Raw genomic sequence first — 72,089 nt, 5'->3', positions numbered from 1 at the left:
CACAAGGGCTCGTGTTGTGTATCGTTTCGTGTGCCCCATTGATGGCTGTAATGCCTCATATCTCGGATACACCACTTGTACTTTGGAACGAAGAAGTAAACTAATCCGTTCATCAATGTAAAATACCAAGAGATGTCAAATTTCCTCAATTTGTATAGATAAAATCTGATCTGATAACTACTGTATTCTTATCTGAATTTCTATTCTTTCCAGATTATCATCTTATTTACTCTGATGATGGCTAAAGTGTAGATAGCCGAAAAGTTAGAATATATGGATTTTTATTTCAGAACTGTGATCGTGTCTTTTTTATCCAGAATCATTATTCGACGCCTAAGTGTAATTGAAAAGGAAGTTTTTAGAAAACTTGAAAAACTGTTGAAACTCTATATAAAAATAAAGTCCGATTTATTATTTCTGTATTTCGGCGTTTACTAAACTTTATCATTCAGGAATTACACGAGTGTTATTCGTGCTCAAAAATTGAAGATTTACTGACTGGATATTTTTATAATGGTTTGAAAATGAAATTGATGTAATCCGAAATAAGCAATCGAGATCAAGATAATTAAGTAAGATATTGTTACAGAAGTCGGTAATCACAAGTTTGAAGGTTTAATAAAATTAATTATGACATTCAAGAGAAATACTAGTGCGAGATATAAATTCGAGTCACTACACCAACAAGGCTATACGAAAATCGAACATGCAGCGTTGACAACTGGTATATATTTTCATTCCAGATTTATGAAGTCTGATTTCACGAATCTGGTATGTCGAGACAATGCCTGATATGGATATTTTAGAAGTAGTATATTTGCTAAAATCTTATATATTTCTGGTATGTTTACACACTTTGAGAGTTTGACTGAAATAAAACAACATATTTGTTCGATTTTATTTTTTCCTCAGACAAAATATCGTGTTTTTAGTTGTCACATGAAAAAAATTGTTGGAAAATCCCCTTTTTCTGGGAATTACCCCTACAAACTACTGTCGAAGTGAGCCTTTATCTATGGCCCATGGTAGGACACTTAAAAATAAGGTCTATTTGAAACATAAATAATACAAGTAAAACTAATTTCATTTTTTTTTAATTTCGAATTTTATTTTTTTTCCTCTCTGAGTTGGATCAACTAAGACGCATCATCGTAAACGTTTGTAATGAATTATAACTGAAAATTTTAGCGAATTGTGTGTAGTATAGAGTTTGTTTCGCAGATTACAGAGTAAAATGCATTAATAGTTAAGCTTAGAGATGCCCTCTATAAAAATTTGACAGTAATCCATTTAGGGTATTGTGCTGGTAAACAATGCAAAATAGGTATGAAAATTAACTTAGATGAATGAGACAATCAAATTTGTAAGATACACTATAATATGCTAGCAAAGTCAGAAAAATTTGTTAATGATTGCGCTAGTAAATTCACCAGTAAAATGCATCAGTCAAATACACTTGTAAGAATTGAAAATAAAAAATATTAAAAACGTTGTATTAAAATGTCATTTAAAATTATGCAAATAAGGTGCAGTAAGTTTCATCTCTGAAGTTAAAACTTAACCCAGAAAAAGGCAGTAGAGGATATTTTCTAGAGAATGTGTCAGAAGGTTGCGAAACAAAGGGAAAAAGAAATGTCCCATGTTCAAACTTGCTAAATTCATGTCAATCCAAGCACAATAAAAAGGACATAAATGAGTTTTTAGCGCATTTTCTCATTTATGGAAAAAAGGCGCTATTATGCTCGTCATGTCCGTCCGTCTGTCTGTCTGTCTGTCTGTCCGTGACTTCACGTTTTCGTCGACAAGAAAATGCGCTCTCTGTCACTCACTGCAGTAAGTACTGAGTTTTTTTCTTCTAACCAGCATTTCTGACGAATATTTTCATTAAATTTGGCGATATTATTCTGTAATGGATTAGACAATAATTTAGAACATTTCTGGTATATTGAGCTGGGCAATCAGCAGAGCTGGGCAGCGCTACTTTGAAATGTAGCGGCGCTACCGCTACCGCTACATGCTCTAAATGTAGCGGGCGCTACCGCTACCGCTACACCCACTAGATTGTATTCTTTCGTACAGTTTTATTCTGTAATTTATATTATGTATGTGTCATGCTGATTTTTAAATATTACTTAATATTATTAATTAAAATCTAAAGGCTTTATCTGTAAATGTAGCGGTAGCGCTGTAGCGGCAAAACCTCGTATCGCTACTTAAATATGTAGCGGGCGCTACCGCTACCGCTACATGCTCTAAATGTAGCGGGCGCTACCGCTACCGCTACACCCACTAGACTGTAGCGGGCGCTACCGCTACCGCTACACCCACTAGACTGTAACGGGCGCTACCGCTACCGCTACAGTAAAATGTAGCGCGCTACGTTAGCCGCTACAATGGCCAAAATTATTGGAAATCTCTAAATATTTATTGTTATGCTATTGGGATTTACTCATTAACATTTAATGATAATAAAACATTTTTAAAAAATATCAATGCAACTTTATTGCAATTAACCTAACCGAACTAGTATGGCAATCTGGTATTATACTGGGCGAGACAAAAGTTGGCAACACTAATGGTTAGAGAAGAGAGTAGTGGTTAGAGAAGAGAGTAGTGGTCAGAGAAGAGAGTAGTGGTTAGAGAAGAGAGTAGTGGTTAGAGAAGAGGGTAGTGGTTAGAGAAGAAAGTAGTGGTTAGTAAAGAGAGTAGTGGTTAGAAAAGAGAGTAGTGGCTGAAAAAAATAGTGGTTTGAGAAGAGAGCAGTGGTTAGAAAAGAGCGTCAGTGACAGGTGTAGCAGTTAGAGAGACGACTCTCCAGGGATTCTCTGGTCCGACCCTCAGATTGCAACATCAAATATGCAGCAGCAATTGAGCACACAGCTCTTGCTCATACGGTGGCCACACACGGCAGAATCCCGCAGCCAAATGGCGCTGGTGGTTTTCTTATATCCATCCCCTCAGTCTCCGCAATTAGATGGCGTGCTTTTAACTAAACGAGGCTTTTATTTACCACATATAATGAAGTGACATGAACATGATTCATGGGTCTTTACGTCATGGCAACATTGAACTGAATGTTCAACATTGAACTGAATGTTCAACATTGAACTGAATGTTCAACATTGAACTGAATGTTCAACATTGAACTGAATGTTCAACATTGAGCTGAATGTTCAACATTAAACTGAATGTTATATGGAAGGATATAAAATTGTAAAGTGAATCGAACATATATATTGCTGCGTATTAATCAAATCTGTTTCGTCCGTGAAGGCGTTGTGAAGAAATTATTGTGGAATGTTATTCCTAGAAATGGTAGTAACAAATTTTTAATGCAGTATAATAATGCAGGAAAGTATTAATTCAAGGTTTAGAGCTTTGTTCTGAAGCATCATTGTATTAAATCTTTTTTCAGGCTAATCTTTTATAACTTAAATATTCAGTTGTTTTGTTCCCTTAAATATAAAATCTATTAGAAATTTAATTAATAGACATTTTAAAATTTTAAATATAAATTCTAACATTTTAATTTTCAAAATGTCTATTAATAATTCCAGGGTATATAATTCATTTTTCACTTATTAATAATTTCAAGAGTATATAACAGAAAAATAGATATATTATTAAAAAACTGAACAATTCTGACAAAAAAAAATTTGGAGAAACGATGCAAATTTTAACGTAGGCAAAATTGACTTCCGATAGAAGTATGGAAACTGAGGATCCGTCGAGCCGCTACATGAGAGCTGCCTCTTGTTCAGCGGCTGAAGCTGTCCGTAATCCCCGTGCCTTTGCGCTCAGTATATCTCTTTGTATCAGCGGGGACTTTCTTCACTGCATTGAAATGGATCGTTGAATCAGTTTTAGGCCGTAGAGGGCGGAGAGGCAGAGAGCTTACCCGAGTTGGGAGTGTGTTTGCAGCAACACGCTTACGCTTTTAAACTTGAGGATGATGTTCTTGCGCCGTGGGAAACCAACGGTCGGTGTCAACGCTTTTTTTGCCCTGCTTTTGAGAAAAGAATTTGAGTCTATAATGTTTTTATCGTCGATGTTCAAGAGATATCGTTTATGTAAATGCAAGCTAGCTTTTTATTTACAATGGAGCCATTCTCAAAGTAAGAAAATGTTCAAAGTTTGAAATGTAAAAAATATTCACACCAAAAATAAATCAATTTACCTAAAATCTGTTTAACTGCAGTGTTGTGCAACTTGGCTCAATCCGATTGTCACCCAACATGCATCCAAGAATTAGAACCTGCAATTAAATATTGCAAATATTACTAGGATCGGTTTGACAAAAATTTTCAGAGGGATTACGAATAGATTCGTTTTAAATGAAGGGAGCAAAATTCTAACAGTATGAACTAAAAATGTTACTTTGTCATAAATTCTATTTGTGAGCCTGCAGGGAAATAAGGATGCTGAATTTCATTTATTTTGTAGCTACTAACGTTTAATTTCGCAAGTTTTTACATCCTCCCTTCGTATTTTTGAGGTGCCTTTATTCAAATGTTAAATATTAGGGAAAAATTATGAAGTAAACACCAGACGATTACTTGAAAAATATAAGTTCCCAACCGTCTCATAATACAGGACACTGATATAAAAATAATAAAAATTCTACAAGTCGGTCTGTTTTCAAGAACATTCTTCCAGCTCGTGTCCTGCTAATATCAACTAAAATGTAACACCTGCATTATGAGAGGCAGAAAGATTTGTTTTGTCATCACATCCTCGTAGGTTTAGCAATTTTTTCATCCATCATGTGCAACTAGTCTAAGTTTCTGGGCGTTGGTTCAGTCGTTTGTTCCCACAAACCACTAGTAAATTCAACTTAATTTGGAAGTCGAACTCTGAAACGATCCTATTTTTCCCCGCCCAAACACTAAAGGAGTTAGCTTAACTCCTTAGACTCCATAAATTAGTGAACTAAACACCGGCATGCGTAAGAACAACAGCTTTGGGCGGTGTTGCCGCTCGCGGTCACTCATTAAACTTTCAACGCTTGCGATCGTTCAAAAGAAGGAGGCTGGCGCTCTCTCAAGCGGCTGTGCTACAGATCAGCCTCTGGGAGAGCTCTTTGTGTTGTTTGGGACCTGTGGAGAAGCTGCTATTCCCTCAGCAATGTTTTCGTTAAACTCAGAATGGCTTTTTTAACGCTGCTTCGTCTAGAATACTTTCACTTTCGTACCTTTGAAATATTAAACTATTACGTTGAAAAAAATTGTTCGTTAACTGAGAATGGCTTTTTTAACGCTGCTTCGTCTAAAATACTTTCACTTTCGTACCTTTGAAATATTAAACTATTACGTTGAAAAAAATTGTTCGTTAACTGAGAATGGCTTTTTTAACGCTGCTTCGTCTAAAATACTTTCACTTTCGTACCTTTTAAATATTAAACTATTACGCTGAAATAAATGTTTTCGTTAAACTCGTATACTGTTTTTTTTATTGCTGCTTCGTCTAAAATACTTTCACTTTCGTACCTTTTAAATATTAAACTAGTACGTCGAAAGAAATGTTTTCGTTAAAATCATAATGGCTTTTTTCACGCTACTTCGTCTAAAATACTTACACTTTCGTACATTTAAATATTAAACTATTACATTGATAGACATGTTTTCTTTAAACTCATAATGGCTTTTCTAACGCTACTTCGTCTAGAATACTTCCGTACATTATGTAATATCTAACTATTATATTCTTAACTTATATTCTTAATATTCTTATATTTATTACATAAAATATTCTTATTTGTTGTTTAAATGAAACTTTGTCAACAATGGTTTCATTAATCTCCGTACTATATACTGTACGTATGAATTAACCAAATCCAATGTTTGCAGTGTTTGCACGGGGGATATTATTGGGGTTGCATTAATACCCTTGTAGAGATTAGTATTCTATTAACACGTCCCGATTCTAAATTATTTTCTCGTCTCTTTTAAAACTCGAATCATGTACATTGAAATTTAGTACGCAATAAAAAAATATTATCATTATAACTGTATACTTGCATGTACGTGTTACGTGTGTTAATGCCGTTTAAGAACTAGTTTCTTCATGTCACAGAAAGAAGATGAAGCGGGATAGCACTGCAATACAGACGTTGTCTCTCCGATCTCAGCTCTCAATAAAAGCCTTGGATTAATGCGAACATGAGTGCGGCACTTGTAAGCCGGCGCTAGAGTGCCTATCATGGCATTAATTAAGACGAAATGAGCAGTAAAACTTCTGTTCGGCCATTCGATGCGCCATCTGTGCGCTGATTGCTAAGGGCTGCCAAAAGAAGCGGTTCTGCCCTCGCGAGTTGTTTGAGCAGAGGGTAAATGAGGGTCGTAGTTTAGAGGGAAGTACCACGAGGAGACACCGCTCTGTTTTGCCCTCAAACCTCATTAATGCAAGAGATGAGTGATGAGTCGCGACACCATATCTATAACGGCATCCTCACGACGTGGGTGTGTATGGTTGTAGGGGGAGCAGAAGGCAATTCCCACCAGACAAATGATGTTGAAACAACGTTTAATCATCGTTTATTCAACAAAACAACGTTCAATTCAACGTTGATCCAACGTCAGATGACTGGTGGGAAGCTAGCCTATATCGGGAGAGGTTGACTGTCTGACTGGCTCGCAGCCCAGTGCCTCGAGTTCTTACATCATATATGCTCAAACGTATATTAAATTGTTCACCTATAACGATTGGCGAACGCTAAAGCGTTAACGTCAATTCATTCAGTTAAGAATTATAGAAAAAATCAATCCAGTCCGAGACCGCAGATGTTTTTTTTCTGATGGCAAAATTTGTCTTGATTTCTTGCTTAGTTTTCATTTCCACAAGGAAATACTCTAATCAAAGCTTAAAAACAACAGAATTCTGTGACTTTTATGACCTTTATAACAAAAAAATGTAGTGAATTTTATGTTGAAAAATATAAAAAACTAGCGTAATTCACGTACAGCTTAATTAATCATTGAGCTAGCGCCAACGTAATCGAGACGGTTTTTGTACTTCAAAAGTCGCTAAAAAATCTCATATGATAAGATGCTTGATTTAAACTACAAAATAATGCTACGAACTACAAACTACTAAACTGCTACTATAATATTATTTGATAAACTACAAATTTATATTGACATGACATAATTAAAAGTGATAACGGTAAAATTACAATCAATGGTGAAGTAAAATTAAATTTTTGGCGATCTCCGTTGAAATTTACTCCAGAGACTCTCAACCAATGAAATACGAATCACATTTTACCCGTAGAGTCCTGAAACTGAGAGTACTCGAAGAACTCAAATCAAGTCTCATCCAGAGTGGAATACTAGAGGCTGGTGTTATTACTGCAAGTCTCCAGTTAAGTCTCATCCAGAGTGGAATACTAGATGCTGGTGTTATTAGTGCAAGTCTCCAATTAAGTCTCATCCAGAGTGGAATACTAGAGTGTCTCCAATCAAGTCTCATCCAGAGTGGAATACTAGAGGCTGCTGTTATTAGTGTAAGTCTCCAATCAAGTCTCATCCAGAGTGGAATACTAGAGGCTGGTGTTATTAGTGCAAGTGCCACTCACACGCACTAATGAAGTCAGCAGTGACTCGTGACGTGACCACTGATTGCTGGAGGTGTCATTTGACGCTGTTCATTTGTCATGACCGCAAACGACTTAAAATACCGAGCCAGACACCCGCGTAGATGAGGCTCACTGCCACTGACATCCGTGCCGCGATCTTATTTATTTTCAACAAAACTAAGTTAATCAACTATCATCATCATAATCGATTATTAAGATGCAATTTACTCAGATCGGTTGTGAAGTCGAGCGACATGCGATTTCATCTAATAGCAGGCGCAGGCTGAGTAAAATATAACGTTCACATGATTTGAATTAAAAACTTTGCAATATTGATGAAAGATAGCTTATCTTTTACATATTTGATAATTTAGCTACAAGTGACAAAATCAAAGTAGTTATAGGAAAGCGCAATACTAATATCATTGAAATGGCATGATCAACATGAGCCGCTCACCAACAGTGGCTTATGATTTAGGTCGACAACAATTTGGTTTATTGATTCACGAAGAAATCGACAAATCAAGCTTTTACTTGATTTTGTAGCCCATACTGATTAAATGTGGGCAAATAACCGTAACAGACGAGAGTGATATTATTAGAAATGCAGTCAACATGAACTGAAGAAGTTTCGTGACTTGTAGGTAAACACGTGTGTTCAAGATAACTACAGAAGCGTAATGGTTTTACTGAGAATGAAAAAATTGCTACTTGTTATTCGTAATTGAGATAAGCTGCGACTAAAAATGATGTATAAAAATTATTTAGGTACTTCAAACACTGTTAAAAAAAATTACAATCTAAAATCACCGATAAAGCCAATTCGGTCATAAATATTGAAAGAGAATTAACATTCATGCTGCTGAAGAAGAAGAAAAGTGGTCGCCTTGCATGGCAGGAGCAGCACCAGACAGGCTGGCAGATCGTTAGTGAGGCCACTGAGAGGTGATCAGTTTCTGGGCCAACACGGATCACTGACCACACGCCCTTCCTTCCGCTCCAAGTGTCTGCTCAAGGGCCTTACAGCGTTCACGAGTGACTTCTTTGCCTTCAGGAGACACTTCTTGCATGCCTTCAGAATTCACTGCTTGCCTGCAGGAGTCATTGCTTGCTTGCATGAGTCACTTCTTGTCTTCAATAGTCACTTAAGTTCTTGCCTTCAGGAGTTACTTCTTGCCTTCAGAAGTGTCTTCTGTTTTTCGGAAGGAACTCATTGGCAATTCAGGAGTGAGTTTTTGACTTCTGGAGTGTCTTCAAACTCTCAAGACTGACTTCTTGCCTTCAGTAGGATGACATATCCTGCCTTCAGTTGAACAATATTTTTTAACATTCAGGAGTCACTTTTGGACACCATACGCTTATAATGCAGCCTTCTAGAGTAAAATGATAAGATGTAAAAATGTTGTAAAAAAATGTGTTGCAAAAATGCCATCATTTTGGCAACAGCACCACTAGTTTATTGCCATGATTATTGTATTAATTAGTTTATTGCATCAATATTGTATACATTATTGATTACTGAATCGGCTTGTTGACTGCAGGAGTGTCCACTACCAAAGAGAAATTTTATTTATTTATTTCTATGTTTAGGCGTGTTTATGAAATTGTACTTTTCAGTTGTTCACGCGAGAAATATCAAATGGTTTATAATTGTCCAGATGGAATTGAAGTGGTCAGTAATTAATTACACGTCGCTGACTGGATCTAGCAGCTCATGATTTTTTTTTAAATCCGGTGCTGGATGTGCAGCTTCAGCGGACTTGTAGCGAAGAACAAGTCCAGAAAGGAATGAAATCCCCGAGTACAAAATTATTTTAAAATTAGATGGGCTACTCCAGGATAAACGAGAACCTTTAGAGTTAAAAAACGATTTTCCTTGACACGTCTAATTTACCTGCATTTTTATTGAAGTCTGTATTTCAGTGCACTCATTCTTCTAAAGAAGCTTTTCGTTTTGGTTGTTTCGACGAAAGAAGCTCAACAATTTAGCGTATCATATTTTGATAAACTACATATATGTTTTATATGTTTGCTTTGCATTCTTTAGTCTAATAATAGTACACGACATGGAGTTTGTAAAGCTAAAACGCAGCTCAGAGTTCAACGTATTGCATGGTGCTTCAAAATTAGAACAATAAAATAAAACGAAACGAGTAACATTCATTTTTCTGTATTTCCAAAATTATATATATATCTCTTACAAACATGCTCCGAAATAATAATGATGATAAATAATATATGCATGTGAGATAGTTACAAAATTGACATTACTAGTCAATATAGATTTGTTTTGGAGTGAATTAGGGGTTTAATGTACTAAATACTACAATTATCGAAGTGCGCGCGAAGAGAGCGGTGGAGAGTGAATAAAAAAATTAAACCGATTTTTTAATGGGCACAATTTGGGCATTGCTTTGAACACGAAATGGTTGAAGTTCTTCCCGACACACGAAGTGGAGGGGGCTGAAGGAATGGGAAGGTCTCGAGCAAAGTGAGGGAGCTGAAGAGGGCAAATCTGCTGAGGGGAAGGTAGGGCAAATTGCTCCCCTCCAACCAATTTGTAACAGGTCCCGCCTCGTCACATCTGCTCTCCAACTTTACCGCTCCTTCCGCAGCCGCAGTTTCATCCTTGGTAGCGGAATGACTCTTTTCAGAACTCCGCTATGGGCGCGCGGAGATCACAAATCTGACCTCTATTGAGTAATACATTAGGGCTCAAAACGGCATCAAATTGTACGTATTGAGACCAAGCGTACTCTGCAGCGTCGCACTAGGAAGTAAGCGTTTCAGCAGATTATCCGAGGGGTCAAATTTTACGGATATGTGATACGAGATCAACAAGCCGACGTACGGACCCACGCTTCAGTAGGACGTCGAAATTATGAGCTGCGAGCAGTGATCGTTTCGAGGCTCACTTGACGTCGGACGTAGCGGCGGGATGCCTCCGTCATAGGCAATCATATTCGCTTTATTCAGAAATTATGACGCGTCGTAGATGTAGTTTGTGCAGTTGAAGAAAGAGCTCGAACTTTTGCCTGGGTCATTGGATGAAAGAATTGGATATTTAAATACTTTTTTGAATATAATTATTGCTTTACTTTCTGAAGCGATCTACGGGAGAGAGATCTACTATCTAAAACTATTATATACTATGTTTTATCCTAAGCTTTCTTTGGTAGTTAGCACGAGTTAACTTTGTACATTTACGAGATTGCAACAGTCGCCACCTAAACCTATATTATACACATACGATGTTATCGATTATCGCACAATTACAGTATTTGCGTCGTATCTTATTGAATAGGCTAATAGTCAAGCATTCATTATAAGTAGGTGTATTATTTTAAATTAACAGTTGTCTTCCAAGATCAGGTATGTCTGATTAATTGCAACAGTTGCAAACTTGTAATTCGTTACAAATTATTTTGAAATGTCCAGTAGATATTTTTGTGAAGTTTCTACAATATAAGTAACGGTTCGTACCACATGAAAGGCCCTAACTAACCAGAAGTGGAAAGACTGCATAGGACTATTATAATAGTGGCAGCACTAGTGCTATACATTAGTATTTGATTATTATAATAGTGGCAGCACCAGTGCTACGCTCACCACAATTTTGGAGACACTGCACGTGCGAATTGCAATAATAAAAAAGGTGTTAGCCATTTATAAATTTTGTCATGGGCTTGGAATTGTTTACCACATGATTTACTGTTCGTTCATCTCTACTTCACGCAAATAATACAGTTTGGCAGAAGTTGTCTTGTTGTACAAGTTCGATTGAGTTTCTTTATCCCTTGATTGTGAAAGACTTATGTGTTCCTATTTCCAAAGGTCACATTTCGGAAACAATATACTTTAACCATAGATGGTTTACCGGAAGAGAAATCGCTTCTTCTAGTTAGGAATTATCTAACTATCATTTCACAAGTTTGTCCTTTTCGTTCAGCCTTCTAAGGCAATCTGATACATTAACTTAATGTTCAGAGATCATCGATCGGCCACGCAATTATTTCGTTCAGAATTATTAAAAACCGAATCAATTATTCGTTCCGAATAACGAATTTTTAACTAGTGCCATCACTTAATGAATAAGAGCGATTCAGGCACATGTGTGACTCATCAACTCAGTTAACTTGCGGACGTAAAATATTTTTTTCAGTGACGATCGTCCATGATTTGCCTGCGACATTATTGATGCAACGAGATAAATAACATGTCCATCACAATGACTAACTGACATGTTCATCACAATGATTAACTGACATGTTCATCACAATGCGTGCGTAACTGATATGTTCATCACAGCGATTAACTGACATGTTCATCACAACGCGTAACTGACATGTTCATCACAATGAGTAACTGACATGTTCATCACAGCGATTAACTGACATGTTCATCACAACGCGTAACTGACATGTTCATCACAATGAGTAACTGACATGTTCATCACAGCGATTAACCGACATGTTCATCACAACGCGTAACTGACATGTTCATCACAATGAGTAACTGACATGTTCATCACATTGAGTAAATGACATCTTACAGTGAGTGGGTGACATCATCGTTATTATAGTGATTCAAGATGTCATCGTTACAGTGAGTGAAATCATTGTGACGATGAGTATATGTCCATATCGTAAAAAAAGTGAGTAGAATAATTGTCCCAATAAGTAATTGATATCATTGCTGCAGTGTCAGCAGTGAGTTAGTATCATTATCGTTACAGGACTAAGTGACATCGTTACAAAAGGTGAGTGACATCAGTGTTGTAATGAGTGAAATTATTACGGCAGTTTGTACATATCACTTTAGTATTATTCTGTGCTGTGGCACAGCACCTCGCATGCAGTGGTCCAAGTCCTGCAGGATACGTGGCGCATGCAGTGGTCCAAGTTCTGCACGATACGTCGCGCATGCAGTGGTCCAAGTTCTGCAGGATACGTCGAGCATGCAGTGGTCCAAGTCCTGCAGGATACGTCGAGCATGCAGTGGTCCAAGTCCTGTAGGATACGTCGCGCATGCAGTGGTCCAAGTCCTGCAGGATACGTCGTGCATGCAGTGGTCCAAGTCCTGCAGGATACGTCGCGCATGCAGTGGTCCAAGTCCTGCAGGATACGTCGCGCAGTTACACGGGACGCTGTCGGTGACGCGCGGGTCGGGACCCTTGCCCCTCGGCGGTGTCGCGTTACAAGAGGAACAGACAAATGAGAAGACTAAGACTTCATTACCAGGTTTGATGGTCTCCTCTCGAGCATCAGTGAAGATTCGCTCCTTGAAAAACTGATGGAAGACTTCACTAGCGAACATTCTCATATAAATTACCAATGAATGTACGAAATGCCAGCGGAAACTAACGATGCTTACCAAGATTTCAAAAGAGGCGAACGCGTCAACTCGTTTCACCTTGTCGTGGTTAATAATTGTTTTTCTTTGCGAACAAATTTTTGGTTAACTTGATGCTTGAGCAACCTAATGATATAAGTAATGATAAATATTAATTTTTCGCATCGAAATTTATATAGATTACGCGGGCGGCAGAAATAAGTTCTTGAAGCTTGCAGGATTGTGTCAGGACTTGGATTTTTCAGTTTGAATAGAGAAAGATACCCGCGTTGTATTTATGTCACGTGCGCGTTCTAAGTGATTAATTTCATTGAGCATATAACATCGTTAAATGAGGGATAGAATAATGAGTCGTTTTATCCAAGTTAAGTATATGTGCGCGATATAATTTTCAAATAATAGTTTCTTACTTTCCCGTATATGCTATTTAATCGATGGTTGATATGCTGTGAACGAAATTTGTGTGCAGTTACTGCATTTTAAAGTAACGTATCGAACAATTAAAGGTAAATTAGGATGAAAATCCAAAAATTTGTTTAGATTTTAGTGCCTCCTATGTTTGCTATTTATGCTCTGGCGTCCATATTATTTCTCGTAAATTTAAGATAATAAATAAGCAATTTAGCGCATGATAGTCACTCGCACAGCCGCGCTTTGATTTCTCTGCAATGACTGTTGAACCCATTACTTTAGTTTACTTTACCCATGAAAGAGGAAGAACTTGTTATTATTAAACGGCAAGAAAGATTGAACTTCGAGAGATAATGATTCCCGAAACAAAATGCATGTTCCTCTACAATTATTTGGTTACATATTATAAATCCTCATAAGCAATGCCCGACCACGTCGAATTCCGCATGATTCATCCACAATCCTGCGTAATAAAACCGTTAAGTTATATCAAGCATTTACCCAAGACGTCTTGGCAACATGAGATCTGCAACACTCGGAAAAATCAATGGGTCAAATTGTCCAAATAGTGACACATTTTCTGCAAGTAGCACCAGCACGTCCCTTAATGATCTAAACTAGGTCAGGATGACCCAGAACAGGGCGAGAAGTGCATCGCTATTTGAACAAAATCTCTTCATTTCTCTGAGTGCAAGAGTTGCCCCCTCAGGCCAGCCGCTAAATGTATTTGCCGGCGCTAAACAAGTCTCTGGCCAAAGGGAGAGTTTACCAAATGAGGCTTCACCCAACCTAATGACGACAGTAATAGGCTACTGAAATCCCTACTTATCTAAACACAGCCGCTATTGGCCCTACCAGATTGATCCATGATATAGAGGACCTTGTGATTGGTGGAGAGATTTCCAGCGTTGATGTTAGAAGCTCGGTTATTGGCCTGAGGTGTTTGCATAGAGAGGGAGAACACGAGGGGGCTAGCAGGAGGGAAAGTCGTGAGGGGAAAACCGAGGATAAAGAGGGAAGCAAAGCTCGGCCAACAATCATGAACGAGCTAATGATGGAAATCGTGTTCACGCGCCACTTATTGCCTCCCATTAGCCTTAATAATGAAGCCAACAGCTCTCTATCAGGGATTAAACGACACAAATTGGCGCTCAATTACGATTGCTGCTCTTCTAATCCTCGTGTTTTTACGAGACGCTCAAAAATGGCGCTTGTTTGATGCAATTTAATGATAGCTATGATGCCGAAACTTGAGTTTGTTTTCGCCCTGTGTTCGTACTTCAAAAAAGGATTCTCATAAAATATTCTCTTTAATACTTGAGCGTAAAGCGAGTCCACAAGAACTTCAGAAGTTAATTTGCTGCGAGGATTCAAGTTAATTTGCGGCTTAAAAAATGTCAAGTCCTCAACCGTGAGGGCAAGAATCTTGTATTACTTCTATACATGAAATAACTTTTAAGTTCCTGTAGAATTAAACCCGGCAAGTTCATGGTAGCTCCAGAAACAGAATAGGCTTTCTCATTTTAAGTTTTGTTTGAACGTTCGAAAATTTTGCGTTAGGAGCTTTTCTCGTTACATTAAAACACTGCTACTGGAAAAGATTCAGTATAATTATTATTAAGATATATTTACGTATAATTCAAATTTATTGAATGATATAACGACGTTATGAATATGAATATTTCGAAGGAAGAATATTTCGATAAGTGAGGAGCTTACGGAAAGATCGAGCAACGCGCTATATAGTATATTAAGCTGGAATATATCTGGCTCACTTATATATAGTTTAATTTTTTTGTTGCTCCACTCCGGCAAAAATGAGGCTGACCTTTTTATAAGAAAGGCCAGGAAAACATCACATTTTGTACGATCGTAATTCAATTTTCTTCAAAGTTAAACGGAAAAATTTCCATCGAAAGAAAAAAAATTTCTTCAAGTTATTAGTACAAAAGTGCGAAAACCATCTAAATATGGGAATTTTACGCCAATAAGACACATAAAAAACAGATTAGATATTAATATGCTTGATGTGCGCATCAAAATTGTCTATGCTAATATATTTTTTCCTAAGAGACGCATGAAAGAAGGTTAGCTCAGATTGACTCTAAAATTTTTAATCATATAGGGTCTTAAATGAAGACATGAGCATTTACGAGATGATAAAATTTGTCTGCATTATGAAGAGAGATTAATTTCAGACAGTTATTAGGTTGGGATTAATGCCTATTATAGCTGTCTGTCAAAGAGGAACTACTTTTGTGTTGATTCCAACAATGGTCGAACTAATGGTTGACCATCTCAGCCTTGCGGATGTCGTGTATTGTTCCGCCTGCGATGTCACGTGTGTCACAAAATTTAAATATTGCTCATAAACTCCATTCAAAAAGTGGCGTCTTTGAACTAACTTCATACCTCCTTCTTACCTCTTTGATTCCTCCTTACCTCCTTGAATCCTCTGAAATGGTGTTCGCAAGGTCAACTATAGTCTTGCTCAACACATATTGCCGGTGTCAAAATGTAATTTATTGCGAAGTCAATGAAATGGAGAAAACGATCAAATAGTGAACTAACTTCTAGAGGTTGTTAATGGCGGTCATAAGTCGTCAAAACGCCATAAAAAGTGAACTGCCCTTCTAAAATATCACGTTTTCAAAGCTACTATAATTCGTGCATCTCTGTTATTTCAGCCGTTTTTATTTTTTCCTTCGATGCTGATTTGCTTTTCAGTTCATAATCGAAATAAAATGGCCGTACATTTCAAGTATTACATTGATTTGAAATTATAGGAGATGCATTAAAGGGATAAAAACAATGAATAAAATCAATCAAAGAAATGCAAAAATTCACTTATCCAACGAAAACGGAATTTCCTTTTCTCAGAACATCAGACGGATGATGTGAGAAGTGGCAGCCATTAGCGAAGCACGAAGTTGATCGGCCAGCCATCGGAGGTTTTATTTTCCATTAATTATCTTATCGTGCGACAGAATTAGTTTCTGACGCTGGTATGGATAAGAAGACTTGTTGCAACTATGGAAAAATTTGTAAAAAATTGAAAAGTTCAGTTTTTTAAATCAATTTGAAAGAGACATTTTTAACACACGTTTCACGACATTTACAACATTTATTTACGTCTTCCGATACATGTGACGTCACAGCAAAGATGCGCAGAACGGTGGCAAAATTTATGGAAATTTTGTACTAAAATCAGAGTAAACTACGTAAGTTAAAAATATGAAGACCATTATTAGTGGTGAAACGATTTAAACTTGAAAAATCATTGATTAAAGTACATTTAGTTTTCATAGTTCTTAACATCCGAAATGATATATCAGTGTAAACAACTTTAATTATATTCATGGCCCACAATATTATTGGAATTCAAAACTCTATTCACATTTACTTGAGTTTTTAGGGTTTGACACTCAAAGAACTAAGAGTTTCCAGCGCACTTGATCACTAGTATATATGATCATCGCATTACAATTTGAGTTATTTCACTTGCTTCACTCAAAAAAATGACATTTTTGTCCTAAAGGCGATTAATTTTACCACGTTTTTATTACCACGTTTTTTCTTATAGCTTCGTTTCGTGTCTGCCTGTCATCAAAAATTCAGACCTTAATTTAGAGCTCTTCTGAACATCCTAGAAATTTGATATTTGTAATTGCATGCTTATGCTGCTTAACAATTCAAGATTTGATCATCGGAAGTAATAATTTAAAGAAAAATTTTAGAAAAAAAATTAGAAAGTGAAAAATTAAAATTTCACTGTTGGGAATCGAGTTTTTTGTCGAACATCCAGACTTGCCAACCCTAGAAATTGATTTGAATTGCTAAAATTGCTAAACTAAAAAGTAGAAAATAAATAAATATAAAAACTTTTTTTAAAAACCACGTTTTTCTGGTTTTTACAGAACTAAAAATGATGAAATAAAACAAATAAAAAAAACTTTAAAACCACGTTTTTCTTAACGGACAAAAAAGAAAAACATTTACTCTTACATAACATTAAAGTTGTGTAAAATGTTATGTTATGTAAGAGTAAATGTTTTTCTTTTTTTGTTTGTTAAGAAAACGTGGTTTTTTGGGTCATCCTGGCATAGTTCTGTCCTGTAAAAGGGGAGTATCAGGGCTAAGTCCAGAAAAAAAATCATCACTATTTGGAAAATATGACACATCTATTTTTCCGGGTGCGTTCGTATACATAGGAGGCGGAGAAGGCTGCATGTGGGACCTGCGCTGAAATACGACTATTGACTCGTGGGACGCGTTCCTGACGAGGGCCTTAAATTGATCCCTTGTTCCCTATTATTCTAGCCGCATTCTGTCCGTAAAATTGTGACATAAGAAATAGGAACTATTTGGCCACTGAAAACCATCAAATTTTGCCATATAAAAATCAGGAGGAACTTTTTGGCCGCTGTAGACTGATGGAATTTCAGCAGTGTGACTGACATTGAGTACTGTAATACATGATTGATGATACTCTTAATGATTAACGGCGTTTTGTTGTATGGAAAGTGTCACTGTTCGTTCAGATAATTTTGAAGCTTGTGACTTTTTATGAGATTCGCGATGTCTGTGTGAAGCCAATATAATTTATTTAGAATATATATTTATTTACTTTTTTAGTTTATTGAGTTATTAGTTTAGTTTCAATTTAGTTTACCTTCCATAATTTTGCCTTATGCAGTATTTTAAATGATGCTCGATTCTGATTTGCAAAATCATAAGAAAGAATCCCACGTTGTGCAATAAACACCCTATTCCAACTAGGTCAGGGTGACTCACACAAGGGGCAAAAAGTGCACACAAGTGCATGGCAATTTGGACAAACCCACTCATTTCTTTGAGTGAGGGCGTGGCAGCCTTGATTGCATTCTTTCGTGATGCCCTCAGACCCTCACAATGCATGGCTCTGCTTACCCTCGTTTGAAGAGCACCCGCTGTGATGCAAACACATGCGCTCTGCAAATGACTATACAAGAAACTTAATTTCTGAGGGAAATACTGAGCACGCACTAATTTGGAAAAGGAGTTTACGAAATAATCTAAATCTCAAACTCAGTGAATTACGATTATAGAAGATTTTAAGAATAAATAATGAGTTATTTTCATGCACACAGCCACTGGACACATCTTTATATATATTTAGACATGAATTCTGAGTCTTATTTGAGTAGTGGTGACAGAGTTGAATCAAGAAGTATCGTGAATTTTGCAGTAATTTTGGTAAATTATAGGCTTTGAGAATACAGATTTGAAAAACGTTTTGCACAGGAATTCTTCTACTCATCATAATATAAGCCTATGCTTATGTGAATAAAGAATCTCGAGTGACATTCATTGCGTAGGTAAGTCGACAAAGGAAGTTTAACTTATCAATTTATTAAATATTAATTTATTTATTAAATAAATAAATTCTTCGTTTTGAATGGAATAGTAGGCGGTGGAAATGGATAGTTGCTGGACAGCGGAGCTTGCATTTATGAATATATGCAGAGAGAGGTTTTACAATAGTGGCTATATAATAATCTTCGCTTCCAGTTTTAATAATTTTTTTATGAATGAAGAATTTGACTCAGCGTAACAGAATTGTTCATTAGATCATAACTTTTTGAATGAAATTTTTTTCCTGTATCGTCACTAAAGGAAATTTGCGGTGACTTTGTCGGGTAACGTGGAAAATCTAACCAAAACACTAGCCGGAAAACATGATGCTAAAAAAGATAAATTCCGCAGCTCAGCTATCTTTTCATGTGAGCAATTGCATTTTAGAATATTTTTGGTAAAAATAATCTTGCAGCTAATTGGCACGATCATAATCTAAACGAAAACGTAAATGACGCTTTACTTAGTTTTACGCATACTGCAAGTCATGTCACCCTTTGGACGTCATCCATCAAAGGCTCAACTCAAAGTTGTCGGACAAAAGCCGTAGAACAATGGACCTGCTAATTAAAGGACAATCGCTAGGAAATGACGCACGCTGTTCGCTATTGACATCAACCATCAAAAGATCTTCTATGCGTCAGATCAACGCTGGACACAAAACGCAAACGATCTACATTCGCCTGATCATTATCGCAAAGATCATTGAACGCAAGTATGATCGAGTTTCAGTCATGAGTTTGTGTAGAGCATCGAAATGCATCTGTGAACCTCGGCATTGCTTCATGCACAATGGGCAGCCGATGGCCATTGTTTCGTTGTGTAACTATATTGTGTCACCGGCACGACAAAGCTGAGCAAGTGATTCACACTGCATGGTTGAGGATAATTAACAGACGATAACCTTTCAATTTTGCAACACTGGAACTGCTTCTGTAGGCTTTTAATTCACATGATTGATGCTGTAATCCTGAAAATATGTTTTTTTGTGGAAGTGAAGCTTCAGTTTGAATTTCACTAGATAACTGAATAAAAAAATAACCTTCAGAGTTATTTTTCATGTATTCATTAACTCAAATCGATTCAAAGTCATCGTCATTAAATTTACAAGCATTATTCGTTATCAGATGTGCATTTTTATTGACCTCATATTAGACGTGCAAGAAAAGAAATAATAACTTTTACGCCCTCAAGAAGGTATTTTTATGTTAAATATTATTGCATTAACCTCGTATACAGTATTACATTGATGAGGGCTTCTCATTTCTTCGTCCATTTAAACTTGGCCCCTTCGCAAACCGGGGACATAATCCCCACCAATCTTCCCCAACCCCAAGAAAGACCCCTCCCTGACATGTCATAATTCTGAGCAGATCTCACTCAAGTTTTGCAAGAACTCCAGTGGAGTTTTTTCGGCAAGTCGAGCAATACAAACACGACTGTTGTAAATCACGCAAGTTTGCGGCCACTTCAACGCACGTCATTTATTGCGAGCTCAGCATGGGGTCTTAGCGCCACGGTTGAACCCACACACAAATAGTGCTCGAGTGAGCTCCCATTTCACTGATTTGGGCTCTCTATCTATGGAGAGTCTCATAAAAATGTCCCAGACTTTTTAATTGATTTTATCCCCGCTTCGAATAAATTTAATTAATTGCAATTTTTTTCTTGTATATAGAAAACGGTATTAAGAACAGCATACTTTGTGAAAAGAAAACAACATTAACCATATTAATTTAAAGCGTAGTATAATCAATTACAAAATCGGATACATTATTGTGAGACACCCTATAGATTAATTACGAAGCCCCTATCATATTAATTGGGAGTGCTCATATGGTAAGAGACTGTACAAATCCATGCACCACTCAGAGAAATAAGGGAGACTTTGTTGAGATTGTCGCATACTTTTTTCTTTGCGTGTATCATCCTGACCCAGTTAGGCCGGTGAAGAGGCATATTCTGCTTGAAAGGGCATCCTGCTCTAAAATGACTTTTGCTAAATTATCAAATTCTGCCAACTACCAATTTCTGCCGGACTATTGCAGCATACCAAACATTTATTCTGCCTTGCTGTCGTTTCCAGACTCGTCTCAACCTCTAACGTGTAATCGCTTTCTGTTTTACACTACTTCAGTAGAGATATCATATCCGACCTGACACTAACTACAACCGAGCAATCACTTCCAAGTTAACGCCAGTTTCTGCCAAGCTATCGCATCCTGCCTAAAACCTTTTTTTGTCAAACTCTAATTTTCTAACTACTAACATCTTCTAACATGTAATACCTTGCAAGGTGTCACCAATTAACCATCTTCTGTCTAGCCATCGCATACAATCTAGAACCATATATCCTGCCAAGCTACTGCTTCCTTTTGTTACCAACTTGCACTAAGCGATTAAATATTTTTAGCTATAGCTGTCGCTCAGGTTTTACCACTTCTGTCATGTCATTGAAACTTGCCCAACACCAAATTTTCAACCAAATTTCCAACGCAAACCTCTGTGTATATCACCGATTTCTGTCAAGCTATATTTCTTGACAAAAATTTCTGCAGACAAGCGGTCGCTCATTGTTTTTTTACTACTTGTGCTATGCCATCGTTCTTTGTCTAACACATCATTTTTTGCCAAGCTATCGCTTCCTATTTTGCGCTGATTTCTGTCAAGCCATATTTCCCTTCCAGCTATCAATGCTGCCTAAACATCGCCCTCTGTTTGCGCTGATTTCTGACAAACAATCTTGTCCTACCAGTGACCATTTTAAGACCTGTTAACGCTTCCTGTTTTAAGAACGCTTCCTGTTTTACATCAATTTCTTCGAAGCAATCGGTTCCTGCCAAACACCAACTTTTACCATGATGTTGCTCTCGGTTTACATCGATTTCTGGTAAGATACCCTTTCCTGCCTAAGACCAACTTCAGCCAAGCTACCGCTCCCAGCCTAACAACCAATACTGCCAAGATATTTTATCCTGCCTTATACTCGTGCACCAATTTCTGTCAAGCAATCGATTTCAGCCTACCACCAATTTCATCAAAGATATCGCTTCCTATTTTGTGCCGATTCCTGCCAACCATATCTATTCTTGCTTAACACCGGCGTATGCCAAACAATCGCTCTCTGTTTTGCAATGACATCAGATCTGCCAAGCTGTCTTTTCCTGACAATTATAAATTTTTGCATGAAAATCGTTTCCTGTTGTGCACCAATTACTGCGAAGCTATTGCTCCCAGTCTAACATCAAAAGCGACGTTAAAAAGTGCAAGGTTGGGATAGGAATTATCCTGCATTTTTTATTACGCGACGATCACAAGCGATCGAAGCATGTGGAGTGAGCCAAATCCCTCGTGAGCGACTCGGTGGATCTTTCTGAGTGTCACTTCTCCCTGTCCGACTTTCCCTCCTGTCCTCAGGCCTCTGCGTCCACAATAGGTCCGCCCGGCGCAAATTTACATTCCCTAATGGAATCTTCTATTTTGAGACAAATTCCCTGTTTGCACGATCACTTTAGAGTTGATTGCAGCAGCGAATAAGGCAGTGACTCCATTGAGGGCTTTTACGGCGCAGCGAACGCGTGTGACGGCACCAGGCGATACCGACGAGAAGCTCTCAATAGGGGAATGAGGCGGACTTTATGGGGGAATAAGGCTCATTTGAGGAAGAAATGAGGTGCATGTGATGATAGATGATGCTTACATAGGACGGAATGGGGATAAATTTTGTAAGAGAGAAGGTTTTACGATACGAAATGAGATATAAAGATAAAATTAACACAGAAATTTAAGGCTTGCGAACACTATGCTTGTCCGGCTGGAAGTAGATCTTTCAGTTCAGTCAGGATGGCCGAGTCTCAATGTCGTGAGTAAAATAGATAGACATCGAGGACACAGCTTGCATGAGCTCGTGGAAATAGAGTCAGTGACACACAATGGTGGCACTCGAGTGACACTTCTCGATCGAGCTGCAGCAAGTGCGTCACTAAGTGCCGAAATGTTGCGCCTTTAAATTGCGGACTGATAAACCTCCGATAGTCTGTGTAGTATTGGGAAAAATCGGCACTGAATTCATTGCAAATGTCGTGGTATTTTTCAGAGGCGGATTTCTGAACGTTTGATATATTAAGAAATTGTGCGCATTTTTTCCGACATAACATGAGTAGTATTTCATCCGTTTTGTAGAATATGTACAGAATAAAAAACAATTGTTCCAGCAAGTTTTGCCGCTCTACAAAACTACAGTGAATGGCTTGGACTTTAACCTGCATCAAAATAATTTATCCACGAGTTCCTAGATTCACTCACCATCACAAAACAGCATAATCACCACAAAGCAAAATTAGCACCACAAAACATCATTAGCACCACAAAGCAAAATCACCACCACAAAACAGCATAATCACCACAAAGCAAAATCACCATCACAAAACAGCATTATCACCACAAAGCAAAATCAGCATCACAAAACATCATTATCACCACAAAGCAAAATCACCACCACAAAACAGCATAATCACCACAAAGCAAAATCAGCATCACAAAACAGCATAATCACCACCAAAAATCAGCATCACAAAACATCATTATCACCACAACAGCACGTCTGCTACTGAGGCTTGTCGCGCAAACACTCGATGTCCCGCGCCCGCCTCGCTACGGCTCAGCCACAGCGTTCGACCATGCAGGCTTCTGGCGATGAAATAGCGTTGATTGAACGTCGTTTCAACGGAACAAATTAAAATAAGCGTAGTTTCAATGAAATAATTTCATATTAAAGATGTTCCTACGAAATAAATTCAAAATATAATTTATTTAGACAAAATAAATCAAATATATACGTTGTTTCAACTAAATAAACTAGAAATGAACATGGTTTCAATGAAATAAATTCTTAATATATTTTTTTCAACGAAATCAGTTCACATTAAGTTCATTTCAACAGAATCATATAAATGTAAACGTTTTTTTAATTAAAAAACTCGAAATGAACATGGTTTCAACGAAATCAAATCGTAATACTATGCTCTTTTCTTCGAAATCAAAGAGAATGTTACTTCAAGTTTATTGGCGTGGAAAGCGGCGAGTGGATGCCGATGAAGACGATCAGAAATGGGACGGATGCGCGTTTGGAGATTGTGTAGATAGGTTATAAATGCAATATTATTATGTAAGGAAGGTGTACAGAATTAAGTGGTATGATGATTGAGGTAGAGTTTGGATATACTATGACCATAGAAGTAGGGAATTACTATTGTAGTATGAATGGAAAGTATAGAAAATTATGTGCTAAGATGATTGAGGTAGAGTTAGGTTAAACTATGACCAGGAAAGTAGTTTTGTTATGAAAAGTAGATTTAGTCAAGTAGGCCTAAGTTGTATGGTGATTTAGATAAAGTTAGGATATATACTGTGACCAGTGCAGGGCAGAATATTTCCATGATTCTGTCAGTTGCTTAGAGATTGAAAGCTTCGATTCCTTCGAATTTTGTTGCTGAAATATATTTTGATTTTTCAACGAGCCAGTTCCACCAATCTCTAATCAATCGCGTAAAACATTACTACTCTGAAATCCTAAAAATGTTCACTTGTCCCTTACGTGAGTATCTTCTATTCTTATTCATGATGCCCACTATCTTATGCAGAATTGTTGTCACTATATTTTACATCAAAACCTATGAGTTTTGGGCATTACATTTTTATATTAAATAGCTAACAGTGGCTATTTAATATAAAATCTATAATATAATCTAGTGGCTGTGAGTACTGACATTGTGCTTGCGTGGCACTCACTGCATTTCCCTCTAAGGATGTACCTCGTATCCTCTTGACCGTCACAACCTGCGATGAACTGAATCCCGGATACAGCTGCCAGCAGAGCTAATTTCAAATACAAGTTCCATGATACTAATTTTTCAAGAAGTGCCTACCAACAAATTTTGTTCGTAAGTCAATACTTGAACATGGATGAGCAGTTTCATTGATAGATAATTAAGCCAGGAATTGTTCTTCCTTTATGTTAATGCAAAATTGTCTATTAAAGCTAATTTTTTTGTAAGGAGCCCAACATAACTAAGCTATACAGCTGAACAAAGCTAAGAGGCTCTCCAGAGCTAAAGAGCTGAACAAAACTAGAGCTTTAGAGAATATGAGGAAAAGAGATTCAGAGTACACAGCTATTTAGTGACAGAGCTACAGAGCTTAAGGTAAACTTAGCTACTTAATTACACAACTTTAATGCTGTCAAGTTGCAGTGCTTTAGTACCAGTTACTTAGCCACATGCAGAGCTTTAAAGCTAATTAGCCAGAGAGTTTGAAAGCTATACACCAACCGAGATCCAGCGCTACTGAGCCAAAGAAGTGCAGAGTGGGAGGGCTACAGCGTTACAGAGCTGAAGCTCTGAAAAGTTAATGAGCTAGAGAGCTATAGCCTTGAGCTACAGGATCACAGAGCTACGGAGCTGTAGGGCTGCAGCACTCCAGAGCTACAGAGCTATGGAGCTGGAGTGCTTAAAATTCCAGAGCTACGGCACTCCAGAGTTACAGAAATACTTCACCCCAGAGCTACAGTGCCTCAGAGTTACAGAGCTCCTGCACTCCAGAGTTAATGAGCTACTACAGCCAAGAGAAATAGCTTCCCTGAGCTACAGCACTTGAAAGCTACAGAGCTACAGTATTCCAGAGCTGCAGCGCTGGAAAGCTACAACACCCCAGAGCTTCAGAGCTACAGAGCTCCAGCACTCCAGCGTTAAAGAGCTACTACAGCCAAGAGAAATAGCTCCCCAGAGCTACAGCACTTGAAAGCTACAGAGCTACAACATTTCAGAGCTACAGCGTAAGAGGGCTACAACACCACAGAGCTACAGAGCTACAGCGTTAGAGGGCAACAACACCACAGAGCTACAGAGCTACAGCGTTAGAGTGCTACAACACCCCAGAGCTACAGAGCTACAGAGAACCAGAGCAACAAACTCGGAATTCACGCGTGTCCTCCGCGGCGTCGCTTGAGCTGCGTTGCCGCGGTGCACCACGAGCAGCGAAATAATTTAACGAAGCGGCAACTGCGCTCATGGCCTTAAGCGCTCTAACGATGGTGGTGGTGGTGGTAGTGGTGGGGTGGTGGTGGTGGTGTGAATGTTGTAGTGGCGGTCACAATGAGGATTAAATCAAGAAAAAGCGTGAATTTTGTACCAACACGGAATGTCTTCAACACGAACCTCACATTTATAGATTTAGTAGGAAGCAATTTGAATTATTTCCAGTGATAATTTGCACCTCTACGTCCTCTTTAACCGCAGTTTGTTGCCACGGTCGCCATGTACAATATAAAGAAACATGATTAATCTCTCCGCGCTTAGCTGAGTTATATTACATTCACCGTTATAAACAATTCTTTTGCATCATTAGCTAAACATTGAGTCGCGAATTATTGTCCCCAACATCAATGAGAGTTATTTTTCTGTTCCGAACCTTGAGAATCACATCTCGCGCACCACGCATCACATCTCGCGCAGTACGCATCACATCTCGCGCACCACGCATCACATCTCGCGCAGTACGCATCACATCTCACGCACCACGCACCACATCTCTCACCACATCTCACGCACCACGCACCACATATCGCGCACCACGCACCACATCTCACGCACCACGCACCACATCTCGCGCACCACGCACCACATCTCACGCACCACGCACCACATATCGCGCACCACGCACCACATCTCACGCACCACGCACCACATCTCGCGCACCACGCATCACATCTCACGCACCACGCACCACATCTCGCGCACCACGCATCACATCTCGCGCACCACGCACCACATCTCTCGCGCACAACGCATCACACCTCGCGCACCACGTACCACATCTCAAGCACCACGCATCACATCTCGCATCACATCCGACGCTAATGAAGGCAAAGACGCTAATCTGGCGCCGAAGTTTCCATCCTGAAACTGATGGTGCGACTCTCAGGCCAGATGGTGACGGCCGCCACTCGTACATCACTCTCAACCAGGCATCATTTATGAGAAATGGTGACTCAAATTGCTGCATTCATCACGCACTTGTTAATCTAATTTGAAAAACAGTTTGCGGATATCAATGGGAGTTTGAAATCCGTTGCAATCAACTTTGTTGCAATAGGCCAAATTACAGAAAGTTTACAAAGTGTTCTTCTCAGGCATGACTGCGCAGTTAGTAAATATTATTTCCAGTATATGTATTATTCACGTACGAGTTCAACCAGCATATCGTTATTTGAGGGCGTACAGTCAGATAACGTTCAATGATGCAGTGCAATAAAATATTGCAGTGAATACATTTACAATCGAATGTTGGATGCAATTTCGAACGATGCATTAATATGGACGCGACATTTCATGCTATATAATAATGACTGTGGTGACACACTTTGAAATGCAGTACAGTGATGACTGTGGTAACACACTGGTGAAATAAAGTACAGTCACGACTGTGGTAACACAAATTTGAAATGCAGTACAGTGATGACTGTGATAACACACTTGTGAAATGCAGTACAGTAATGACTGTGGTAACACACTGGTGAAATAAAGTACAGTCACGACTGTGGTAACACAAATTTAAAATGCAGTACAGTAACGACTTTGGTAACACAAATTTGAAATGCAGCCTAGTAACGACTCCTGTAACACACTTGCGAAATGCAGTACAGTAACGACTCCTGTAACACACTTGCGAAATGCAGTACAGTAACGACTCCTGTAACACACTTGCGAAATGCAGTACAGTAACGACTCCTGTAACACACTTGCGAAATGCAGTACAGTAACAACTCCTGTAACACACTTGCGAAATGCAGTACAGCGATGACTGTGGTGACACACATAATACTCGTTATTAGGCAGCAGGGATCACATTTCCTACAGTTACCCAACAAAGCTCACCGGCTTCGGTCGCAGGTGATCAGTTTTTCTGAGCCGATATTAATTGCCGAAGGGGATACCTCAACTCCACCTCTGTCTACCTATCTTTCCCTTATGATCCATCCAAAATTTCCCTTTTATTTCTCTTTGCCTCCTACCTTTCCCTTTTGTTTCCCTCTGCCGCCTAACTTCCCCTTTCATTTTCCTCTTCCTCATACCTTTCCTTTTGCATTTCTTTCCAAATCTCTATGACACTTTTGATTCCCTTCACCTTCATTTTCATTCTTTCTACTTACTCTACTCAATGTTTTCTTCGTTCGCATGTCTTTAATGACTCAAAATCTCTCGTTTATTTCCGTCTTCCTTCCGATTCCGTTTATTTTCTTCCCTCTGCCTTCCTATACTCCATGTCTTTCTATTTCTATTGATCAATTTCTACTTCATTTTTCTCTTCCCTTTGAATTTCATTACTACTTCAATTTGTGCGCTCTCCAGTCTGTTTCTTCACTTTTCCTTTGATTAAAGATTCGATGCAATTTTATTTAAATATACATATATCCTATCCAGTCTTCTCCACAATATTTTTTTCACGTTTCCTGCTGCCGCCAATCCTACCTTATACTGTGGCAAACAATTTTCCCTTTTTCCATTGAACTTTAGAATGCTCATATAAATATTGTTCTGTTTTATTTTTTTTTATTATGTAGATGTAGATTACCCCGCGATCTCATTTCTTCTAATTTTACCTTGACCTTGTGGCTCTCATTTTTATTATATCCATCACCATGTACACACATCCTTTTTTATTAATAGAATGATTTATTATCTTTTCACGTCATTAGTCTTTATCCACTGCTTCATTATCTACTATTCCGATTTAACTTCACACCATATATTTTAATTTTGTTGATTCTTTTCTTTGCTCCTCGTCCAATTCAATTCTAATAAGTCTATAAGTTATCCCCTTTGATCACATTTAAACTTAAATATACTTATTATTATTCATAGACATTATTCTTTCTCCTCTCAATTTATTCACCTGGCATGATTTCAACGCAAACTATTAGCTTGTCATTTATTCGCAAATGCAAACCGAAGGGAAGAAATTTTGAGTGTAGATGTTGGAAGGGTCGAGTGTAATCATTGTTGCGTACTACCAAGTTTCATTTGAATAACTGAGCTTCTAAAGTCTTCTGTAATATTTTTTCACCCAGAAAAAAAAACGGATCTACCCCGGCAAAATATACCGAAGAAATAATGTAAAACCTCAATCAAGGTTCCTTTGAATCGTATTGGTAGAATGCAAAATGCTTACGTTCTCTGCGACACGGGTTCTTTAATTGATATAGAACGATTGTGTAACGAATCGTAAATGTATATGTTTCAGCGAAGAATCTCGCAGTCAAAAATAACATGTCCATTCTATGCTACGCTAGTGCTACTACATTATTTATAAACGTTCTGCGTTTTCAGTAAAATTTTGCTCCATGTTGATAATCCGAACTCAAAATCTGCCTTTTTTATTTTCCTCTCCTCTGAAGTCTCCCATGCTCCCTCCCCCATAGGGAAGGGATCCCTCTCGGCCGCCATATTTACCCGATCAAAACGGCTTTATCCTGTGCAATGTTAATTGAATTCTGAAATCCCATTACTGGCAAATTATGTGTGTTGGGCAAACTAAGCGGGAGGGTAGAGGGCTGAGGGCTGAGGGGCTGAAGGCCGAGCAAACAGATAGAGAGAGAGGGGAGTGATGGGTTGGCTTACAGCCCGAGAGCTGAAGAGAAATGTTGTGTTTCCACGACTCCAAAGAGTGCACAGAGTGCATGGAAGGAGTGATAGAAGGAAAGGAGTCTAAATTGCGGTTAAAATGGTGTCTGGATGTTTCCAGAAATGTAGAAATTTACTCTGCACAGAATTGGGATGAAATTATAATGCACACCACATTATAATGTACACTTTGAAAACGGGAAGCTATACAAACTTTACTGGTTGAAGTCACGTCTCGTACTTTCGATATTGAAAAATACTGAATAAAAGTTAAACGCCCAAGGTCTTGAAGTGGATAGAGTGGTTTTTCTTTCCCTATGATGACAACAAGGTCTTTCGGGAATTTAGTCATTCGGAAATTATAGAACTTGAGCATGCATGGACAGAACATTATTTAGTCATATTGAGATTATGATGAGATGATATTATTAGAGTTAAAACCTTTATTAAAATTGAACACATTATCTATAAAATCTCTAATTAATTGTAAGTCTGATTGTTCGCTTTTAGCAACTTCAGAAAAGCTCTAACTCTTCCGAATATTGCTCCAATACATGTCGTATGTCTTGTATATTGACGAGATTTCTTACAATTACAAGACACGCAACTAAATATGTAAGAATCAGTTAATAAGCCGTATAAATTACAGTTTAATAATTTGAATTTTCAAAACTACACAAAAAATTTGAAGCATCTTAATTTGTACCGGTTTGGTTGAAACGCCGCGAGGCCATATTATCTGGAAGTACCTCATCACTTGGCGGGCCAAGTGTGCCGCGCCTAGAGCTGCATGTTGAGCCGACAAGTCCAGGAGCACACAAAACGATCGTTGGTTCTATGATGAAAAAACATCATTGCATCGTCAATTCTTGGATGATCGACATCGCCGAATCGTTTGTTAATGATCGACATCACTGAATCGTTAATACTATGATGAGCGATGTCAAATTTCGTAAATTCTATGAAAGGTCGATTTCATGGAATCGATATTTCTATAATGATCAACGAGATTGTTAATCATTTTTGAGTCTGAAATTTTGATATTGTTCTGAATGATAACTCTACTCCACTTGGTCTTCAGCTGATAAGGGTAATGGTAAAGAATTTATTTATTTCCAATGTATTTATCTCTAACTTTCCAGTGGCGTTGTGTTTCATATGAAACTTCGCAGAAACCTTTCCACGCGGTCCTATTAAATTTAAGCCTTCGACAGATCTGGATTACGTTTCTAGTTATCCATAATTTATTTCGATGAGTATGAGAAAATTTAGAATACTGTTCATTTCCCGAGGGAGTTGTGAGTGACTGGCTGACTACGCGCAATTTGCCGCTTATTTTGCGCCAGAAACGCTGAGTCAGCGTCTAGGCTGAGAGCAAACTGGTCCACTCGCCTCTTAAGAAAACAGAAGCTTCTCCTCGAATTACGCTGCAATGAAAATATTATGGAAATAATCAATGGGGAATCATAATTGGTATTATCCTGAACATCCCCAAATTCCACAACAATAAAAATATTATGGAAATTGTTGAAGGGAAAACATAATTGGTACCATCCTGAACATCTCCAATACCAACGTCATGAAAATATAATGGAAATAATAAAATGGTAATAAAATGATTGGCACCATCCTGAACTTCCCCGATATTCACAACCCTAAACATATTTTGGAAATAATAAAATTGTAATATGATTGGTACCATCCTGAACTTCCCCAATATTCACAACCCTAAAAATATTATGGAAATAATAAAATTGTAATATGATTGGTACTATCCTGAACTCTTCCAATATCCACAACCATAAAAATATTATAGAAATAATCAAAGGAGAACCATAATTGGGATTGGTACCATCATGAACATTGGGAAATTTTGAACATTCTCTCCCACGAACTTAATAAGGTCCTTAAATAATACATCGACTGTTTATGTTCACGTATGAACCGGTCGTTTCATTTGCACGGCATCAAGCCCTTGTTTTGCCAGCGTTGACTCCACAAGACGGGCTTAATCAAGAGCGATGGGGATTTTTTTCCGCATAGAATCGATCGTTGAGGCAAGCGTGGACAATAGCGATTACGGGATGTTTGTGCAGCTCAAGCACCGACGTACGCAGCCTCTTAAACTAATTAAATTAATATCAACAAAGGCATATTTTCTCCGCTAAAGAGAGTGTGCAATCACACGTAAAGTAATTGCCGCGATTCAAGTCCGGTCCTTATATCTTTAAAAGTAGATATTTTTTCTATGCAATTTATAATAGTTCATATCTTTTACTTTTGCACGTCAACGGTTAAATGATTAAGCTTGGTGTTACAATGCATTTAATTAACGCCATGGCATTCATGCACTCAATATAAAACCTTTTTTTATATTTTTATTGAATTCAGTAGCTTGAACAAAACCTCAAAAAATGTTTTGAACATTAGTAGACCTAATCTAATATAAAATAGAATAATGATCAAGTAAATTTTATATTTATTTATTTGATTGAAAAATCAATCAAAACTATTAAAATAAATGGTATCCATCGCTTCACCCATTAAACTGTCAAAATATGTTCGAAATTCGACCAATTCCTGCGTACATCTGTACAAATTGGTAGCTGTTACTGACGAGAATTTGCAACAGATTTTGAGCAGATCAAACCCATACGAATCACAAGCCGGCCAACGATAGCCGCCGGTATGCCGTCCATGACTAGACCGTTATTTTATTGCTGGGCAAGAGATCGGGGACTGGAGCGGCCGCCGTGTTTATCGCGTCGTGCGGAAGGAGGTGTTTCAATCTGGGTTTGTTTGTATGGATCTCATCTCAATTACTAAGCCGGTGTCTCCAACAACAGCTTAGCGTTTCGCCCTCTGATGAGTCACGCGGCCGACACCTGCCGTACGCGTGGCGGCACCCGCGCTTATAGGCAATCCTTGGCTACTTGAGGGCTCTAAACGATTACGAATTATCTGAGAATTATATCAAGCTACTGAAGAGTTGACTGTCTTTCCACATAGATTTGATTATAATTCTAAGAAATAACGATTACGAATTATCAGAGAATTATATCAAGCTACTGAAAAAATGACTGTCTTTCCACATAGATTTGATATGATTCCAAGAAATAACGATTACGAATTATCTGAGAATTATATCAAGCTACTGAAGAGTTGACAGTCTTTCCACATGGATTTGATTATAATTCCAAGAAATAATGATTACGATTTATCAGAGGATTATATAAAGCTACTGAAAAGATGACTGTCTGTTCACATTTATTTGATTATTATTCTAATAAACAACGATTACGAAATATTTGTGGATTATTTTAAGCTGCTGAATAGTTGATTGTATGCCCACATTGATTTGACTCTTATTCTAGGAAATATTTGAACTTAGTGTGAACTGTCGTCAGATGAAAATTATAAATTTCTTATTCGTTAGATGATTACTCAACAATTTTCTGGTATTGATCTTAGTTTAATTGTTCTACAGAAATGAAAGCAAAGTGTCATGCTACTGATTTTAGTGATTTATGTTATAAAAATTGGAACCATGTAGAGATGTCATAGCCCGAGACTATTTCGACGCAGACTTTGACTTGCAGCAGTGAGCTGCCGGCATAGCTGAGAACCTATCGCTGCATTCAAGTGCGCAATCTCATGACAAAGGTGCTCTCAAGTCAGCTTAAGCTGATCAGCTCAGCTAATTTGGGCGTGGGAAAGCCAATCGCAAAGTCACATTGATTCGCTCACACGTCATGCAAATTACGACTGCTCTTCAGTGCGCAGGCTTCGGAGCGCATGGAGTAAATTACACGAGTTTGATCTTAAACGACGATGTCACAGGCAGTCAATATCGCCTGTCTTTTAGAGTAATTTAAGCTGCATGATAGATAAATCAGGCAAATCTAGAGAACAATTAATGCCTCGTCGATTATACGAATATCCTCCAAGCACTAGAATTAGTTTTATCCATTGTATGCACACTCAGAAAAAACAATGAGCTACACTGTCCATATAGAAGCACACTTTCTGCACGTAGCACCAATACGCTTTTTATCGGGCTTAAATATATCAGGACGACACACACGAGGGAAGAAAGTGCCTCGCAGTTTGGAAAAAGTCACACTTATGGCCCTGAGTGCAGAGATAAAGAGTGCCGTACCAGTATGTCTATCAGAGAAGCGATCTAGCACGTCACGAGCGGCCGTTACGTTAATCCTCATTCAATTGTCGTCAAAAGCCACTCGAAGCGAGCCTAAGAGATGTGATCTGCTTGCTGATATGCGGGGAACGGATTCTGATGATTTGTGCCGCACGGAAAATGATTTAGTGATAGGTTCATCGCAGATGGTTATTTGCGATGCACAGGAAAAGATCTGGACGATAATCTGTACTGTGCGGATGGAAATGTGAAGTACGTGGAAAGCACTCCTTATGATCCTTGTTGTGTAGATAGTGCAGAGAGTGATTATCGGATCATCCTGCAAGAAGTGATATATGCTGCTTGTGGAAGTGGTATGGAGATGTGTCATCGAAAGTGTTTTGAGTCCACTCAGAAAATTCAACTGATGTTTTCTAAATAGTGACGCACGTTCTGAACGTAGCAATTATGCACCTTCTCGCATCAGCAAACTTGATCAGGATGAGCCAAATAAGGTCATGAAGTGCGTCGATATTTTGCTAAAGTTTCACCCATTTCTCTGAGTATGGGGCATGATTTTAGTGTACAGTAGACCCAGATCACAAAATGAAGAGGGCACAGGCCCTAGTGTGAGAGGTACTTGGATCCTAATGTGAGAGGGAAACAGATCCTAGTGTAAATTGGCCTAAGATTCTATGGGAAAGGGAGACTAGATTCTTGTGGGAAACAGGCCTAGTTTAAAAAATTAGATCAGTACTCACTGCAGTGAGTGACAGAGAGCGCATTTTCTCACGTCCGTCCGTCCGTGAAGTCACGGGTGGACGAACATGACGAGCACAATAGGTCCTTTTTTTCATAAATGAGAAAATGCGCTAAAAATGAAAGGGGACACAGTTCCTAGAGTAAAAGGGGACTAGATTCTAGTGCGAAGGAGATCCTGATCATGAAGTGAAAGGTACTCATATCCATAGTTTTAAGAGGACACAGATTCTAGCATAAGGGAGACGCAAGAACTGGTGTGAACATAATGAGGATCCTATAAAGTAAGGCGACCTAAGTTCTAGTGTGAAGGAGAACTATAACCTAGTATTAAAAAGAACGAGGTCCTATAGTGTGCAGGAGAACCTGATCCCTTTGTGATGAGAATGCGGATCTAATGATAAGGCGACCTAAATTCTAGTGTGAAAGAGTCTAATGATCCTAGTGTAGAGAGGACACAGGACCGAGTGTAAAAATGTAATTTGTGATAACGTAAAAGTCTCGGACATTGAGTAAATCTGAAGAAATGTTATTAATATAAATTACAAATTTTGTCCTACAGCTAAGCAGTTCAGTTGCCTGAAATGCGGTAAATTGTTAGAATCAGGTATATATTTATTTTATGATAATATTCCCAAGTATTTGCTCCTAAAGATTCGTTAAACGATCATTCCTTAAGGCAACTTTCCTGTATTCCTACTCGACCAAAGATTTAAATCCAAAACGAATAATCATGATGCTCTTGTATCAATATTTATTTGAAATTGAATAAATGTTGTTCTTTTTACTGTTATTTCATGTGGATGGAAAAATTTTGATAGTAGAAAACCAGCACTGGTGATATAATATCATTAAAAAATAATGATAACATTAGGTAGGAAAGTCCGCGGAGTTTCAAACCAATATTTACATATTTTTATGTTCAAATAATTCATGTATCCAAATTGTACGATTTGCATTTGAACTAATTTACCTAAAACTAACAAAATTTAAATAGGCCTTACACGTCACACCAGCGAAGATATTGTTGTTAATTCCAGCCTACCTTGAGGAAGCTTCGGAGATAATACTTCTCAAACTGAACTCTTAGCGTTCATTTTTATCACGATTTTTTCATAAAGTTATCCCTGCTCTCCACTCGCCGGAACGAAGTCGCGTTTCCCAGGAGTGCCATTGACCATAATACCCAGTTAGTCGAGCCGGAGTTAAGGGGAAGAATCTCCCTACTTTTCCGTGCGTATCGTCCCAGATGAAGTCTGAGGAGATCGCATGCATACGAAGTGAGGGTATATATACAAGCACGGTACAGTACTTGGGGTTGTCTTCAGATTAACATGCGAGGATTCATGTATGGAGTACATAATTGGTCATCATCGCATTTCTTTCGTATATAAACGCTTGACTGGACAAAACTTTGAAGAAAATTTAAAAAACAGTGTGATAAAACAGTGTGAAAATAAAGAAAGAAAAAAAAGAAAACAGTGGATAAAACGGTGAAATCTAGATGCACTATCCAGCAAGTCAGTAAGCAGACCGCAGGAACCCCTCTTTATGAACCAGCGCTGCCAGCAAGTCAGTATGTGCAGACCGCAGGATCTCCTCTTTATGAACCAGCGCTGCCAGCAAGTCAGTAAACAGACCGCAGGATCCCCTCTTTATGAACCATATGAACCAGCGCTGCCAGCAAGTCAGTAAGCAGACCGCAGGAACCCCTCTTTATGAACCAGCGCTGCCAGCAAGTCAGTATGTGCAGACCACAGGATCTCCTCTTTATGAACCAGCGCTGCCAGCAAGTCAGTAAACAGACCGCAGGATCCACTCTTTATGAACCACATGAACCAGCGCTGCCAGCAAGTCAGTAAGCAGACCACAAGATCCCCTCTTTATGAACCATATGAACCAGCGCTGCCAGCAAGTCAGTAAGCAGACCGCAGGATCCCCTCTATATGAACCATATGAACCAGCGCTGCCAGCAAGTCAGTAAGCAGACCGCAGGATCTCCTCTTTATGAACCAGCGCTACCAGCTAGTCAGTAAGCAGACCGCAGGATCTCCTCTTTATGAACCAGCGCTGCAGTCTCGCTGCCACCAGCTAGTCGGTGTGGCCGCTACAGGCCACTTTAGCAGAGCTTTATGAGGCGCTCGCGCGGCCAGTGTATGAATAGCAAATGAGTGGAGTCTGTCGGGGTCGGAATGGCGGGGATGTGTTGAGGGGACGCCACTTTTGGGAAAGGGGACTGCTGCAAGTTTTACTGCTGGAAGAAAATGTGCGAGTGCGATCCATGCAGATCGCAGAGAGATAAACACGATGAATGAGTGCCGTGTTTACTGAAACATTGACTTAAAAACCTAACTTGGATGGGACTATACTTGAGTGATGTGGTGAAAGCTTGGAGTATTTAATCGGAATATTTAATGTCAGCCGATATTAGAACGATCTTACGTCACTGATAATTTCGCTGGACATTGGAGAATCTTAGCTTCAGATACGCAGTGAGCATCTGACGCGACGGGTGAGCATCTGAAGCGACGGGTGAGCATCTGACGTGACGAGTGAGCATCTGTGGCGACGGGTGAGCATCTGNATTTTATTTAGTAATAACAGTATTTGACCTGTCATGACTCACACAATCTCAGGGTAATGCATGAAATATCACAGCATCAAGAGTACCTACAACGAGACAATCTATGCACTTAAATTTTCCACTTGAATAAATTTTATACATTCATGGCTCTTTCATTTAGAAGTCATCGATCGCGTTAAATTTTTACTGTACGGAGATTTACAGCTGTCTCTTATACACATCTAGATGTGTATAAGAGACAGGTGTAGGGGTGCAGGGTGTTGCAGGGGTGTATGGGAGCAGGGTGTTGGCAGGGGTGTATGGGTGCAGGGTGTTGGCAGGGGTGTAGGGTGCAGGTGTTGGCAGGGGTGTATGGGTGCAGGGTGTTGGCAGGGGTGCAGGGGGGCAGGGTGTTGGCAGGGGTGTATCGGTGCAGGGTATTTGCAGGGGTGTAGGGGTGCAGGTGTTGGCAGGGGTGTATGGGTGCAGGGTGTAGGGGTGCAGGGTGTTGCAGGGGTGTATGGGAGCAGGGTGTTGGCAGGGGTGTATCGGTGCAGGGTATTTGCAGGGGCGTAGGGGTGCAGGGTGTTGGCAGGGGTGTAGGGGTGCTGGGTGTTGGCTGGGGTGTAGAGGTGCTGGGTGTTGGCAGGGGTGTAGGGGTGCTGGGTGTTGGCTGGGGTGTAGGGGTCCCGGGTGTTGGCAGGGGTGTAGGGGTGCTTGGTAAGCAGACTGCAATATCCACTAATACACCAATCTCATTAACACACACGCACAACACACATGAGCCCACACATACACCGCACCCCACACCAACTCTGTAAACAGACACACACAACACACAAGGCACCACACATACATGGATCTCTCATAAACAAAATGCCTTCGTAGGCACAAACGCGGCACACATACACCACCCACACGACGTCCCTCACACACACACACACACACCACCACACATACACATCCACCCCCCATACACACCACACATACGCACCATCACACATGCGCACCACCACACATACACACCACACACACAGCACCACACACACAGCACCACACACACAGCACCACACACACAGCACCACACACACACACCACCCCCCATACACACAGACCACAATGAGGTCCCCGGTTGTTTTAGGGCGGTGGGTGGCGGCTCAAAAGACGCTGTGTTGGCAGTACGGATCAGCCGATCTGAACCTTGATTAACTTATACATAAGTGATGTGCCATATCTGTGTACAAGCTCTTTGTGTGTTCTACTAATTCATCAAATTAATTGATATTTCATTTATAATTTATTAATTTTGATATTTATGAAAGTTATTATAACTGCACGCTTAAACTACAGGTATATCACTCCAGCGGTTTATTGCAGCTCCATTATATTTGACGAAACTCGAAGTATCTGATTTTACTTACGGAAAAATTCATGGATAACTTCTTTTTAATGGGAAAAGTGATTAATAGCTGTTCAATAATAAGTATGAATCTAGTAGGTATTGTATTCTAATATGCATGTCAGTAAAATTATTTAAGGGGATCGTCTGGGTCAAAATCGAAAATTTTGGTTTTTCCGTTTATTGGCTCATTTTGTAGCTGCTGAAAAGTCGCGTCTAACGCAGCAATCCGGATGCATGTGCGTGCTCTAGTTTTTTTTTCTAGAATTTTTTAAAATATATAAAATGAACATTTTTTAACAATATGTACAAAAATTTCTTCAAATTTAATCTTAATTTATTGATCACATATGCTTGTTAATTGCAAAGTGTTTGCACTCGTTTGACATCTACAAACAAGGCGCGTTCAACAATAACACTACTAGGGATGTACGTGCAAAAGATTTGGCGCAAGGCTGTTTCGAACTTTTATAAAATGACCATTTTATATAAATATTTACAAATTTTTCATTTAAAAATAGTATTTATAGATCATTATTCGCGTTAATTGCAAAGTGTTTGCACTCGTTTGAAAGCTACAAACAAGATGCGTTCAACAAAGCTACTACCATGTGTGTAAATGCAATAGTTTTTGCGTAATGCTGTTGTAAAGTTTTGCAAAATGAATATTTTATATATGTATATATACATAAAAAGTCCCATTTATAGCTTGTTATTCACGTTAAACTGGACATGAATAAGTCTAAAGACGCGCGCTGTTACCCTAAAAGCAAATAAATGGCAATGGAAAAGCTTGGGCTACAATATCAAGAAATTTTTTGACATATTATTCTTTTTTCAATTAATTTTACTTCAATTGGCTTCCTTGAAAAATTTTAAAAATCCAAAAAAACGCATCTTAAAAATATAACTCCAACAATTTTTAAGCTACAGTAATAAAAGACATACCATTCGATTTGCAAGGACCATACCTAGCCACTCTAGAAGCCCTTTTTTCGAATTCGAGCATGATTTGACTTATATATATGGGAGGGGTGGGGGAAGGGGGGAAAATGTGTAAAAATTGAGAAAAACGCACATAAAAGAAAAGCGACGAGGAAAATAAAAAATCGGGCCACTAGAGTCGCTAGATAATGTTGTTACAAATCGAATGATATGTGTCTCGACATCGTAGCTTGTGATTTGCTAAAGTTGGAAACTTTTTTAGAGTACCCCCTATTTTGACGTTTTCGATTAATTTCTCGTTTTTTCCATTTTTCCAAAAAATTCATACAAGCAAATTATTTTTTATTTTACAAGTTTCGTATGTGTGTGAAATTTCAGGAAGATTGGTTAATAAATGTAGAAGTTTTTCCTGGACCTAGACGATCCCCTGAAATGAAGCATGCGTCAATTATATTCTCGAGTATTATAAAAAAAATTGTTAGTATATATAAAATTCCTCCTAAAAATCTTTTCTAATAATACTAAAAAATATGTGTTCCTGCTTGCCCCATCTTACCGATGCCTCAAAGCTTCGAAATCTCCAAGAGCGAAGCGAACAAAGCAGTTTTATTGGCGCTTCAAATAACTGCAATCTTACGCTCGAATTTAGGAATCGATAAACTTCGGCGAGTCGATTACTTTTGTAGCCCCGGGATCAGGGCTGCTCTTAGCTCCGCTTCTATGGACACCAAAAACGGATCAGGTCACGATCGTAAAACGCCAAGGCTGGGTTCACAAAATAAGGCATGAACATTGACATGTTTCAATTATCTTCATGAATTTAAATTAAAAGAATGCGATCGACGATTACGAACGGCTAGTATATGAAGATTTTAAATTGCATGCACTGTGCCAATACGAATTAATTACTATTGAATGAATGGCAAATTTTTTTATTATATCAGTTCGATTGAAGACCAGAGAATGAGTTTTCATATTCTATATTTTTCATAGTGTTTTATAAAATTGTTAATACAACCTGCGCTCTGATGTTTAGTCAAACCTTTAAGCATTTATATGAATTATTCTTGTATGTGCTAACAGATATAACAGGTACAAATAAGTTTTTGTTAAAATTGACAATATTATTAATTGTTTTAAGCCAGCGAGAAACACCGGATGTTCATTGATCAGCTACAGTCCTGGTCTTCTAATCAATAGTTGATCAGAATATTTAGAAAAGATGTCTTCTACCGAGATCCCTAGCAAAGGAAATGTGATAATTTTTCCGATTGAAAAAGATAAACACGATATAGTATTTAGTAATGAATTAGGTAACTGCACGTGATTAAATTAACAATCCATTTCAGGCGCATTGCTTTTCAGTAAACTTGTATTCTCAATGAATTACAGAAATCCGGTTTAGAATTGTCACAAATTATTCTAACTCATTCGCGAATAAACATGCGAGAATCAAGAGATTCTTCCATGTAATTAACTTAACTGAATTTTGTTTACTAATTCATAGAATATTTACGCCAGGCACATAATTCATTGAATTATTTTTTAAGACGATAACTAACATTAGTTAATGTGGAAATTTTATTTAGTAATAACAGTATTTGACCTGTCATGACTCACACAATCTCAGGGTAATGCATGAAATATCACAGCATCAAGAGTACCTACAACGAGACAATCTATGCACTTAAATTTTCCACTTGAATAAATTTTATACATTCATGGCTCTTTCATTTAGAAGTCATCGATCGCGTTAAATTTTTACTGTACGGAGATTTACAGGATATCCCCTTTGATGAGTTAGGCTGAAGCGTTCAAAGGCAGCCTAGTGGCTTTTTTCGGCACGTAGTTGGACGTTCTGGACTTTAATTCGCCAATTCTAGCCTAAAATGCAGCCCTAAACTTGGCTGGGCGGCAGATTGACGTCCAAAGCGATCCTGTCGCAGCCATCACCGTCCGAGTTTATTGGTGATGAATGGCCGCCTCAAATCAGTCAAGGTAAGAGGGGGTTTATAGAGGGGATGGATGGCGTCATACAGGAAGTAATAACAAGTATATGAACTCAGATTGGGACTTGAGTATATGAAAATTCAATATCAGTATTAATTAAACTGAAAAAAAGTTTTAAAAAAATCGTGTTTGTTTTGTTTTTGTTTCAAAACTTTGTTTTTAAATAAAGTTTAAAAACTTTGTTTTTAAAGTTTCAAGTAAATGTGCAAGTAGCAGAAGGCAGAGATAAGCAAGAAGTAAAAAGATACGATGAAGGGAGCAAAAAGATAATCATCAGCGAACTGCAAATGAAAGAACGAAATTTGCTGCTTGTTGAACTTTCTTATAAAAGACAAACGTAAATAATCAAATACGATGGAAAATCTTTTACACAGAAATTATCGAACGTTAACGAGCTATCATTATGTAAATTATTTAAAATTATTAATAATATTTTGTTCTGTTGTCTGAAAATATACACTAACAGCACCTTCACTGAGTATAATGTTTTTAATGATAACGCTTAACATATGATTTACCCGTAATAACTTGTAATAAATACGATGTATTGTTCACAATACGTGTGAGCAATGTGGCCATTTCCACACATGTGGCCCTCACGAAACCTCAGGCCGCTCGCTATGTTGAATTTATGAGGCTGAGTACAGCCGCGCTTAACGAGGTGCCAAGAAGCTAATAAGCCTCCCGGCGCACCCTGTCGTAACGGCTGAACCTTCCACCACGCCAGTTAAATGTACATAACTGGCAGAAATTAATGGGCTATATTGTCCAAATAGTGACATACTAACTAAAAGACCCACATAGTGACATATTTCCTGAAAGACCTCAATACTGACACACTTCAATGAAATCGTGACACACTTCATCATCCAAAGCAAGAGCAGAGAACAGACGTAAATTCCGCGCTAAATAGCGCAGGAATGGCGCTCCCGCAAGGACAAAAAGTGCATTGCTGCTCGGAAAATGTCTCACTCATTTTTCTGAGTGTTAGTGCAGGCATATGGTATACAGTGAGAGTCTTTGCGGTAATCAAGAAGTCGAATGGGACTGCATACAACAATTGTTTTGCTTAAAATAAGGTCGTAAGTGCTGCGATAATCGTACGTGTCGTAGGTGATGAATTGATCGTACGTTTAATGATGATCGAAAAGTCGGATTCGAGATTCACTTCAATGTAATTGAATACATTGTCTTATAATTCATTTAGTTTCATACTGTTCTATAAAGTTTATACTCGTAATTAGCTGCAAATTAGGCAAGATCCTATACAAATTTACTGATAACACGCAATAATGCAATAATGTGCGCATCACCCGGTCAATGTTTCGAAACTACCGAATGAATGCCATACAAGAAGCATTAATGGGAGAAATACCGCAGCTCAACAAGAATTATCACATAAATTTATTAAAAAAGGCTCATTACGTGACTAATCAAAGTCACCTGAACCAAAGTTTGGTGATATTTTCATGCAGGTAAAGTTAAATTTGAGCTCAAGTACAAGATCTTGTGAAAAACATTCAAACATGATACTATTTCTTGACATTGATCTCTGAATAAAGTATATTGACGTATATGCACATGTGACTGAAAATCGGTAAACTTTTTGTTTACAGTACGTTTCATGATGAGCTTAAATCTTATGGAGGTCCGAATGTGTGAAGCTAGGAGATCCATATTTTGAACAGAGATTGAGTAATGTCGGCATACTGGCCGTATTGTACGCCTGTGAGTCGTGATCTCAGTAAGTGATGAGTGACCCGCGAGCTCTGTTCCGAGACTCGCGATTCCTAAACACTGAATTACCTGAAGGATCTACGAAGGTTCATTTATTATTGATCATTTTACTTTTGTTCCATGCTTCATTCCTGTGTTCATAAGGCAAGAGGACTTGTATCTTATTTAACACGTGCACCGAAATGAACCAGCAGGGTTCGCAAGCCATCGAAGGGGCACGCGACCTTGTATCTTATTTAACACGTGCACCGCAAGTGAACCAGCAGGGTTCGCAAGCCATCGAAGGGGCACGCGGCCTTGCATCTTATTTAACGCGCGCACCGCAAGTGAACCAGCAGGGTTTGCAAGCCACTGAAGGGGCACTACGTTATGCACGTGTAAGCCATACTTCACGCGGCCAGCGTTGCGTTCACATCCGCTGTAGCGGCCACTACAACAGATCGCTTTACACTTCAGTGTCCACAGGTGGTATTTAGCGACTCGTGTCCGCACCAATGTGTGGTCACGCGTTTCCGGAACGAACAACTTTAAATGTTAAGCTTCAAGTAGATGTTTGTGAATGAATTCACAATGTAGCACAGAGCATTGAATGTTTGAATATTTCATTTTATCATTCTCTTACTACAGGGTGATTCAAGGAAACTTTCTGATTTGAAAAATAAATTGAAAAAGAACTGGTAGAGATATCATTACGATATACATTAATTGAGAAAGACTTTGCCTGAATTTTTGTATAATTCAATTTTAAAAATGGCATCGGACATATGATGGCCCCCAGTGTCAATGCATTCATTTAGTCGAATTTTGAAGTTTCGTTCAACTCGCTGAAACATATTGACGGGCATGCTGGCGATGGCTTGGCGTATGCTGTTCTTCAAATGAGGTAGGGTCCTTGGACAGTCATTGTATACAATTGATTTAAGATAACCCCATAAAAATAATAACATGGAGATAACCCAATTTGGGCCGGGAAAAGAAGGTCACCCTCCAAGGAAATGAAGCGCTCTGCAAAATGTTGACTCAGAAGATACATTGAGCATCGCGCTGTTCCCTCAAACTCTCTCTACGTTTCCGACTGTTGTGGCAGTCCGCTGACCTCCGCTCTTGAATTCACACTTCCACTTGCCCGAAATGTGTTCACCCACGAAACAATCGATTTCCGATCAGGAACACGACCTGAAGGACGAATACGGATCCGAGTACATAATGCTCGTTGAGTAGCCATAATGGAATGGCCATTAGAAAAGTACGCCTCGACATCAAACACACGCTGCTTACTTGTCAACTGCATCGTAGAAACTGACTAAGCGAACCACAAAACTTCGGGACTTTGCCTTATATATGAAACTCTTCCCGCTTATTTAGTCTAGCGCCTGGCTGCTTGACGCCATGTACAAAAATGGAAGTTTCCGCGAATCACCCTAGCTGTATGTTGAATACAAGTTAAAACTGAGTTAAGAGTATCAAATCAAAAGAAAATCTGAGGTGAAAACAATAAATTGAATAAACTTAAAAAATGAAAATGAACAACTGTTTCATTAGAAAATTTAAGAGCGACGCTCTATATCTGAAGACAGAAAAAAAAACAGAAAAAGAATCCCGACGTTAAAAAAACTGGAATATATAGGAAGAAAACAAAAAAAATCAGCACTAGAAAAAGCATATCGTGTAGCGGGCGCAGGTGGCGGGAGCGCTACACTAATGCCTTAATTGGTAGCTAATAGCGCGCCGGCATTAGCGGCTTAGCGCTGCGCTAACTCGGCTCCCGGGACCGACGGCTCAGCAGCTGATGTGCTCGCTGTTTATTTCATGCTTACGCTTAATTAATTTCCTAATCGTGGGAATATTTAAAGTTAATTGAAATATTCCTTACTAATTACTTTAATATTATAATAATAATTATTTAATGAATATAAAATTTGATTTAATTAACAGGCTTTCATTTATATGATGGTACAAATGATTCATATTGTCTAACAATTGTCTATGGCTCGTATAGTGATACCAGTGTAATGATTCTAAGAGAAATTAAAGGCAAAGCTGTCGTTGCTGGTGCAACTAATGATGCTAGCGTAATGATTTTGGGAGGATTTAGTGACAATACCGTCGATGACGGTAGAACTAATGATTCCAGCAAAATGATTCTATGAGTAATAGAAGACAAGCGGTTGATGATGGCAGAACCAATGATTCTAATGTAAAGATTGTATGAAAATTAAAAAAAACAAGACTGTCAATGATGGAACTACTAATGATTCCTTGTAATGATTCTAGGAAAATTTGATAGCAAGGCCGTCAATGATGGTACAATTGATGATTCCAGTGTAATGATTATAGGAGAAATTAAAGGCCATTCCGTCGATGATGGCGCTGCTGCATAATCCGAGATGATGAGCTGACAGGTGCCCCTGGGGATTACCTGAGACGGCGTCGTTATCATATCTCTCGCTCTTTCTTCTCCTATTTTTTCTTCTCTCGCATTTTTTCTCCAACGTTTCCTTCTCTCCCTTTCTTCTCCGTTTTTTTCTCCCTCTACTTCCTTTTCGTCTCTTGTCTCTCATTTGTATATTTACCATCTCTTTACGTCCCTTTCTTCCGTTACTTTCATGAATGTATATTTGTTAGAATTGAACCAAAATGGACAATTATCTTCAAAAGATAATTCACCCACAAAACTTCTCTTCACCCCAAATTTCTGTTCCGCATCATCCACCGCCTCGCTCATCTGTTCCGTGGCACCCATCATCCAACCCTCTGCGAGGCTCCGTAACCCCTCCCCAGTCCTCGCAGATTAAGCGAAGAAAATGAGGCCTTAATTGGAAGCCTCTCAGTGTAAGTCGCCGGAAATTTTTTGGCAAGATTTTCAACGTTGAAATCTCGCGATATTAGGAGTCCTTATCAGGCAGGTAACATTTAGTTTTATTTAGTTTTCTATTGGTGACAACTGATCAAGGGTCATTCATCGGCAATTAGGATGAATTTTTGAATCATCATTAGAAGTAAACCGTATAATTTCATATGGGACTGATGGCGCTAATTAATTTCGATGGCGATTTGAAAACCATTAACCTCAAGTTTCTATTAAAGGGAATATTTGACTACTGACAAGACATCAACGATAATCAACCAAAAATTGCTTGTATTGGCAGCGCACGGCGGTGATAGAGTAATGAAAGTACGTCATGTGGATTTAACTAAAAAATGAAGAATGTCATCGTGTGTTTCATTGGTTAGTGATGAGAATATTGCTGTTCGCTTTACTGTCGAGGGAGGAGGTACACATGCAGGATAGAAAGATTTACTGACGTTTAGAGTCTTGTGAGCTTTCAGAAGACTCTACGACAAGATATACTACTAGATACGAGAGGTTGAAGAGGAGATGTTGTGGAGATTTATCATTTACATGAAGTGATGGAAGGAGATGTGGCGGAAAGTATCGGGAAGGTGGAAAGTGGCAAGAAGGCGGAAAGTGGCGGAGGTGGAGGGAAGCGGCGAAGGTGGCGGAAAGTGGCGGAGGTGGCGGGAAGTGAAGGCGAGAATCAAAAAGTGTCTGCGTGGGAAGAAGCTCAGGTGTCGCGGCCAAGCCGAGGGGGAGCTTAAAATTCTGCGATGCCATCGCGTCGACATTGCGTCGATACAAGTGTCAGACGCGTTAAAACGTCGCTGAATTACCGATACTGACATTCTGATCAATTTTTGTTGTGGACTTTACGCTAACTTACTTAAATTAGCAATGCTTCACCCCCACACGTAATTGTTCTTATATTTTTCGAGGCCTGTCGTTTTTTTTATATTTCCGTATTTTTTCTCCAAGGAGATTGAAATAATTTCACGCTGATTTGTGACCTGTCTCGCCAAGCATTACGTTATGCCGTGCCATTACACATCGGTGGATGAAGACAAATAATAAAATTGATGTCAGAAGTGTAGTTGGTGGCAGCAATTCATATGCGGTACGCTCGAACTTGTTTGTTTCATGTTTCTTGTTTTTGACAAGAAAAATATTTCGTCCATATTTTTTGATGCAAGTGAAGCGATTGCCATCTTAAAGAGATCACATTATCCAGAATGAACGTTATCTCAGCATTGAGCTTCTGGCGACTCGACACTGAGTGTCCAGAACACCGAAGGAAGCCATCGCGCCAGATTTGAGCTATCGACTATTCCACATTCAAAGCTGCAGGTTTAAAAAAAAATGAAAAAAGTGTGTTGAAAGATCATTTCAAAATTTGGTGAGGAAATTTTGTTTTTATTTTGAAATTTTCAACTGAAAACTTCAATAGGATAGGACGATTGCACAGTAGATGCCCAGAGCCTCATCGTGTAGCGTATAGTAAACTGCGCCTCGAAGATGTAACGCAGGCCATGGCTCCCGAGACACTATAACTTTCGTGGCCTCTTACATCGCTCCTTTCCCTTAACCGGATCACCTCACCTTTCACTTTTCTATTTTCTCCATTACCATATATATTCTCTTCCCTCCTTCTCATTATTTAGCGTACTCTTTTTTTGCCACCTTTAATCTAATTTCATATTTTCTTTCCGTAATTAGTAAATTCTGCTAGCTATTGTCTAATAGCTAGCTAATAGTGAAGTACAAGTATATTTTTATAAATTCAATATTCAGTATTTTCCACTTTATTCCTACAATTTTTTGAGGGTTATATGGTGTTCCCAGTAAGTCACACGTACTGTCATCGAAATTTCGTCGCGGGGTGTTCTCACTTCCTCCATTCATCATCGTATTTCAATTCTTGTAAAAGTTGTCGTTCATAATAGGTAAAATTAATATTTGCGCATATTAATCTCTTTGATGTGTTCCTTTCTATATCCGACTACTATTACATCATTCACATGATCCCTTCTTCTAAGTAAAATCCTTATCACTCGTTGGGACTTGGTTCTTTTCTCCATCAGGATAACACAAGTTTTCATCACCTTCTTCCTTACTTATTTTCATCGTCACTCCTTCCTTAATTACGCTCTCCTCCAGTTTCTTCCATTTCATTTTTTTCATCCATATCTTCTCCATTCGTTATCTCGTATTCGCCTCACTAACATCTCTGCGAACCATATACATCCCCACAGTCCATAAGGACTGCCTCTTCCTCACTTTCTTTCTTTCTACCATTCCCTCTCTCCCTCACTCGATCACTTCTCCATATGAACCCTGTTCCTCTTTACAGTCCTCCTCAACCACTTCTTCCCCTCTTTCCTTCTACCATTCCCTCTTCCCCTCACTCACTTTTCCCTGAACCTTATCCTTCCCCGCAGTCCCCCAGTCCGCTTCTTCCCTTTTTCCTTCCTTCCACCATTCCCTCTTCCCCTCACTCACTTCTTCATGAACCTTATAATTCCCACACTCTTCCCCGTCCTCTTCTTCCCTCTTTCCTTCCTCTTGCCACTCCCTCTTCCCCTCACTCACTTCTTCATGAACCTTATCCCTCTCCACACTCCTCCCCGTCCCCCTCTTCCCCGCCTCCCACTTGGGCGCTCGTGGCCACCACCGTAAAATTGCTTCTCACTCCGGGAGCGTTCGACCTGCTATTATCTGATGGGATTTTGCATTTAAATTTGGACCATTTTTCGAGCTGAGTAACTCCAAATAGGCAGGAAAATTGAAGTCGAGCGGATCTTGCGCGTTATATGAACGACACAAAAGACAGTCATTATAGCGACGCGTTCGAGATCGAGCAGCGGCGGCAGCAGCTGTAGCGTCTATATGTAGCCCGATCATTTATACGCTTCATTTATACCACTGTTTCAGAGCATAAATTTATCCTTAAATTATGCGCGTTTCTCATCCTCTTGACTGTTTTGCGATGGATGATTTACAGTGGGTAACAAATATAATAAAAATTATTGTTTCATTCCTATTTTTTTTATTTTCTATATCTACATATTAGACGTATTATATAGAGGCTAGTGGTTCAATTATAACTTTAAGTATGCATAATTAGGAAATAGAATTGATGCAATGGAGAGTTGATCTGTAATCCAACGTTTATAGCTGGAAGGTAAAAAGGATTTAATGACTTGGGTCTAGGAAAATAACTGAAATTGTAGATTCATTTTCAAAATTTTTGGGATGGATCGAAATTATTTAAGCACGATCGATGGTTAGAAATTAATGTTTGTGTTAATAGCAGTTTGCATCGATGCCATGGCTCATCCAAATAACCTCTATGGGACAAAATTGCTGAAAAAACTAATGATATGAAAAACTAATGATTAAGTATATATAGTTCATGAACAATATTTTTAATAATGAAATAAAATAACAACTTTGAGCTTATATGACTTAATTCAGAACATCATCGAGTTTCACGTGTAAAAATCTTTTAATTTAAGGAACAATTAAGATAACGCGCGCCTCTCGATCGAGCGTGCCGTCATATATCAGCTCGAACAATGATACAATTTCCCAATCATATCGTCGATTGTGATTAGTTTCCGAATGTCCAGCACACGAAGAATATGTGTCGGCACTATAAGTGCCTTATATGTACAGAAGTATTTGGACGGCTGCATTTGTTATACTTATTAATAATAATCGGTCGTTGTTAATATAAAAACACCTTTTATAAATGAACCATTAACAAAAGAACCGGTCAGCCGACATAATTTCGCGAATCAAATAAGATTTTGAAACTTTTTTTACATTACCAATATGAGAAACATTTGCAATACATACATTTATGTGACTCATGTATGACACGTATAGCCCCACAAAGCTTCTCTAATTAATTTCTCAGTTTCAAATGAAGGAGTCATCAGCATGCATTAATTATCATTTCGTGTTTTCTGGGATCGAATTTTCATCTCACCAGTTGGTTCGAAACCTCAGTTAAATTGAATGGGTTAACGCGGACTGACAGCAGGGTTCGCGGAGCCTAAATAGGCTGAAATCGCGACATCAAATGCTTTGTATGAGATAGACCTTTTCAGGAGCCTCTCTTAAGGCCCAGCCACAGTCTATTATGCTACAAATCGCGGCACATAAAGACCTCCTGAAGATTTTCTGTTCAAGTCATGGGAAGTAACACGTGTTGGACCACGCGGTCTTTAAACTGATCGTCCCTTGCGATATTTACCGTGTGAAGAATGTTCAGTCCATTTGAATTCTTATACCTTCAACCCATTAATGCGTTTAATTTCATACTATTAAATATGTGTCTACCAGAATGTGAGATGTCAAACAGAATTTAGAATATGTTAAAGCGGGAAACATTTGCATGAAGATTAAATAAAAAAATATTTATATTTAATCCATGCTGTCTCGAGTATGAAGTGCACATCTCTTCTCACGTGATTTAAATCCACATTTAATCACCTAATTGTGGTCATATTATATTATATTATATCATATTATATTATATTTTGTTATATTTAATCATAATTATTTATTATATTATATTTTGTTATATTATATTATTCAACAGTGATGATGTTACCCTGCGTACTACCGACCTGCTGTCACGTCCTATAGGCTGCCGTGTCTCTGGTATAACGAGGGCCGCAATTGCGCCTGTTAATATAAGGAGCGTGACTGCGAGGATCAAGCCTCCTAACCACCGCTTTAATGACGCAATCTGCATAATAAACTCAGCGAGAGCAGCGAGACTCTGACGAGTGTAAAATCTTCGCGGTTAAGACTTGGTGTGGAATTGAAACCAGCTCGGAATGGCGGTTCTGTGCACAAGAGACTCACTTGAATCTTTTATTTTTGCATAAGGACTCTAGACTTGAGACTTTAATTAGCGGGCGCAGAATGTCCTCCTATGATCATCGCGCGATATTAAGAGCATGGATTTTAATCGGTGGAACTATTGTCAGTGAAGAAGTAATTTGCTGATTTTTTATATAAATTTTAAGAGATAGAACAGACTCATAGACAACATGTAAGTTTTTAAGCATTGATCTCAATTGGAAGAAGGCCGAAATGCAAGTTTCGTTAATTATTTGCTAAAATGAATTTGCGTTTGAAATGGAATAGCGAGCATTGTAATCATACGAATTTGTACTTCCTTGCGGCAGCAAATAGTACAGGGGTGTCAATAAATAGGATTCAGTCAAGCCATATATTTTATTGTATTGCTTGAAATAGAGCCCGATGCTATGTTAACTTATATATTCCACCTCTCATCAAAAAAGCTAAGGAATAGCCCCTGTGCGCTCAAAACCTAGAGCGTCTCATTACTTGTCATGGGATAAAAACGAATTGCAATGAAATGGACCGGAACGGGGCCACGGAATGGAGAGAACCCACAAAAGTGTAAGTCGCAGTCCATAAATCAAGCGGCTGATGACAAGGGCATCACATAACCAGTGACACTATTTTCTGCTGGAATGAAGTAGTCTTGTGAGAGCTCCCTCGTGGCTGTCAAGAGGCGTCGCCTTGCCTCCCTCCGAGAGCAATAGAACTACAGCACAAACTGCACTGCGGTCCAATGTCGCCAGAACAACAGAAAGGCAGCAAGCGGCTGCAGGGTGGGGCATCGGTATCCCATGTCACCCCTTAGTGTCGTAATTGCCAGTGTTAACTACGCGGCAGCCATATTGGACCAATTCCCTTGTTAGCGGCAACTTTTAGACGCCGCGGTCAATTTGTGTCGTGGCTTCGAGTCGTCCCACGGGACCCGACGGAAGCTCCTCCCTTGCCGCTACTTAACGTCGACAAACTCCTCCTGCGCCGACAATTGCATTACCACGAGCTTGCTTTTCCAATTGACTCAACTCCACCCCAGGTCACTCACATCTCCCGCCTTAAATCGTTCGCCAGCCAGTCTTTTCGAGGGAAACTTCAGACTCCGCCCTCGGCAGTTAACGGTCCCTCTTAAAACTCTATTTCCCCAATGCCATGCCACTCTAGTAAATTGAGTGAAAACATTCAGCCAATGATGAGGCTTGTTACAAACAGTGGCTTGAGGGGATAATAGATTGTGCTGCCGAGAAGTGAGGGTAAAAGCACGAGATGGGTCTGAGGGAAGCAGTTCACGTCAGTTAAACGCGCGCTACCACAACAGCAGCAGTGCTGAGGAAACTTGCGCTCTTTCCTGACAAAGCTTTCGAGTGTCGCTTGTGCCCGCGGCGGTGCAACGTCACGGTAAGACTCGCGATCTGAGAGACCAAGATTGGAACCTTGTTTAGTCCGAGATAAGTTCATCGTTTCCAAACACTCGTGAACGTGTTTAACAATACTTGACTGAAAATACAATAATGAAGGAGGAGGAAGGCTGCACGGCCTCGGCCATGAAAAATTCAGACGAGAATGAAGAAGTAGAAGCGGATGTGCCAAGCAATAAACGACCGACTCCTTACTCTCCCACACGCACGTGTAAAACTCCCAGAGTTGAAGGAGCCAAGTCTGAGCCCCAGACGAACAATGATTTCGAATGCGGAGAGTTCAATGATAATATTCGAGATTGCAATCAAAGTTTTTCCCCTCCTCTTTTAAAAATGGAAACCAACCCCCCAGATGCCACGTCTCCGCTTTTCCCAGTGTCGCCTGGACGAATTAGGTCACCGAATCCAGAGTCGACTGATGGGTATCCCGAATTTTCCCTACAGCCAACTTCTTCGTTAATTCCACCGGCATTGTTCCAACACGTTCAGAACCCTTTAAGAGCACCTACTGTGCTTCATCCTATTCCAGAACATCACATGCACAATTCATTACAATATCAATCGCCCAACCCCCGCAATCACGCTGACTTCCAGCACGCAGCAGCTGTTGCACAACTGCATAATCTCCAGCACCGTACCTTTCACCACGCTAATCATCAAGCTAATTTACAACAGTTCCTGGCAAATAGTCTATTGCACCACCGCCAACAGCAACAACATCAGCAACAGCTCCAACATCATTTAACTGATAAAATTAGAAATGAACCTCGCAGCAAGAAGAATAGCGGCCATTCTAAAAACGTCACCAGCTCTCGGTCCTTGCCTTCTTCTCCATCTCTGCGAATCCGAAGATCGCCAACAAGATCAATCAAGACTGAAGACGAAGAAGAGGAAGATACAAAAGACGGCCGATTGTCGCCGGCTTCTCGTCATTCCGTTGACGATGACCAGCAGTCCTCAAAAAACGATGGAGCTACAACGGAAACGGAGACGACGAAAGAATCTTGCAAAGCTAAAAACTCAAAAAGTGCAAACGCCAGAAGTGCATCATCACGAAATGGTACGAGTAAACAAAATGACGATAAATGCGAGGAGAAAGTTCCGAACGATGCTAACACAGACTCGCGAATTACAACCCCATTTTCAGTGCTGGACATTTTAGATCCTCACAAGTTTACCGGCCGCCACTCGGACGACGAGCTCATGATGCAGGATCTGAGAGACGATTCATCGTCTGAACGCCACGACGATGACGAGGATGGAACATTTATATCGGGTGAGTTTTTCAACATTATTATTATTTTTAGCTATTTTGTGACGCTATTAATGTCTTTCTGCACGTTTGAAGTGTGCTCCCTTTCATTAGATTATTTATTTAGTAGAAATGTTTGTTACATTCCAATCAGAACTTAAAACAAATTAATAGCCTTTTATTCATGCAATATGGTTGGGAAATGCTAAAAAGAGTACTAGCTGCTTAGAAATAAATTCATAGGGAACATAAGGCGTTTGTAAAGTTCACTGAACTTTACAAACGGTAACTTTAAAAGGTAAAGGTAACTTTAAAACTTAAAAATATGGGGCAAAGAATTTGGTATAATATTTTTCAATCTTTTTTTTTATCGTTGAAATTTCACTATAGCGTAGAAATATCCTCCACTCTAAAAATGCATCGGGGCCGATCATAATTTACAGTAGGCCAGTATAATTTATTTCGGGTTATAAAGATTTATTTGAGGTTCATTTTGTACAAAGATTTACTGTTTACTTCAAATTTCATTTTATCGTGGCAGTCATGTATTCAAAATTAGCTCGCAATTTCCTCGAAATTTAACTTTTCCCTGCTAATTTAGAACTTATTAGAGGAATAAATAGGATAGCTAGCCAAAAATTTTTGTCTCATGAGTGAATGATATGGTATTTAATAAAATTGCTCTAGCAAATAATCAAGGGTTTAATGAGAAATGAAAATGTTAAAATCTTATAGAATTCATCAATACGAATTATATAAAATATTGTGTCAATCCAAATAAATTGGCATTCCTGAGCATGATTCGATCAAATGTGATTTTTCAGCGTTGAAAAATTATCATGAACAGATTAGCAGAGCATCTATTTCCTTAAAATTACAATTAAAATTTAATTATATATACATTTTTTTGAATTTCTGGAATAATTTTCGCTGTTCAAATAACGCTTGTCAAGTGCAAAAAATAACAGTCATTTATATATGAACTATTCAATGAATGAACTCTGTAAATACTCCTATTAATTATTGAGTACCAAAATTATGATAACCGAGTATTAAAATACTGAATATATTTGATGTGCGAATTCACATCAATCACTACAAGTTTTATTAAGCAATAAGATTGTTGATAAAAATTTCATGTTTCCAAGACAATCTCATGATGGGATAATAGTCGAAATACTGTCTCAGAATTGAAAAAAAAATGTTTGCGGGAATGACGGAAATGTAACTAAATTACGACATTCTTTCTAAAAAAGCATGCAAATTGAAGGAAATGTTTTTTTTTAAAGGTTCTATGAACAAAATTGCCTGCCGAATTTCATTAAATCGATAAGAAGTTTTATTTTGTTAATTAGATTCAGTAATGGGTGGAAATTTCAATTGTATATTTAATTAATTAAAATTACGACATCTAAGTAAGAAATTTTTTGGAATAATTAAGTAGATTTTCGGTAGATATAATGAATTTTGTTTCAATCGTGTAGTATAAGAAATCGACAAATTTTTCGTAGGGTAGCACTCAATTGTAGATAAATACTCGCGAAAGCTCGAATGTTAATGATTGATTCAATGATCACAAATTTGAAATTCGTATTCACTAATCGAAATCGAACTTAGGTGTTGTTGATAAAAGCGGGCAAAGGCAACACGAGCGGGCAAAGTTCAGCTTGAAAATTTACATGAGGTAGAATTTTTCTTAATGGAACAGTAAATCTTATTACGCATATGTTCCGTAAAATTTGGAAACGTTATCTGAACGAAGATATGAAGTTAAGTGATAATACGGCTGTAACGAGTATGCATGCTTCTGATGATAGAAAGATTATGAATATACATTGTTGACAAAACGCAAGGGAAAAGTACGCAATTATTACGAACATATTAAGCGTCCCTCAAATTTCATGCTAAGTAATTTCTCACAGTAATTTATCATTGACATATGCCTCTGAAAGACGGAAAATATAATGTTGCATTTGACAAGCGGTGCGAAAATCCATGCATGATTTTTATGCGATCAAAGCAATTTCGAAAATTGCCACGGTGGAAAGTTTGTGTGTTCTCACCAGGCAAACGACGTTGAACCAACATTGAAATAAAACGTTATATTTGGTTGAATTAACGCTGATTAAACGTTGTTTCAATGTCGTTTGCCTGGTGCGTTGATGGTAATAACTGGCCAGGGCTCTATATCGCAGCACAGGCGCACTAAGTTCTTCAATTGAAACTCCTCGGCTGAGTCCACACTCACTCACTCCACATGCCGCACTTCAATCGAGCGCGCAAATGCTCGAACATTGATGTCAAACACTCAACAAAGTTACCCTAAACGCTTACAAATTTGCTCCGTATGCCACCAATCGATTAGTCAAGTGTGCATGCAAAGCAGTAAAATGGGTGTTCTGTTATATGGGTGACATCTATCATTTTTGGTGTTCCAAATGCCATTTGAAAAAATATCATCTTAAGTTTTAGGTACGTAACGTTCTTAAGTCTCCTTAATATTCATCAAATTTTATATACTGCATGGAAGGCACTTTGTGCGTATATTATATTAAATAAAGATATTCTTCTCGACATAATATATATAAAAGTTACATGTAAATTCTGAATTATTATACATTTGCCAACGTTTGATTGTTCAAGTCGTAAACTGCAAATATAATTAAAGGGGCTGACCAAGCGGGTATCCACGATACTTACCATGTCGCGATGTTAGCTGGGATTATTTTAATGCAGTAATCCTGTGATATGAGGAATGCAGAGGAGAGTTTAATCTAAAATAATATCTGGTTTTTATTCTGGTCAATGCAAATTTTATTAAAAAATAAAAACTTTGAGCTTCCTTTGAATTGAAAGTAGGACTTTGATGGGAGTCCGTGCTGGATGTGGGTTTGAATGAGCTTTTCTCAAATTATTTAGTTTAGTTTCAAAATTGATAGTTCGATTCAAGATGATGGGTATCTGGGTAACTGGATTTGGGATGACGGAGTTTAGGATAACGCTGTTAGGGATTGGGAGTGCGTCACTAGCAACGCTATTCTAAAATTACAAGGGTTTTCTCCCAAAGGGCACGTCAGCCTTAATTATTACCATATCATAAATTACAAATCTTTATAACACATTAATTGGGTGGCTCCTGAATGCTCGTAAAATGCATTCTAAATTTTCATCGAGACCAGCTGCTGCCGACCCAAATTAGCAGGATCCGCCTAGTCATTCTCCAATTAAGGGAGATCATACGAGGACAATCGCGCAGCCAGTTATTGATCGCTGGAATTTGTTACTGAGTTGTGGTGTCGTGTGACCGAGCAGCGCTAACGAGCGAGGGTCTGCCTTAACTGCCTTGTTAGACACTCGATCGTAAGGGACATTATAACGTTTCATAAATCACCTGCTACTCTGTATACTTCGAGCATTTGATTTATTTTTGATTTATTTATTTATTCACACAGTAGCACACGTTACAATGAAAAATAAAAAGAGACGTGAAATAAAAATTGATGCGAGATGAGCAATTAGAATAGTTTAATTAATTACATGCATTTGGTCATTTAAGTGACAGTCATAATTTTATAATTCAAAATGTGGATGCGGGATGGGTTTTTCATGGGTAAGTCAGTGTCAATTCATGACGGCTGGTCGTTGAATGATTGCGTCGAATGATTACGACGGTCGAGATTATCACACGCGTTATCAACTCTAAATCATTCCATATACCATCGCTGCAGTCTGCGCGCCATAGACTATACATCACATCCATTAGCTATAAATATGATTGCCCACACATCACTAGCTTTAGCTCGCCACATGATCGTCTACACGTCACTACCATTATCTATAAATATGATTATCAACACGTCACTACCATTAGCTCTCCACATGATCGTCTACACATCACTACCATTAGCTCTCCACATGATCGTCTACACGTCACTACCATTAGCTCTCTTCACTACCATTAGCTCGCCACATGATCGTCTACACGTCACTACCATTAGCTCGCAACATGATCGTCTACACATCACTACCATTAGCTCGCCACTTGATCGTCTACACGTCACTACCATTATATATAAATATGATCGTCTACACGTCACTATACCATTAGCCCGCCACATGATCGTCTACACGTCATCACCATTAGCCCGCCATATGATCGTCTACACGTCACTACCATTATCTATAAATATGATCGTCAACACGTTACTACCATTAGCTCGACACATGATCGTCTACACGTCACTACCATTAGCTCTCCACATGATCGTCTACACGTCACTACCATTATATATAAATATGATCGTCCACACATCACTACCATTAGCCACAAGCAAGTCACCCTCTCCCGTCATTACGCTCGGGCAATTCTTTAAGTCTCGCTTCACGCCCGTGTTGTTATCATTACGACACGGCGGTTATAATGAGCCGCTCATCGCGCCCCACGAGTTGTTATCATTACGACATAGCGGTTATAACGAGCCGCTCATCGCGCCCCACGAGTTGCGTTCGAGTTACGGCGCCCTAGGGATGCGTAGCGCGCAGGGTGTCACGCTCAGGGATCGCGTAAATGATACGGAAAATTGCGTCCAGCACGCGTCTGTTCGGCCCAGTGAGGTCGCGTCTGAGATATGCGTGCTGGATTTTTTTATTGATCAACGGGAATTTGGATATGCAGGCCTAGTAATCGAATCTTGGACGAAAACTATGCCTATGGGAGGTTTTCATTGATGTTGTTTTCGGGAATATGCGGTCAACACGATCTGTTATCATAGTGTGCGGAAAAATTACTGTTCGTAGATAAAGTGTTGTATGCATAAATATAGATACCGTAACATTAGAGCGCGTTTTCTAATTTACTTCAATGAAGATTTGGCTCAGGCTTAAATAAAACTATCAGTATATAGAAATATGTGAAAAAATACAACGCTGCGAGTGTTGGAGTTTATACGATATTTTACCAGGAGAAGTAGAATTGTCGAATATGAATTTTTTATCAAACAAATAATTTTTTCTATACCTAAATGAACTCCCACCTTCAACTGGTAGCTTGTGGAAGCAAATGCAAATGATCGTTGACACACGTGACTTCACGCAATCAAATCATGTCGATGAAAATACCACTGCTTAAAATTTCTAACTCGGTGAGCTTTAGTTAAGCCACAAACCGCAAATTAAGCTAACAGATTTTCTGAATATGATATTCAGATAAATTACACTGCAAATCATGATCGTTGATACTCATTTTGCTATCGTTCAAAATTGTACTGGACAAGTACAATTGCTTCTGGGACAAGGCAAGTCTTGTGAGTGGGATTGACCCAGACGTAAGTTGCAGTGTCGCAGCAGTAGCAGGTGTCAGTTGCTTCTCTCCCCTCATCCCAAGAGGGAACAGTTGTTGCCAGTTAGACCAGCAATAATTGGTAATCTGCCACTTAAATGGTTACCGTTACTGACTTGTGTGAGTAAATTTAAACCACATAATACTGCTGGCAACAGTACTGTTGCCAGTTAGGCCAGCAATAATTGGTAATCTGCCACTTAAATGGTTATTGTTACTGACTTGTGTGAGTAAATTTGAACCACATAATACTGCTGGCAACAGTTGTTGCCAGTTAGACCTGCAATAATTGGTAATAATCTGTCACTAAAAATGAATTATTGAATAGTAAGTTTTAAATTTGAAAATAAAATAAATGAGTAATTTTTAAAAATGAATTACGTTGGCATAGTAATTTTTTGGAAACGGAATGACTGGAACAAATTAAAACGATGACATGAGGGGTCTTGTCGAGTATCATTCAGAAGCTTGGTACAAATAAAAATGATTAGTTCTTAGGTTGGAAAACAGGGGGCATTTATATATTACAAAAATTAAAATTAGTAGTGTAATTATATTACACTACTAAAACGATGAAAATTAGCGGACGGATGCGAATCCTACCAATTGTAATATTCAAGCTGGATTGTTATGAACTTTAAAAGGCTTGGAACAAGTTATAGCACTGATTACTGATCAGGCATACATGAAAATTAAGTTGGGAAAAATAACATGACTTATAATTTAGTTTCCAGTGAGCTGTAAGCAACAATAATGTCGAGATTATTATGCCTCCGATAAATTGTTCGCAGAATTTTGTGCTTCCGTGATTTTTTTTTCTAAAATTACTGTTGAATGTTCAACCATGGTTTCTTCGGAAAAAGAAGCATTTGGAAGCGATCATTATCAATTTTTTTTACATAAAACCGTGGAAAAGCGATCGCTATACATTTTTATCATGAGATACAAAACCATTTATAGAGGAGATTATCATCAAGTTCGTTTAAGTAATATAACTCCATTTGGAAGGGATCGTTATTAATTTTATTATGGGATATACAATCATGTAGAAGCGATTATGATCGTATTGCTTGAGATTAAAAGTTTCTTGAAGAGATCATTATAAAGTTTATTAGTGTACTGAACCTTGTAAACGCTATCATTATCAAGTTAGTTCTAGAGTAAGGATTTTTATGGACGTAACTTTAAACCACGCGTCACGCCAGCTGAGAGGTCCAATATTTATTTATTGAATGCTTCCAGAAGTATAAGGGTAATTTATTATGGATATTGTAAAAATTAAAAGATTATGAAGGTAGAGGGGAAGCAGGAGAGGGAGAGAGGGAACAGGAGAGGTAGAGAGGGAGCAGGAGAGGTAGAGAGGGAGCCGTGAGGTAGAGAGGGAGCAGGAGAGGTAGAGAGGGAGCAGGAGAGGTAGAGAGGGAGCAGGAGAGGTAGAGAGGGAGCAGGAGAGGTAGAGAGGGAGAAAAGGTCCGACGCGCCGAGCTGAGCAGCAGCTCAGGCAGAGAATTGGAGACCCTGCCATGACGACGTCGGGGGGTTAGGGGGTTAGAGGGTTTAGAGGGTTAGGGGGTTAGGGTGACTTCGCTTCCGCCCCCGGCCACCCAGGAGGAGCCCTCGGTCCCCCTTCCCTCGATGAAGATCGAGGGAAGCCCCACCCTCTTCCTGGAGCTAGAGGGCTTGGGGCCGAACATAACAAAGTGGAGAGAACTATGGAGGGAAATGGAGTTAAGATTAAATGATGGCAAGAATTTAGAGTGGTGATGAGTGGTGAGAGTGAAAAGAAAGCTGATTGTGCAGAAAGAGTGTGAAGAAAGAGTGGAGAGATAAACAGCTGAGGATTATAGTTAAGATGTAATAAATTAAAAGTTCCCAGTGTAAGGGGAAGGACATAAATTATGATAATAATACATCTAAAATAAATGATATAATAAATGCATTTAGAACATTTAGAGATGGAAATGGATACTGTTTGGATGGATTTTAATGGATACTAATTTCTTCTAAATATCGCAATGTTATTCGTACAAATAATAATTATATTTCCTAAATGGGGATTTACAGTTCCAGTAGAGACATTGCTTGTGCTACGGAGCATTTATGCAGTCACATCCTACATTGAAAGGAAAAATAAATCCTTAACTAATCATAAATGAGTTAATGCAAATAAATTTAAATTCAATTTTTTCTAATTGTTGGGAACAACTTTTATCCGACAGGATCTTTCGCTACAGTTGATACTGTTCAATGATAATTATTTTAATAACAAGGTTAACAATAATAATTTTTTATTGCTATTAAATATTGTAAAGAATTTTCTTCCACTCTCGTGACCTGCTTAAAAGGTTGCGTAAATTCCATTCTCGTCGTTAAATTTCAAGTTTGAGAGATAATTTCCTATTAAACAAATTAATGAATGAATTCAAAGAATTTCGACTGGAATTTCCCAGATAAGGACACCTGAGTTTGCTGATATCCCGTCAAGTAATCACTTGAGCGTTGCTCGCTTTGGTAATTAGTTGCTCTAAGTTGGGTGCCTTCAAGAGCCCTCAGCGAAGTTTGGCGCGAGGAAGATTCTTGCGAGGGCAAGCTTATGACGGCAACTTTTACACGTGCTATTATTCATTGTTTGATGCTCACATTGTAATTTAGTGTTTTGCATTTCTGCTGTTCTTTTTCTTCGATTGAAACTTTTACGTAGAGTATAGTTTATCAGAATATGGCGAATCGTGTACGAGTTAGAAGGAAGTTTTTGACTGAAGGACTGCGTGCTCTGCATAACTTTTGTTTAATGTTTTTCTTTTTATTTGTTGTTGTCGGTAATGTTTTAATTCTTTGTTTAATGCTAACAGTGCTGGATAGTATTTTAAACTTTTGCAGTTTCTTTCTCCGATCAAAACTTTTACTTTGCTAAGCGATTTTCGGTAGGCCGCCTACAGGTTTGAAGGAAGTTTTTGCGAGTTGATTATAAAGTAACTTCATATATAATAGTAGGAACAGTAAATAAACTTAGATCAATAATACAGGCTAATATAATTTGAAGGTTCTTATTTGCACGCAGGCATAAAGATGGATAATCGCTTCTCGTGCAATGATGCATTAGTTCAAGTAGAACTAATATATAACTAATAAATAGAACTTCGGATAGTAGAAATTGCATAAATTCAAGCCATTTCAAGTTATTTGTGTTCTTTTCTTTAGCTAAATGCAAGGCTTTAGCTTTTCTCAGCTAAATCCAAAGGCCAGCGCTTGTTGAGAACAGGTGCAGCTTTGTTGGCGTTCATAACTACATTTAACGCTTTCATGAAAATTAGCTTCAGTACTTGGTCAATATATTTGCTAATGAAGCTAGAAAACTACTTGAAAAATTTATTTCTGCATGGGAGTTAGTACATATTGTTTATTTTAAATTTTTATTCTCAATTAGGGCTTAATTGTAGAATTGAGGAAATATTTTATAACTATTTTAGTAAACGTTAATTCGATTTTATATTTCAAACGAAAATGAAATTACATTTAGAGCTTATAATATATGTTTCAATTTGATAAATTGTTTATTTTAAATTTTTATTCTCAATTAGGGCTTAATTGTGGAGTTGAGGAAATATTTTTCAACTATTTTAGTAAACGTTAATTCGATTTCATAATTTAAACGAAAATGAGATTATATTTAGAGCTTATAATATATGTTTCAATTTGATATAATACTTTTAACCTAACCGAAAATGAGATTATATTTAGAGCTTATAATATATGTTTCAATTTGATATAATACTTTTGAAATCACCGTTGAATCTATTACCGTACACCTTAATGACGGGTTATTGCTCGACTGTAATCGGAGCGGGAAGTGTGAGCCATGGAAGTCTACGGATTTTAGCCCAGATATTTAATTAACTTTTTGGGTGAAAATGCATGATTGTTTTTGCCTTTCATCATATATTGAATGATTAGTAGCATTCACTTCATCACTTGCAATATCATATATACCGATACAATATCTTAAATTACTTTCCTATGGGTTTCTTCGATATATATTTATTTACTTCAGGTTCTTACCATTATGAATCTGAGGCTCATCACGTACCAATTATATATAAATAGAATATTAATAGATATATTATTAGACATTCAATTCAAAATGGCTGATGAACAATTTTCTTGCACAGAATAAATAAAACGCTTGTGAGAAGAAAGCTCCAGCTGAGACAAAATACAGGGTTATTCTAAATAATGGATCCGATTCAATAAATTCGTACTTGTATAAGTACAAATTCAAAATAAATAATTTATAAACGACTGAAAAAAGATTTGCTTATTTATAAATGCTCAATATGTTCAATTATAAAATGTTATTTATAAAAGTTGAATATGTCCCCCTTGTGCTGCACGGCAAACATCTGAACGGCAGCCAAACTCGTCTCACACACGAGAAAGCATATCTTCTGTTACTGAGTGCACCGTAGCAGTGATACGGTTCTCCAGATCAACCAGAGTTGCTGGTAGAGGCGGGACGTAAACAGAGTTGCTGGTAGAGGCGGGACGTAAACAGAGTTGTTGGTAGAGGTGGGACGTTAACAGAGTTGCTGGTAGAGGCGGGACGTAAACAGCTTCCTTGACGTAACCCCATAAGAAATTGTCACATGCATGGGTGGGATCAGGTGATCTCGGTGGCCAGAAGTGTAGAGCCTGATCTTCATCTCCTATGGGTTACACCCAACGCTCAGGAAATCACAAATTCAAAAAGTTACGAACGTCAAGATGCCAATTTAAACCTATTCAAACACCCAATTTCGCGTTTGATAGGTTAAAAAAATTGAATATTTCTCTTTCCATTGGTGTACAAGTTATTCAATTGGAATTTGGACTTGAATAAATACGAATTTATTAAATTGGGTCCATTATTTAGAATAACCCTGTAGTTTTTCTCTCAGCGTCCGATCCTCATTTGTCATTTTCATCCACCTCATACCATCTTCCTTCTTCTCCACACTCTTACACTATCTAAACTATAACTCGATCTCCACTCTCCCATATCTACACTCTCACTCACTTTAAAATTTCTCTCTCTCATTCACTCTTCCTCGCTCAATCTACTTCCTCCTAACTAACTACTAACAATCAATCTACTTCCAACTCATCCTCTCCATTTACATTCTCCCTCGATCTCCACACTCCATTTTTTACTCTCAAACTGGGTTTTCTTTCTTTCTCCAACCAAAAAATCCTTCACTACCCGACGCTTCCTCCCTCGCTCACTCTCCCTCTCTAGCACGTTCTTCATCCTTCCACCCTATCTCACTCTCACTCTCTCCGTCCCTCACCCACCTCTCATCCCTCGCTGCCCCTCCTCCTCCCCCCACTCCCATGCCTCGCACATTCTCCGTCTCTAGCTCGTTTCCCATCCTTCCACCCTATCTCACTCACTCTCACTCTCTCCTTTCCTCTCATCCCTCGCTGCCCCTCCTTCTCCACCCCCTCCCATGCCCTACTCTCTCTCAAAAAGGAGTCTCAGGAATCAATAGGCAATTCCCAGTAGGAATCCATTACTGTCGGGGTGGCCGTGGCGTGCGGGTTTCTAGCGCCGCTGGACGCGCAGTGTCGCTGGCGGCACCGCGTTTTGGCCTTAGTTTTCTTCTTCATCAACTCTCAAATATGTCCTAAACAACCCTTCAATGCACCTTAATCAATTCTTAAATCTGTGTTAATAAACTCTTGAATCTTTTATTATTAGTCTGCTTATATCGCAAGTTCACAAGGAATTTAAAAGCAAAGAAAACTCCAAGCAAATTCACTATATCGACATTGAAAACGCTTCGGAGTCCAGCTGCATCAGCTGTTCGACAAACTAAAAATGAATAAAATAATTCTATAAGTCCATTTTCTCAGACAGATATAAAAACTAAAACAAGAGCTAACATCGAAAACCAGAACGTATTGTCCTGTTCTCATTGTCCCACATAATAAAAAAAATTATCATTAAAATAGGATCCATTGTGCTATAAGTCACAAATCAATTTAGCTACAAACCATAAAATGGTATGGGTCACAAGGCAAAATCATTCAAATAAGAGCACTAGCAGCATAGAAAATAGCAGCAATTGAGGCCTGCCTATACAGCAATTGCATACAGGGCAAACAGCCATAATGTGAACAGTGTTAACGTCCCTCACTTAATCCAACACCTGCACTGGATAAAGTCCGTCCCAGGCCTTCACAAATGCCGACACGCAAAAAGCCTAAGCCAGATTCGGAAGAATCGGGATTTGAAAAAAATTCATTGATTGTTGCCCGTCTGAAAGTATATACCACTAGTATACTTGAAATCACAACGAATAAAATTATCCTATTCATTAAATTCATATCTAGTGAAATAAATAACATACTTCAATGGGTGAAATGATAAACACATTAAGAAGATTTCAAGGATTGTTGATTTACTGTGGCTTTATCAATCAATTATTGAAGAACGATATTATTCTTTTCTCGAAATTAAATCATCAGCATTCATGAACAAATAATAGAAACTTGTTTGATTCATCAAACTTATTTCAGGAAATGAGGATAAACTAAATATGCGCTAAATCAACGAACAGGCCGGAGAATAGCAGCGCTGTTATAGCGCATCAGATCTCCCCTACCAACGCCCAGCGCGAAGGCTAAGCCTAAATTGACGCGCTAAGATTTGCACCAAATCTTAATGGAAGTGAATGGCAAAATTCCTAAGCCTATTTGTCCCCATTTACATTGCCTGCGATTGATTGGTGATTTGTATGGGGAATTGATATGAGGCAGACATGTCGTATTCCTATGATACGAAAACTTATTTCCATTGGGACGATTTCTACATGGAAATATCCAAGGTAGACTTAGCGTATATATAGGTAACCCCAGAATATCAACAAATCTGGCGAATTCATACAGGAATACGGTAGTTATTAACTATTAACTGGAACACTTAAAAAAATTACCACAGTCAAGCAAAAGACCCATAACAAAATATAATACAATTCCATTAATCCTAAGCAAAATAACCCGAAAAATTTCATCAAACATGTAGGAGGGTAAAACAATTTATGAAACATGATACATGTCGCCGGAATGTTGATTCTCCTTCTAGATTAATAATTAGATTTTCATTTATTATATTAATTATTCAGACTGATTCATATTCACAATACGTATCACAGATACACCCTAAAGTTCCTATTTATTTACATTATTTCAAACTCTTTCAGGTTTGAAATTCAGTTTGAAGCAAAATTTAGTTTCTAGTCACGCATTTCCATTAGAGTTATAACCGTAATATTAGTGGAGCGTCGGTGGTCATATCTGATGTTCAAAAATTGAAATTTAAGCAAATTTTTTATTTTCTCAGTTATTAGCTGCATACTTGTTGATGTTATCGATTCGCATAGATTTTATAATTATATTTTGTGAAAGCAAAGAAGTTCGTTTCCATAATTTCGGTTTAAGAAAATTAAATGATGGTTCTTTGTCTTTTCCAACTAATAATATATTTTCGTTACAGAAACAAATGACCGAAATTGTTACAGCAAGGAAAATAACCCAAATTTTATACTTTATTAATATTTACTTTATCAATCAAGAACACACAATGTTAATCGATGACTATCACACGCCAATTTATCAATGCCTCTACCCCCCAAAAAATATATTTATATATTGAAAAGCTTGACGAATCTTATGAAACTTTCAGTCTGAATAGTGAATTACTTAGGCTTTCCTTTGAAACCAAAAAATTAAACTTTCATTAAATTATTATTTCATTCGTCTCTTCAGTTTGCCCCACCGATGAAACCTTCAATTACGATTTAATAACGAATGCTTGTGTACCCCCTTCACTTTTTGCAATGAATTTAACCTGTACTAACGAATGTTTTTTTCATATCCCTGCAAGTTGGCTCATGCTGATGGAAGCTTTAATAAAGAATGTTCATGTTTTCCCCTCACCTTTTCCCAACTGTATAATCTCTTTTATTGAATTCTTTTGTTTCCCCTTCACCTTTTCCCAACATATTAATCTGCATTAACAAATGTTTTTGTCTTTCCTTCATTTTGCTCTGCTTATTGAACATTTAACAGCGAATGCTTATGTTTTCCCTTCGACTTTTCCCAAAGATGAATCTATATTAATGAATGTTTTTGTCTTCCCTTAATTATGCTCTGGCAATGAAACCTTTAATAGCGAAGGCTTATGCTTTACCTTCAACTTTTCCCAAAGATGAATCTGTATTAACGAATATTTCTTTTCCCTTCAGTTTGTTCGGACGACGAAGACCGCGGCAGCATCGCGAGCGGCGAGTCTTCGGTGCGCCAGAAAGACGACCAATCTGACGGCGGGGGCAGCGGCAGTTCGGGCCCTGGCAGCGGCGGCAGCAACGGCGGCAAGCCACGCCGTGCAAGGACTGCCTTCACCTACGAGCAGCTCGTGTCCCTCGAGAACAAATTCAAACACACGCGCTACCTGAGCGTGTGTGAGCGTCTCAACCTCGCACTCGCTCTGAGCCTGACCGAAACCCAAGTGAAAATTTGGTTCCAGAATCGACGTACGAAATGGAAGAAGCAGAACCCGGGGCTGGATGTTAACGCACCCAGTATTCATGAACCCCCGCCCCCCATGAACCTGCACAGCTCCCTGCTCCATCCACCCCCTCTGCTGTGCCCTGCTCCTCTGGCTTACAGGACACTCGGTCCTCATCCTGCCAACCTCACCGCCCTCTACCTCCACCATCTGGCCAGGTAGCCTGAACCACCACCACCTGGCCTGGTAGCCCGCACCATCTGGTAGTCTATTTCAACTGGCCTCGATAGCCAGGTGGTACGTGGCCCAGTTGCCCAGACCACCAGGCTACATATCCTAAACCAACTGGTTCGCTAGCCAACTTCATCTATCTTGGTAATATGTAATTAACGCATATGTACCGGTAGCCTACACCACCTGATTTATTGTACTATTCTACCTATCTCACTTGCCTACTTCATCTGGTTTGGAAGTACATATCGGCTTAGTTGGTGATGCATACAAGGTGGTCTGATGCACCAGCCTTGGCTTTATGTGTCACGTATACCCATGCAGTCTACACCGCAATACTTGGTACACGTTGCCTTCGGCCACTCCTCAATGACCAGTCCTTAGTTCTGTCTTTAGTTCTGTCAATTCGCTCCTATGCTTCACACAAAAATGTAAAGTAATAAAAGTAAGCCCAGAAATTAATCGTTGAAAAGACTCAATTGATTCGTGAAGCAGATCTTATTGCAGCGAGCTAAAACTGTACACGACTCTTGAATTTAACTGGGAGCAAGAAATGACAGAAAAAATTGAATTATTCAACATTTGGATACTGAATACAATACTACGATCAAATTCTTTCTAAACTATACTCAATATTTAATTGATTTTATGTTTACTCCTGAAAAAAATTCTATAATTTGAAAATTCTCTGAGAAAAAATATTAGTTATTGAGATAAAAAGACCATGATTTATCAGGTTTATTTTTCTTTAATTAAGATTCTGTGTTGATGAAGGCAACTTGGAAAAATCGAAGCTAAACATTAAAAATTTTCGGAAATAATTTATCTCAGTGGAGACTGATTTACGTTCATTTAAGTTTTTAGGAATACAAAGAGTAAATTAATATCCCTTTCAGTGTGACTGTTTGGATCCAATAGCTCCATAACTAGTCACGAATAATGTGATTGAAGTTCAGGATTCAACTTCCATTAATAATTGTTCCCACTATGCACTTGAGAAAATAGGTCGTACTAATTAGCCAAATCTATGATATTAAAGAAATTCGCGGCGCAAATACGTACTGCACTGGAATTGAACGTATTTGCTCTAAAATTAATGTTAATTCCCAATCGTAGAGTTACAGATGTTGGGTTTGCCACTTATGGCTTGCAGCGAAGTGTTCCTACGAATAAAGTTAGTCGCACGTGTACATACAAAACTCCTCACAGCCGTCGCAGGTGCCATGCAATTAACTGAATACCTCTTATCAGCTAGTCGATAGCGATGCTATGTAAATACTTGCTGCGTTACCTTAACCTTATGATTATTGCAAATAAATATTTGAACCTAAAAGATTCTTTCAATTACCGTCTATATCTTAATTTATAAGAAACTTACATAATTAAAGCACTAAAGTTTTGTTGCAGATAATTATTAACAAGAAATTGTTGAATTTGTTGTTTGGAAATTAGACAACCGACATAGCTCATGCAAAACACCCATGTATATAAATAAATAAATGTATTCATTGGGGTGTTTTTTTTGTGAAGACAGTGCCTGTGAATATAGTTTCTGTCTGAGGGCAAGGTGATGGTATGAGTGAGGGCAAAAATAATGCAGAGACAAAATGAAGAGTAACGCAACTGCTGAAAAAGAGGAGATAGCTACAAGTAACAGATATAGAAAAGAGAAGGCAGAACGAAGGTAACGAAACGGTAGAGAAATTTATGGGAGTGGGTAGAGCGAAGGCGGAGAGAGTTGAAGAGCAGACGGAATGAGGCGAGAGAATTTGAAGAGCAATCAGAGATAAGCAAGGGAGGGTAGAGAGAATGAGATGAGTTAGAGCGAGGGGAGGGTGAAGGCAACGAGCGAGTAGAGAGAGGGTATGGGGTGGGCTCGTCGGTGTCTCAGTAATCTGATCGGCGGTAAATGAGAAATACAAAGTGCCCTAGAGCAGAGCTCGGTAAAACATGTAAAACACGTGCATGTGTTGTGTGAGCGTTGATAATTATGCTGAGTGTGTTCATATAGGTACGCACTGACTTAAAAAACAGTTCTCTAAATTTACACCGTTATGGCCCTTCACTATGAGTAATACTACCAGAAACACATTATACAATGTACGTTATCATAATGAAGACTTCATACAGTGTGTGTTCACAGGAACACATTAAACAATGTGTAATTATCATGAAGACTTCATACCATGTGTGTTCACCAAGAACACATTAAACAATGTGTAATCATCATAAAGACCTCATACCCATGTGAGTTCCCCAGAAATACATTACACAATGTGCAATCATCATGGAGACTTCATAGCAAGTGTGTTCACCAAGAACACATTAAACAATGTATAATCATCATGAAGACTTCATAGCATGTGTGTTCACCAGGAACACATTAAACAATGTATAATCATCATGAAGACTTCATAGCATGTGTGTTCATCATGAAGACTTCATACCATGCGTGTTCACATAGAACACATTAAACAATGTGTAATCACCATGAAGACTTCATACCGTGTATATTCACCAAGAACACATTAAACAATGTTTAATCATCATGAAGACTTCATAGCATGTGTGTTCACCAGGAACTGCCATGTGGTGCGAGTGTCACGCTCGTCAGTTCATTTGTGTCGACATTCTCACTCTGTTCAGCACCCGACACTGCAAATCAAGCGTGATGCGTGAACGTCTTCAGTCTTGTAATGGTCTGCATACTTCTTCTACTTGGAGGTCTCGTGTTTTGCTGCTGGTTCACTATTAATATTCTTGAAATCTTAGAAAAATTTTTATTTCAAATATCAGTACAAATAACTGAGTGACCTATAATTTAAAGTACAATGTAAACGGCATTTAGTTATGTTCCATCTAGAAACTAGACATTCTATCTCGAACTTAGGATAAAATTTGAATGTAGTAAAAGCAAGTTTGGATCAAGTTAATTGAAGAGAACTCAGCTTTCCAATGAAGACCAAAATGCTCATTAATCATATAACACGGTAGAAAGAGGCACTATAATTTATATTTTTATTTTTTAAATAAAAAAATAATAATGACTGAGATCAAGATGAAAAGCTTATATGTAACATTTTTCTCGGAAATCTGAGTGCTTGTTGTATACAATTGAAGCTCATCCTGATTTTCATGCACGGTGCTTTTACGACCAATTAAATTTTTCAAGAGCTCCGCATCTTGCAAGGTCTGCGTTGTCAAGTCATTAGACACGCATTCTTCTGAACAAGTTCATCACTTGGGAAGGTTTACAACTGCTCGTTGAAAATTCAAGTGCTGCAGGGCAAGAACAAAACACTATTGACATTACAGAGCAATTCAGCGAGTGCATAATTTTTCAGCAAATAACTTTTTGTCTGAATATTTTCATGAATCTAAGTTACATTCATCGCTGGTATGTTTTTCGTAAAATGTGGATATATAATATAAGGATTTTTCTTTCCTCTAACAGTACTTCATAACGCATTCCCAATCTGTAAATAAAAATTTAGTGGGAGACATGCAAGCGTATAAAGGTCATTAATGACATAGGGCACAACGCGAAAATAAATTTTGGCAGCATGCGAGATAAAAGACTCCAAGATTTAATACTGCTGAGTTTATTGAAATTTATCGAATCAAAATTGATTTCAACTTGTCTCAATCCCAGGTGGTATAGTTATCCCCAATTAAAACAAGGAACTTCACGTCAGGTTTCATTACTAAGCGATCACCAACGTGGAAACCATTATTTTGCCCCTATCTGGTTTCTGGTGGCCGATATTGAGCCCCTAATGGACAATATATAACACCTCTTGCACAGTTTATATATCACACCCCTTACACAATATTGCACATCCCTTAGGAAAATTAGAATACCTCCCACACAATAGAGCACCTTTTTGACTTGACTATGTAGCACAATTCATAAATAATATAGAACAAATTTCCGACAATATAGATAATTTTACGGGCATCATGTTGAACTCCTCTTGTACAATATAGCAATTCTCTTGGATTATATAGAATATATAGTACACCTCATTTACCCCTTACTATGACACAGGCACCTCACATCACGCTCGAGAGGAAGGCTAATTTCCTCTCATTAGCCGCGATCTCGTTAGCGTCTCACGTGGCCTCGTTTATGAACGCATCCGCGGCCGCCGCTCCTCAGGCCGGAACAGGGTCCGGCTTTCCGTTACTTCAGCGAGATTACTTCGAGTTGTTTTATATATTACATAATATAATACAATAATCTTATATAATTTCCAGTATTTCTATAATGGCCGTTTTGCTCAATGGGTAAATCTGAAACTGAAATCTAAATTTTTATGGGAAATAAACAATTTCTTGAAATTATTAATCCCTGCTCAAGGGATTTCGTTAGGCCGATGCCATTGAAAGTTTAACATATATCATACTTGATTTGGCAGATATCATGTAAAATTGACCTACTTAACGCATAACTCAACACAATAGACCCTGGACAGCGAACAACCACCAGTAGTCGATGCGATCACATATGCTTGCCCTGGTGCAGAAGTTGACTGTTTTATTGAACCTTTGCTTGAGCGGACGTAAATTGTTTATTATTTTAATGTTTTAATATGCACTCAGTTAGTTGTTCATATATTAATGTTCAGTAATGTACA

The 72,089-nt window shown here is 38.4% G+C and overlaps 2 protein-coding genes across 2 annotated transcripts; one reads left to right on the top strand and one right to left on the bottom strand.

Annotated features, from left to right (window-relative positions):
* Positions 1–36,749: 36,749 nt before the first annotated feature.
* On the bottom strand, positions 36,750–45,703 carry LOC108677629 (extensin-like). Its single transcript, XM_018165885.1, has 3 exons — positions 45,628–45,703; positions 37,131–37,598; positions 36,750–36,886 (listed from the first exon to the last, which is right to left on the bottom strand). The coding sequence occupies exons 1-3, from the start codon at positions 45,701–45,703 to the stop codon at positions 36,750–36,752; spliced, it is 681 nt and encodes a 226-aa protein (XP_018021374.1).
* Positions 45,704–51,961: 6,258 nt separating this feature from the next.
* Positions 51,962–67,677, top strand: LOC108677652 (homeobox protein slou). The gene is made up of 2 exons (XM_018165908.2): positions 51,962–53,362; positions 66,959–67,677. The coding sequence occupies exons 1-2, from the start codon at positions 52,180–52,182 to the stop codon at positions 67,441–67,443; spliced, it is 1,668 nt and encodes a 555-aa protein (XP_018021397.1). The 5' UTR covers positions 51,962–52,179; the 3' UTR covers positions 67,444–67,677.
* Positions 67,678–72,089: the final 4,412 nt, after the last annotated feature.

The sequence above is a fragment of the Hyalella azteca genome, unplaced genomic scaffold, assembly GCF_000764305.2.
Source record: "Hyalella azteca isolate HAZT.00-mixed unplaced genomic scaffold, Hazt_2.0.2 contig7452, whole genome shotgun sequence".
NCBI lineage: Eukaryota > Metazoa > Arthropoda > Malacostraca > Amphipoda > Hyalellidae > Hyalella > Hyalella azteca.
The sequence above is the reverse complement of the archived record's forward strand: the minus strand, read 5'-3'. Positions and strand labels throughout refer to the sequence as shown.

Bases quoted from the DNA above. Each gene is read 5' to 3' on its own strand.
- LOC108677629 (XM_018165885.1), bottom strand. From the start codon at position 45,703: ATGGGTGCCACGGAACAGATGAGCGAGGCGGTGGATGATGCGGAACAG. The intron at 37,599-45,627 runs GTGAATTATCTT...TGGATATTGCAG, and splicing joins GGTGAAGAGAAGTTTTGTGG to TCTGCTTACCAAGCACCCCT.
- LOC108677652 (XM_018165908.2), top strand. From the start codon at position 52,180: ATGAAGGAGGAGGAAGGCTGCACGGCCTCGGCCATGAAAAATTCAGAC. The intron at 53,363-66,958 runs GTGAGTTTTTCA...TTTTCCCTTCAG, and splicing joins GGATGGAACATTTATATCGG to TTTGTTCGGACGACGAAGAC.